This window comes from Erythrolamprus reginae, chromosome 1 (assembly GCF_031021105.1).
Source record: "Erythrolamprus reginae isolate rEryReg1 chromosome 1, rEryReg1.hap1, whole genome shotgun sequence".
In the NCBI taxonomy this organism is placed as follows: domain Eukaryota; kingdom Metazoa; phylum Chordata; class Lepidosauria; order Squamata; family Dipsadidae; genus Erythrolamprus; species Erythrolamprus reginae.
Window position 1 is genome coordinate 142,079,173 of NC_091950.1, and position 72,089 is coordinate 142,151,261.

The 72,089-nt window shown below is 44.3% G+C and overlaps 1 protein-coding gene across 5 annotated transcripts; it reads right to left on the reverse strand.

Moving 5' to 3' along the window:
* Positions 1-8,057: 8,057 nt before the first annotated feature.
* FAM111A (FAM111 trypsin like peptidase A) lies at positions 8,058-58,968 on the reverse strand. Of its 5 annotated transcripts, none has more exons than XM_070727022.1 (3): positions 58,523-58,968; positions 39,095-39,159; positions 8,058-9,983 (listed from the first exon to the last, which is right to left on the reverse strand). In XM_070727022.1, the coding sequence occupies exons 2-3, from the start codon at positions 39,146-39,148 to the stop codon at positions 8,193-8,195; spliced, it is 1,845 nt and encodes a 614-aa protein (XP_070583123.1). In that variant the 5' UTR covers positions 39,149-39,159; positions 58,523-58,968; the 3' UTR covers positions 8,058-8,192. The 5 variants fall into 5 exon arrangements, with proteins under 5 accessions (XP_070583123.1, XP_070583109.1, XP_070583117.1 ...); XM_070727008.1 differs by lacking the exon at positions 58,523-58,968 and adding an exon at positions 41,794-42,246 and having other exon boundaries at positions 39,095-39,156; XM_070727016.1 differs by lacking the exon at positions 58,523-58,968 and adding an exon at positions 41,794-42,246.
* Positions 58,969-72,089: the final 13,121 nt, after the last annotated feature.

Here is a 72,089-nt window from a genome sequence, read left to right on the forward strand (position 1 = left end):
TATGGTTTGTCTGGGTTTTAAACTGTTTTTGTCATTGGATTTGTACTGTGTTTTGTTGTTGTCAGCTGCTCCGAGTCTCTGGAGAGGGGCAGCATACAAATCTAATAAGTAAGTAAGTAAGTAAGTAAGTAAGTAAGTAAGTAAGTAAGTAAGTAAGTAAGTAAGTAAGTAAGTAAATAACTCCCCTACTCCCTTCCCCATAACACACAGCACTACCATGTTTGCCTTCGATGTGGCCTACCCAGCATCCCCGTGGCCAGCAGGCATGCAAACAGAAGGCCATGTGGAAGGCAGGCAAGCATGTCGGAGCCACGGAGAAGGGAGCTAGCAGCCTAGTTCCTTCCCCACATCCCTGCCATGCTTGCCTGCCTTCTAGAGGTCCCCCACGGCCTCTTGCCTTCCAAGGTCAGCATCCAGCTCAACCCAGCCAATGAATGGGTGGGCGCCCCCTGGTGGAAATGCAGAGGCTGCACTGGGGCTGAGAGGAGTGGCAGTGGCACTGCTCCAGGGCAGGCGGATTTCTCAGGGCTTCTGCATATGCACCTGTCCCATTTCTACAAATGCAAAGCCCCCCCCCCTTGCAGGGTAATCCAAATAGGGGAGGGGGATGCTGCAGAAAAGGTTCTCCTTCCACCTGGACCCACATGCCTCCCATGCCAGCTCTGTGGGGTTTGGGGCTCCAAAGCAGCCCACTGGCTTCCCACCCCGCCACGTGCCTGCTCTCTTTGCAGATCAGCTTGGCCAACTGCCAGCACCACTCCAAGAACTGGCCCATGGAGTCCGACGCTATAGGGGAAGAAGGCTCGGCCGCTGTGCCACTTCCCACTGGCAAGGAAGCGGAGCGAGAGGCACGGAAGCCGCTGGCACCTGGATGGGCAGCAGACCCCTGCGCAGGGAGAGGGACAGGCTCGACCATGCCACCGTGGAGCTCGTAGTATTTTTCCTTTGGCCTGGGAGGTAGCGCGCTGTGGCTGACTGATATAGCATAATGTTAGGATAGGATTTGATATCTGTACTTCTAGCATAAATGCCTTATACACTTTTATTCCATTAGCCAGGACAGGACTGCACGTAAAAGTCACATAAGATAAGTCTGTACTTCTGGTGAAATTAAGGAAATGACTGGTCCTAAAACGGTTCAGTAACTCTCCTCGGATAACAAGAATGTGTCAGCAGGAAAAGAACTATGTGATCAAAGGATGCAATTTACATTGCCTGGGGTAAACAGGATGAAGGCTGTGATAAAACACCTTGCTTTGTGGTAAACAGGAGATAGCTGTGTTAAACAACAAAAGGTCCCAGGAAATTGGCCATGAGAGACATTTGCTCAGTGGAAACTGGTTATGTGCCATATGGAGATAGGAAGGACTCGGAAGTTGTGTCATATCTTAGAGTTACGTTATTGGATGTTTGTATATCACTTGACATGTGCGTGTAATCATTCCCATTTGCATATTCCCCCAATAAAAGGAGGTGCACAGCTCAATACTGTGTCTCATCACCCAGAGAGAAATGTGTCCAAGTCTTCTTTCTAGGATTGGCGTTCGTGAGTGACCCCCCCTTGGTTGGGTTGCTCTAAGTCCCTCTGAGACATCGCTCCCCTCAGGGACTTTGCAGCACCTCAGCGCGCTGCAGTTGGAAGGGGCAACCACTGCCTCTCTCGCTGTACTCCCTCCCCACCTGGCTGCAGATGTCCGTCTACCCTCCCGGAGCACCACCACTGCCATTCGCTTTCGTTTCACAGCGGGAGAAGGGAGAAAGCAAGCGGACATCTGCAGCCAGGCTGGGAGGGCAGCAAGAGTGGTGGGTTGTTCCAGGAAGGGCCTTAGCTGCAAATGCTGAGGTTTGAGGTATACAAATCATGTCAAATGGTGAGATATTGATGGTTGCATGGAAGGGAAATGAACCACTGACTGGGGAGAATGGTAATTAAAATGCTTTTAAAAGTTTTTTTAAAAGTTGGCCACACGCAACCAGTCTCATTAGCCACCACGCCACGTCCACAGAACCGGTAGCAAAGAAAATTGGATTTCACCTCCGAGATGTTGAAAAATTGGCAGAGACATTAGGGCAGCATAGCAACTCTCCACACAGGAGTGGCCTAGGAACTGATCTCTCCCCGAAACCAATACCAATGGAGTACTAACATGAAACCATGGCCCGCAATCCCCAACCCCTGGAAGTGATATCAAAAGCTGCAGAGAAGGAAGAATCACGAGGATGAATGACTACCTCCAACTCAGTTCAGCCACTCCATCAAAAACACCTGATAATATAAGACAAAGTCTTCCTGTGGGTACAAGACTTGCCAAGAATTCACATACCCATCCAAGACAGGACATTGTTGATAGAGATTTAGTAGTTTGGGAATTTTCATTGTACAGTAGTACCTCTAGATACGAGCTGCTCCACATGCGAGTATTCCAAGTTACGAGCTGAGATGCAAGCAAAATTTCTGTTTGACACCCGAGCTCAAATTCAGGATACGAGCCGAGCGTCCACTAGCAAGAATTCCATTTTTTCCAGTTATCTCGGCGCGAAAAGCCAAATCTAAATGCATTGGTTCGAGATACGAATTGATTGACATACGAAGTCGGCTCTGGCACGAATTAAACTCGTATGTCGAGGTACCACTGTATCGCTTTTCCCTCAGCGCCAATTATTGAAAGCTTTTTGCATCATCAATTCTGCCTTTATATTACTTGCTGTTCTAATTTTATATGGGAATAATTGCATTCAATAGTATTAATTTGTCTTGTCTCTGATTTTTCTAAGCCCAAATGCTTGGCCAAGCTATGCTTTAATAGATCTTGTTGCCGCCAGCTGGTATTTGTGGCAAATTACAATACACACAATGCTGTCTTATTGGTTTCCTGGTTTAAAGTTTCTTACGAATATTAAGTTGCAAGAGACAGGAATGGAAACATGGCTCAAGGAATCCAAAACTTTATTGCTAACACTCTGCGATACAAAAAGCAATAATAAGTCATAAATATTAAATTTAACATCAAAGTTAGGAAATTACAGTTAGGTAAGTAGCATGGATCTGAGTTACTTGGAAACAAGTTGACATGGTCCCCATTTATAAAAAAGGTTAAAAAAAATTTTTTTTCAATATATTTTATTAATTTTTTAAAAAATAGACAAAACTGACCAAAAAAAATTTATAAAAAAGGTTAAAAAAAACAGACCCAGGTAACTACAGACCAATTAGCTTAACATCAATCCCTGAGAAAATACTTGGAAAAATAATTAAAAATAATTAAAAACAGAGTAAGTGGGTAGAGCAACCTTTCCCAGTCAATAGTTTGCTTGCAGCTTATAATAAGTAAAATAATAAATATTAATACTAAAATTCCATTGGGGCCAGATGGGAGAGTTGGGGGGGAAATGTTTACTTCTACCTGGGAGGAAGGATTGTCAAAGAAAATAATTGAGAAGCACTGGTGTATCTCAACACAAGACAATGGCATTTTGTCTCCTCTCCCCAAACACCCAAAATGAGAATTTTCGCACAGGGGGTCCTGATCTTGGCAATTTTAAGAAATGTGGTTTTCAACTTCCAGGATCCCCTAGGCAGCATGGATGGGGGAGTTGAAGTCCACATATCTTAAAGTTGCCACGATTGGAAAGCCCTGCTCTAGCATCAGGGAGATGGCCTTCTAATCCCAATCAACAAAGAAATCAAGTGATATAGAAGCATGGGCAGTATTGGGTTCCTACCGGTACGGATGAGGACATTGCACTGGTAGTAAAACTGGAACTGTGCGCATAACCAAATTTTACTGGGATGCACACATGCGCATGCCAGAGACCCGAAGCAACCGACACCTGAGCATGCGAAAGAGTGAAAGGAGCAGAGTTATTTGTTCCCCAAGGCAAACCTTTCAAAAGCCCCTCCCCATGTTAAAAAAAACTTAGCACCAAGCCTGCTCAGGCTGCAACGGGGTGGGGGAGTGGGAAGAGGGTCAGAAACCCTCTTCCTTGTCTGAAATGGTGTAGTGACTCCTACTTGAGCGGGGGTTTGGACTAGATGACCTAAAAGGTCCCTTCCAACTCTAATAATAATAAATAAATAAATAAATAAAAAGAAACTAACAGAGAACCCAAGAAGAATCCCATTAGAGAACCCATAAAAAAAGATCCCCACATAATCTCTCTAGAGATATTTTTGACTGCTGATCCCATAATCAAAATGATGTCAACATTTTTGGGAACTGCGATTCAACATCTAGACTACAGTGTACTCACTGAATAGCTATTATATTTAAACCAGCGGTCCCCAAACTACGGCCCGCGGGCCGGATGCGGCCCGCTGAGGTCATTTACCCGGCCCGCGGCAGCGTAGGAGATTTTACCATCTATAATATACGAAGTTCCCGAATCTCATCTCCACTCTGCTGCCGAGCGTCTGGCGGCGGCAAGGAAGAAGAAAGCCAGGGGGGGCGGGGAGGAAAGCACCCTATGGCAGAGCAGCAACAGTTCCTCTGAGAAAGAAATTGGCCAATTGCTTTCCTCTCCGCCCCCTGGCTTTCCGCCTCCTCCTCCTCCAGACGCTCAGCTGCAGATCGTCTTTGTCCCTCCAGTGCCGCTTTTTTTTTTTTTTTTTGCACCGGTGAGGTTTGCGCGCGCTTGGGCACTTTTGGCGTGTGGGGGGGTCTGCTGCGGAGAGGGAGAGAGAGAGAGAGAGAGAGAAAGAGGAAGACATAGAAAGGGAGTGAGAGAGAAATAACGCAAGAAAGAGAAGGAGAGAGAGAGCGGGAGAGTGCTGCTTTTTTGCTTCTTCGCTGCCCGTGGGGAGCCTGGAAGCCCTGCAAGAGCATCTGGAGGGGGCAATAAACAAGACCGCCCACCAAGGAGATCCCTTCGCCCGAACAGAGGCGGCGGCGGCGAGCTCAAGGAACCAAGAGCCGGTCTTTCTCGGCGCTGAATTGTTGCAGCTTCTGAGGCCGCCTCCGCCTCCGGGCGAAGGGATCTTCTCGATGGGCGGCCTCGGTTCGAAAACGACTGGCTCCTTTTCGGACCGAGGCCGCCCACCGAGGAGATCCCTTCGCCCGGAGGCGGAGGCGGCCTCAGGAGCTGCAACAATTCAGCGCCGAGAAAGACCGGCTCTTGGTTCCTTGAGCTCGCCGCCGCCGCCGCCTCCGTTTGGGCGAAGGGATCTCCTTGGTGGGGGGCGGCGGCAGCTTCAAGGGACCAACACCCGGTCCTCGTTGAGCTGAGCTTCCTTTGGCTTCCTTCGAGGCGGCAGGTGAGCTTTGCAGCTTTTCATCGAAGGAAGCCAAAGGAAGCTTAGCTTGGGGGCAGGCCTGAAGCAGCCACCGCCGCCTACTCCACCCTGAGCTTCGGCTGCACTGGGCAGCTCTGGCGGGCGTGGGGCAGCAGGGCAAGCCGCGAAGGTGGCGCTGCCAAATGTGGGTCGAGTGGGAGGGCACTGAGCAGTAGCCGTAAGGCGGCAGTGGGGCGGTTGGCTGCAAGGCACCGGCGGCGGCGGCTTGATGTGTTGCAGGACGCCGTACATTGCTGGCGCTGCGCATGGGGCTGGCACCTCCGTCCCAGCCCAGCCAGCGGGCCAGTGCCAGCCCTGTACCCAAGCGTAGCGCCAGCAATGTACTGCGACCCGACGTCGGTGCCACTGTCTTGGAGCTTCTGCTTGCAGCCGACTGGCTCGCGGCGCGTTGCAGGGCAGAAAAAAAAAGAAGAGAGGAAGGAAGAGAGAAGAAAAGGAGAGAGAGAGAAGGAAAGCATGAGAGAGAGGGAGAGAAAACAAGTGAGAGGGGGAGGGAATGTGAGAGAGAAAAAGAGAAAAATGAGAAAATGATGGAGGGAAAGAACGAGGGAGAGGGAAACAAAACAAATGAGAAAGAAGGGGAAAAAGGGAGAGGGAAGAGAAAAGTGGAAAGGAGGGAAGGAGGGAGGGAGGGAGGGAAAGAAGAAGAAATGGAGGGAACAAGGAAGGAAGGAAGGAAGGAAGGAAGAATGAAATGAATTGAGGGGTGGAGGAAGGAAGGACTTTTTGGGGGGGGGTGTAAATTTTTTTAAAAAATTCTCTCAACATACATTCAAACAATACAATGTACCATCTAATTTTCCCTGAATAAAATGCAGTATTTTGTCAGTAACTAAGATCAATCATCAAAAAAGTTGCAAAAGTTTTTTTTCTAATGTTGTGATCCAGGTACATACTTTTCTTTTAATTAAATTCCCTCCTTAATGTTCCTTCAAAAAGTACACCAATTATATTTCTAACTTAACCATTATGCCAAAGTGCTTTCTTCTTTCTTTATATATTTTTCTATAAATATTTTTATATATTTTTCTATAAACCAAGAAAACCTTGTATAACCAATCAGATGTTAACAAAAGAAAATTAAAAACAAAACATAAACATATATGAATTTCAGACTTCTCCCCCCCCCCCCCCCCCTCTAAATAGTACGTTCCCATTTTGGTTTTTTACGTTAAAATAAGGTATGTGCAGTGTGCATAGGGATTTGTTCATAGTTTTTTTTATAGTCCGGCCCTCCAACAGTCCGAGGGACAGTGAACTGGCCCCCTGTGTAAAAAGTTTGGGGACCCCTGATTTAAACCATACAAGATAGCAAAATTGTGACATCTACTCCCCATTCACTTATCAGATTTATCAATAATTTGATAAGGGAGCAAAATACAGTTGGTCGACTGAGGGTGGCATATGGCTCCATTTTTTAGATATCTGAAGTCACTCAAGATTGGGCTGATGAAATTTTGAAGCAAAACTTTCTAATAGAAGTTAAAAACAATATTAAGCCCAGTAAACTAAAAGTAATATCCGTATCTCCCATTAAAAAAAAAACACAATCAAAACCTATCCTGCAATAAAACTCTGGTTGCCCTTATTGGTGAAATTTATCTCAACTGGAAAAGTTGCCAATCACTGCGCTATAGATTAGTATTTAGATAATGTTTTGACCAGAATAACCTGTAAAATCCTTTTCCAATCTCCATGTCAGGAACACAGATTATTTACACTGCCTACTATCCAGATTCCAAACTGTCGAAGCTTGTTTCTGTTTTTTTAAACGATGGCACCATGTCCTGGCACCTTCTTCTTGAAATAGCCTTCATTTTAGTCCCAACCCCTAAGTAGGATAGGGTAAGGTTGAAGTCATCCTTAGTTGTATTTCTTCCCTTATTCAAACAGCATCAAAGTGCAGCTTTAACACTATAAAATCTAAGACTGTTACCTTGAAGAGAAGGCTAACAACTGACTGTGACTGAGCAGAAAAGTAATACAGGCAAAATAAGATGGCTATTTAATTTTCTACCATTTCAAGTACTGTTGGATAATGCTTTGATTCAGCAGTGAGGAACACACTTTTCTAGTACAGTGTTCCCTCGATTTTCGCAGGTTCGAACTTCGCGGAAAGTCTATACCACGGTTTTTCAAAAATATTAATTAAAAAATACTTTGCGGGGTTTTTTCCCTATACCATGGTTTTTCCCACCCGATGACGTCATATGTCATCGCCAAACTTTCAGCTGCCTTTAATAAATATTTTTTAAAATAAACTTTAATAAATAAACATGGTGAGTAATAATCTGAATGGTTGCTAAGGGAATGGAAAATTGTAATTTAGGGGTTTAATGTGTTAAGGGAAGGCTTGTGATACTGTTCATAGCCAAAAATAGTGTATTTACTTCCGCATCTCTACTTCGCGGAAATTCAACTTTCGCGGGCGGTCTCGGAACACAACCTCCGCGAAAAGTGAGGGAACACTGTATTTTCTATAATCATCAAACCATTGTTGTGACAAAATAACAGTAAAAAGGACAGTGCTTACATCACATTAATGACTGGATTACAGTATACTAGAAAATGTTGTAAGTCACTAACTACAATCTCACTTTAGTTCCACTCTTCTTCTCTCCCAAATAATATAAGACAGTGTTTGCATAAAGGAAGAAGTACAAATACAAAACTGCAAAATAATTTATCACTACTGGGAGCTCTAAAAATGCAATAGACACTCATCTTCGAGGCACTAGTTGAAAAACGTAATGTAGTGGCAGAAATGTTCAGTGTTTATATTTGAAAATAAATATATCTGTCTCAAACTGATCTAAATACAAGGAAAGCAGAACCTTGGCAGATAATTTATCTTCAAGCAATTTCAGTTTTTGGAGGTGGACTGAACTTTAACAATATAATATTAACTACAATCCATTTCCTCCGTTGCTTCACTCAAAAATGCATCCACATGTGAGCTATCTTCCCCTGCATGAGGACCAATTACAGCATCATACCAAGTTTTAAATTTGGATTCAATTTTTGAAATAATTGAGTGAATTGAATAGCCAATTTCAATTATGCTGCAGTCTTTGTTTCTCATTTTATAAGCATATCCAGCAGAGTGCAAAGCAACAAGCTCCCCATCTCTGTTAAACACCGGTGAACCCGAAGACCCTTCCAAAAAACAGGTATTGTAAGTGATAACATTAGGATTACTACAAAATTCCCGAAAAATGTTTGGATGATACATATGGATGCATCTTTCCTCTGGCCTGTAACCACATACAGAGTGGCAATGTTCATTTTTCTGGTTTTGCTGCAAAGAATCCCTAAATGCCTTCTCACGTTCAAATATACTGACAACAACACAGTTACCTACAGACTTGACTCCTCCATTTGGGTGCCCTATGATAAAAATGAGACCATTTGCTGGTGGTGGGAAATTTAATTGCAACAATCCTGGTGGTGGATTAATTTCATTTTCTTCCAATTTCAGGACAGCAAAATCAAGATCCTCATCTGCTATTTCAAACCAGTTTTCCAATGAGAACCATTTTCCTGTAGGATACAGTTTTCTTTCATAAGTGAAAGTCACCCGGGCTGATTGCTTAATTCTATTTCCCCAGTCCTCTGCTTCAATTCCTTCTCCAACTATCAACTTTATCACATGGTAACACGTTAATATATATCTACCACGGAGAACAAAGCAAGTTGCAGCCCCATTCCTCCATTCTATATATCCAACTGAACCACCATATATAGCAGCATCCCTCACCGATGTGAATGGAAGAGAGTCATTTATCTCCTTGCCAAAGTTTCTTATATAAACTTGGGGGACATTTCTTTGGTTATTTGTAAAAAAATTCTGAATGTTTTGTTTTATTTTCAAATGCTTAGGATATAACCACGAGAGCTGCTCCTCCTGTTTTTTAGAAGCAATGAGCTGCCCTTCCTCAAAATCAGGTGGTGGCTGTGATTTTTCAATAATATTTAAATTTAAATCGTTCTGTTTCTTGTTTAGATCACGTCTATATCTGGCACGTTTCTTAGACTCCACCTCAATTTCATAAACTTCATTTGATGTGGCAACTAAAAAATCGTTATCGATGCTTATTCCATCTTTTACCAGTGTCCAATCCGTTTCTTTTAGCAATGGCAGAAAGCGGCCATCATTGCACAGGGCGTCTTTTATGGATTCTCCTCTAGGGGCAAATATACAAAATGTGCAATTTTCTTTAAATAGGCTGAGGTTTTTGATTAACCTACAGCTCTGTGCTCCACGGCTTTCCATTCTAGAACCTCTTCCTTTGACATAGAACACTACACAATCTTCTTTCCTATCGCCATAGTGGCGATACCATACTTCATTAGTATTCTTTTTGGTTAGCTTGTAGGATTTCATTTCAAATTGTGAGCCGTCAGATATATACTTTAAAGGCATTCCCAGATTGAAACAAACATCCCAAAAACCTTTCTTCTCTATTAAGTGGAACTCTTCTGTTTTCTTTCTGTCCATCCAGTCACAAATATTTTTACTAGACCTGAGGGTACTAAGCAGACTGTCATTAGGTTTGCCTCTCACTTGATACTTCTTCCCACTTTCAATGCCGCTCACTGTGAATATTCGTTCTTCTTTACCTTCATCCTTGCAACTTCTTTGAACTTTTTCGGGAAAATCATACTCATTATTCATTAGCACTTCTTCGTCGATCTAATAAAAGGGAACAATTAAATATGGATTTGGTTTGTTATTTTGTTTTTCATTAAAACGACAACAGTAAAAAGACCATGTAGTGCCTAGCACCTATGTAAAGTAGATGTGAAACAAAATTTTGTATGGGTGCTTCTCATACATAGCACTCATAGGTGCTTCTAACCCAATTCAGACATTGTACCGCCAGGGTCTGTTCTGGGTCCTATTCTTTTTAATTTTATGTTTGTGAGTGACATAGTGGAAGGTTTGGTAGGGAAGGTTTGCCTATGACTCTAAAGTGTGCAATAGGGTTGATATTCCTGGAGGGGTCTGTAATATGGCAAATGATTTAGCTTTACTAGATAAGTGGTCGAAGCAATGGAAACTGCAGTTTAATGTTTCCAAATGCAATAATGCACTTGGGGAAAGGGAATCCTCAATCTGAGTATTGTATTGGCAGTTATGTGTTAGCAAAAATTTCAGAAGAGAAGGATTTAGGGGTAGTGATTTCTGAGTCTCAAAATGGGTGAGCAGTGTGGTTGGACGGTAGGAAAAGCAAGTAGGATGCTTGGCTGCATAGCTAGAGGTATAACAAGCAGGAAGAGGGAGATTGTGATCCCGCTATATAGAGCGCTGGTGAGACCACATTTGGAATACTGTGTCCAGTTCTGGAGACCTCACCTACAAAAAGATATTGACAAAATTGAATGGGTCCAAAGATGGGCTACAAGAATGGTGGAAGGTCTTAATGAGCTCAATCTATATAGTCTGGAGGACAGAAGGAAAAGGGGGGGACATGATCGAAGTATTTAAATATGTCAAAGGGTTAAATAAGGTTCAGGAGGGAAGTGTTTTTAATAGGAAAGTGAACACAAGAACAAGGGGACACAGTCTGAAGTTAGTTGGGGGGAAAATCAAAAGCAACATGAGAAAATATTATTTTACTGAATGAGTAGATGCTTGGAACAAACTTCCAGCAGACGTGGTTGGTAAATCTACAATAACTGAATTTAAACATGCCTGGGATAAACATATATCCATCCTAAGATAAAAATACAGGAAATAGTACAAGGGCAGACCACATGGACCATGAGGTCTTTTTCTGCCGTCAGTCTTCTATGTTTCTATGTGAAAAGCATTCATTATTGCTTGTGCTGCTGGAGTTTGAACCAGCCGTAGCTTCCAAATTATATTCGAGGGCAGCCCCAGGTAGAATATACAGTGGCCCCTTGACTTTCATGGGTCCGACTTTCGTGCAAAGGCTATACCACGAGTTTTCAAAAAATATTATTGGAAAAAATACCCTGTGGTTTTTTGGAACACCACAGGTTTTCCTGCAGCCGCCCGATGTACAGTACTGTGCATTTTAACTCTCCTCCCCCTGCACCCCAGCCGTTCCTGCTTCTTTAAATAAAAGCTCCACTTCCGCCCCAGCCTCCCGATCCCTCCCCTTTAATTCTCAGAGCGTTTGTATGCTCCACTTGAAGCCGAGCTTTGCGGGCGGACAAGACCACCCTAACTTGCCCAAGGGGGCAGGAGCTGAGGGCATTGTTGGGTCGGGGCCATGCGCTAATCGCAGGGATGGCTTGCGGTGGGCCCGTCACAACCCACCGGTAGCCTCCGCCCGCAGCTCAGTGTCACCTCAAGCACCAAAGGGCACGGCTGCCTCTTTTTCCATCACTGTTGCTTACTGCCGCCCACCGCCACCTCTTCTTCCCCCACCCACCTAAGCCGTCTCCCTTAGTGGTAGCGTATTGTTCCCGGTACTAAGCTTCATGATGCTGCAGTTTTTCTTCTTCCTATCACTAATATATCTGAAGAAGGGTTTATCCCCCTTCTTTACAGATTTGGCAATTTCTTCCTCTTTTGAGGCTTTAGCAGCATATATTATCTGTTTCGCCTCCTTCTGTCTCATTTTATACACCTCTCTATCAGCTATACTTCCAGACTCTTTAAAACTCCTATAGGCAGCCTTTTTTCATTGACTATAGCCCTTATATCATTGTTAACCATAGCAGTTTCTTCTTCCTTTTACCTTTAGTTATTTGCCTTACATAGAGTCCAGTGGCTTTTAAGATGGCCTTTTTTAATACAGTCCACTGGGTGCTCGCTCCTGCCACTTTATCCCTCCCCTTTAATTCATTATTTAAATATTCCCCCATTGCATTAAAATTTGTTTTTCTGAAATCCAATACTTTGGTTGCAGTATAGGATTGCTCACAATCAGTTTTTACATCAAACCACAAACATAGATGGTCACTGCAACCTAAATTTTCTCCCACCTTAGCCTCTGAAACCCAATTCCCATTCGTAAAGACTAAATCTAGAATATTCTCCACTCTAGTCAGTGTCTTAACCAGCTGCGCCAGAGCTGCTCCTGTAAAGGCCTCTACTATATTCTTACTTTTGCATGTAAGGGCACTGGGAATATTCCAGTTAACATCAGGCATGTTGAAATCACCCATAACCACAATATCTCCCTTTACTGCCATTTGGGTAATTTCATCCACCATCTTGTTGTCATATTCCTCAGATTGCCCTGGAGGCCTATAGATCACCCCAATTCTAATGACAGAACCTTCTTTATTTTGCATGCAAATCCAGAGAGTCTCCAGATCTTTACATGTATTTTGAATTAGTGTTGTTTTTAGACTTTCCGTAACATAGATGGCTACTCCACCTCCCCTTCTCTCTATTCTATCCTTCCTATACAGCAAATGACTCTTGACTCTGAACAATTTTTGACTTTACCACCTGAGACATTGGCTCTTTTGTCATTTGCTGCTGACTGGATCTATTTTAACCAACTGAATTGCTGCATTATTACCTATATTTTATATATTCTATTTTTTTTCTATTTGTATCTATTATCTTTTTATTAGTGTATTTATTGTGATACATTTTACGTGTTTTAACTACCATTAATTTAATTTTTTAATAACATTGGGGGTTTGAGTGTTTTAAATTTTTATCAATTGCTATTTTATACTGTTACTAATTTAATTGTTTTTTAATATAATTGGGGTGCTAAGTAATGGATGACTGGGATAAATATACTTGTGGGTATGAATGGAATGATTGGTATGATTGGGTTGGTGGGGGTGGGTGGGGTTATGGTATGGATGAGTTGATTGATAGTAATGTGAATGATAGATTTGGCCCACCTGACGCTCGGGAGACAGGAGAGGAAGGGGCACCGATCTCTGGGGTGGCAGAGGGTCGGAATATCCCTGTGTTGCTGGGGAGAGGCAGATATGGCGGGGGCCACAGAGCTAGCCATTCCAGGGGAACGAGGGACCGTTGCCTAATAACGGTCCCTTGTTCTGGCTCTGTGAGCCCAATCTTGGGTACTGGTGATGAGTGTAACTCTGGCCCTGGACTCAGGTTGCTGCTGCTTAATGCCAGGTCGGTGGTAAATAAAGCTCTCCTCATCCGGGATCTGATCTTGGATGAGGAGTCCGACCTGGCATGTATTACTGAAACCTGGCTGGGCTCGGAGGGAGGTGTTCCTCTCTCCGAAATTTGGCCAGCTGGGTTTCAAGATATGGCATCAACCTCAACCCCAGGGAAGGGGGGGAGGAGTGGCTATTATAGCCAGGGAGAGCCTTTGCCTGCGTAGACTCATTGCTCTGGAAATTGCAGGTTGCGAGTCTCTCTTGCTGAAGTTGGACTTAGGGGTTCAGGTGGGCTTATTTCTCACGTACCTGCCTCCCAGCTGCGTGTCAAAAGCCCTGCCTGTGCTACTCGAGGAAGTAGCCGGGTTGGCGGTGGAGTTCTCCGGACTCATTGTCCTGGGGGACTTCAACCTGCCGTCACTCGGCGAAACCTCTGGGTTGGCACAGGAGTTCATGGCCACCATGACAGCCATGGACCTGACTCAAGTAGTACAGGGTCCGACTCACGAGGGAGGGCACGCACCTGACATGGTATTCCTTTCCGAGCAATTGAGAAATGGTCTGAGACTAAGGGGCTTAGAAGTAATGCCTTTGTCATGGTCAGACCATTTTCTACTACGGCTTGACTTCCTGGCTCCAATCCTTCCCCGCAGGGAGGCGGAACCAATGAAGATGTTCCACCCCAGACGCCTGATGGACCCAGAGGGCTTTCAGACGGCGCTTGGGGTTATTCCAGAGGCACTCATCCACAGTTCGGCGGAGTCTCTTGAGGAGGCCTGGAACACGGCTGTTGCGGAGGCTCTTGACCGGATTGCGCCTTTGCGACCTCTCTGTGGCGCTAGACCCCGTAGAGCCCCATGTTTCAACGAGGAGCTCCGGGAGTTGAAACGCCAAAAGAGACGTCTAGAGAAGCGATGGAGGAAGAGTAGGTCTGAATCTGATCGAACACTTGTAAGAGCTTTTATTAAGACTTACAAAGTGGCGCTCAAGGCGGCAAGATGCGCGTACCATGCCGCCTTGATTGCATCAGCGAAATCCCGCCCGGCCGCTCTGTTTAGGGTGACCCGCTCCCTTCTTAACCAGGGGGGAGTTAGGGAGCCCTTGCAGAGTAGTGCCGAGGATTTTAACACGTTTTTCGCTGATAAAGTCGCTCAGATCCCGGCTGACCTCGACTCCAATTGTAAAACAGAGTCAACTGACAATGAGTCAGTCGAGGTGACTGGAGCACGTACTTGTCCACCTGTCTGGGAAGAGTTTGATCTGGTGACACCTGATGAAGTGGACAAGGCCATTGGAGCTGTGAGTTCCTCCACCTATCTACTGGATCCGTGTCCCTCCTGGTTGGTCTCGGCCAGCAGGGAGGTGACACGGAGCTGGGCCCAGGAGATTACCAACGCTTCCTTGGGGAGGGGAGTTTTTCCAACACTCTATAAAGAAGCGCTTGTGCGCCCCCTCCTCAAGAAGCCCTCCCTGGACCCAGCCGTACTTAACAACTATCGTCCAGTCTCCAACCTTCCCTTTATGGGGAAGGTTGTCGAGAAGGTGGTGGCACTCCAGCTCCAGCGATCCTTGGAAGAAGCTGATTATCTAGGTCCCCAGCAGTCGGGTTTCAGGCCCGGTTACAGCACGGAAACCGCTTTGGTCGCGTTGATGGATGATCTCTGGTGGGCCCGGGACAGGGGTTTATCCTCTGTCCTGGTGCTCCTCGATCTCTCAGCAGCTTTCGATACCATCGACCATGGTATCCTTCTGCGCCGGTTGGAGGGGCTGGGGGTGGGAGGCACTGTTCTCCAGTGGTTCTCCTCCTATCTCTCTGGCCGGTCGCAGTCGGTGTTAGTGGGGGGGCAGAGGTCGGCTCCGAGGTCTCTCCCTTGTGGGGTGCCTCAGGGGTCGGTCCTCTCCCCCTTGCTATTTAACATCTACATGAAACCGCTGGGAGAGATCATCCAAGGACATGGGGTGAGGTATCATCAATATGCCGATGATACCCAGCTTTACATCTCCACCCCATGCCCAGTCAACGAAGCGGTGGAAGTGATGTGCCGGTGCCTGGAGGCTGTTGGGGCCTGGATGGGTGTCAACAGACTCAAGCTCAACCCAGATAAGACGGAGTGGCTGTGGGTTTTGCCTCCCAAGGACAATTCCATCTGTCCGTCCATTACCCTGGGGGGGGAATTACTGACCCCCTCAGAGAGGGTTCGCAACTTGGGCATCCTCCTCGATCCACAGCTCACATTAGAAAACCATCTCTCAGCTGTGGCGAGGGGGCGCTTGCCCAGGTTCGCCTGGTGCACCAGTTGTGGCCCTATCTGGACCGGGACTCATTGCTCACAGTCACTCATGCCCTCATCACCTCAAGGTTCGACTACATGGGGCTACCTTTGAAAAGTGTTCGGAAACTTCAGATCGTGCAGAATGCAGCTGCGAGAGCAGTCATGGGCTTACCTAGGTATGCCCATGTTTCGCCATCACTCCGCAGTCTGCATTGGCTGCCGATCAATTTCCGGTCACAATTCAAAGTGTTGGTTATGACCTTTAAAGCCCTTCATGGCATCGGACCAGAATATCTCCGAGACCGCCTCCTGCCGCACGAATCCCAGCGACCGATTAGGTCCCACAGAGTGGGCCTTCTCCGGGTCCCGTCAACTAAACAATGTCGGTTGGCGGGCCCCAGGGGAAGAGCCTTCTCTGTGGCGGCACCGGCTCTCTGGAACCAACTCCCCCCGGAGATTAGAACTGCCCCTACTCTTCCTGCCTTCCGTAAACTCCTTAAAACCCACCTTTGCCGTCAGGCATGGGGGAATTGAAACATCTCCCCCTGGGCACGTTTAATTTATACATGGTATGCTTGTGTGTGTGTCTGTTAGTATATGGGGTTTTTTAAATCTTTAAATATTTTAATTAATTGGATTACTTATGATTTGTTTCACTTGTTGTGAGCCGCCCCGAGTCTTCGGAGAGGGGCGGCATACAAATCCAAATAATAAAATAAATAAATAAATAAATATCCTGGTAGGGATATTTCCCATTCATTAGAATCCTTAAACCATGTTTCAGTTATGGCAACCAGATCCAGATATTATGGCCATTAACTCACAGAGCTTGTTGCTCAATCTTCGAGCATTCGTGCACATTACCCGAAGAACATTATTTTCATTATTAGTTTGCCCCTTATCATCAACAACTACATCTATTTTATTTACAGCTCCTTTTTTATAAACTTCCAGAAACTATGGCCATGTGTCACTGCTGCTAGGTGAGCTGCGTTGGCTGCCAATTTGTTTCCATCTGCATTTCAAGTGCTGGTTGTCATCCATAAAGCCCTGAGTGGAATAGGACCTAGTTATCTAAGGAACTGCCTATCTTCATTTTTTTTGCCCACCCAGTAGATAAGCAGAACAACTAGGGCTTCTCTATTAAACATAACCATATTGGAAAGCCAAGAAAGCGGGCCTCCTGAAACAGCCCCACACTTTTAGAAATAGCATCCCAATAAAGATAAGCACAGCATCGACTGTGCCGGGATTCAGGAAAGCTCTCAAGACCTCACTCTGGTTCAAAGGATGGGCCTGTTGTGGTCTCCTGTTACTCTCATGGCTGTTTTAGTCTGGGATGAATTGTTTTATGTTTTTTTGCTGATTTTGGACTGAGTGGCTAACAACAGCAACGCCCCGAGTCTTCGGAGAGGGGCGGCATACAAATCTAAATAATAAATAAATAAATAAAATAAACAACAATAAAAGCAGCAGTCCGCAACTTACAACCATTTATTTACAACAGCACTGAAAAAAATGAATTATGACCGGTTTTCACTTATTATTTAAATTTAAATGCAACATCTCCATAGTCACATGATCAAAATTCAGGCACTAAGCAATTGATATGTATTCAGGACAGATGCACTGTCCTGGGGTCATGTCATTACCATTGGTAGCCATCCCAGCCAGCTTCCAACAAGCTTCTTTCCTTTTCATTATCAGCAAAAATATGTTACACACACGCGCGCGCACACACACAAATATAATTACAGTGGTACCTCGACTTAAGAACTTAATTTGTTCCGTGACCAGGTTCTTAAGTAGAAAAGTTTGTAAGTAGAAGCAATTTTTTCTATAGGAAGCAATACAAAAGCAAATAAAGCGTGCAAACCCATTAGGAAAGAAATAAAAGCTCGGAATTTGGGTGGGAAGAGGAAGAAGAGGAGGACAGTCACTGCCCAGAGCAAAGGGTGTGTTTCTTTTCTTTTTAAAAAATATTTTTTATTAAATTGCAAAGACAGACAAAACATACATTACATATAACATTTAGTGGAGCAACAATTGCTCCTCTCAAAGTAGAAGTCATCTTTATATTTATAACAAGTAAAAAATAAAAAAAATAAACTAACTTTATCATTATTTATAAAATACTTGGATATATCAATTGTAAGATAATAAGTAAAAAACACATCTAAAACATTTAAAAATGTACAGAAATTTTAAAATTATGACTTAAAATGAACTATGAAGAAAGAAAGAAATAAGGTTATCTCTGTTTCTTTGTATCCCATCTGGTGGGATACAAAGAAACAGAGATAACCTTATTTTTACACTATTTTAAATATACAGTATTTGTATCTAGTAGTTATATTGTATTAGACAGTGATTATTAACAAAATAAAGATAAACTCCTTCTTTCCTCTTCTATCATTTTTTTCTTTCTTCATAGAAAGACTTTGAGACCCCAAAAGAAACTGATATATTTAAGAAAGTCTTAGAATGCACTGAGCCAAACCTCATAAAATTCTGATTCTTCTTGATTTCCATACCTTTTCCCAAGTATTTAAGTCTATCTCTTTGTTTAAGTTTCTACACCAGCTTATCATATTGTCCTTTAATGTCCATTCTGTATTTTTACAATTAATTAAAAATTTATATATTTTTCCAATTAACTTCTTTTGATTGGTTGTTAATAATTTACTTAAAATGTTATTGTCCTTTCTAAGTATATATTTTGTTTTATCTTTCTGAAACCTAGACTTTATCTGTGTATATTATCTGTGTATATTATCTGTGTATATTATCTGTGTATATTGCCACCAATCTATAATAATACCTGTCTCCAGCAATTCCTGTTTCGTTTTTAAATTCCACTGATTATCTACTAAGTCTTTATATTTCCAGATTTTGCCTTCTTGTATTAAGTTTGGGTAGGTTATGGCCTCTAAGGCCATTCTGGTAAAACTAAGAAATAGTCTTTCTTTATATTAATCCAAACATCAATAAGTGCCTTCCTAATTATATGTCTTTTAAAATAAGAATGTGTTTTATACTTTTCGTACCATACAAAAGCATGCAATCCTAACATTAAATTGTGGCCTTCTAAGTTCAATAATCTTCTGTTTTGTAAAGTAAGCCATTCTTTAATCCAAGTTAAAGAGGCAGCTTGGTATCCAATTCGGGAAGGCAAGACCGCCTCTTTCTTTTATATCTTCTATTGCACACTGTTTTATTCTAGGTTTTTTATCTTGCCATATGAATTTTTTTTGTTATTTTTGTTAATTCTGTGAAAAATTCTTTTCCAGGGTTTATTGGAATTACTTGAAATAAAAACAAAACTTTAGGCAAAATATTCATCTTAATTGTAGAGATTTTATCTAAAAATGATAATTGTAAATTCTTCCAAGTTGCTAAATCTTTTTTATTTGCTTTAGGAGTTTATTATAATTATCTTCTTTTAAGGACATGGATTTTGCTGATATCCAAATACCTAAATATTTTACTTTGTTATTTTCATATTTGATTTGTTTTCTAATTGTTTTGTCTGAGAGTCTGTCATATTTTTAGCTAATATTTGTGTCTTACCTTTATTAATTTTCAAACCAGCTACTTTCCCATATTCTTCTATTACACCTATTAACTTTGAAATCGAAGCTATTGGGTCTTCTAATATGAAGACAACATCATCTGCAAAGGCTTGTAGTTTATATATTTCTTTTTTAATTTCTAAGCCTTTAATATTTACTTTTTTTCTCACCTTTGTCAATAAAGTTTCTAATGTTAAAATAAATAATAATGGGGAGATTGGGCAGCCTTGCCTGACTCCTCTTTGTATCTCAAACTTTTCTGTTTGGTCATTATTAATAATAATTTTAGCTGTTTGGGTAGAATAAATAGCATCAATTATGTTTAAAAATTTGGTTCCAAAGTTCATTTTATTGAGTTGTATTTTCATAAAAGACCAGTCTATGTTATCAAATGCTTTTCTTGCATCTAAGAATATTAAGGCCGCTTGCTTTTCTGGGTGTTGTTCATAATATTCTAGTGTGTTCATAATTGTCCTCAAATTATTTTTAATCTGTCTATCTGGTAAAAATCCATTTTGATCTTCATGTATTATCCCAATCATGATGTTTTTTAATCTGCAAGCAAAAATTGAAATAAAGATTTTATAATCTACATTCAATAATGAAATTGGTCTATAGTTTTGATTTTTTTCTTTTTTTGTGTCGGGTTATCAAAGCTTCAGACCAAGTTTTGGGGGTGTTTCCATCTAAAATTATGTTATTAAAAATCTCTAGCATATTTGTTGAAAGTGAGTTAATATTTAACCTGTAAAGTTCAGCAGGTATAGCATCAGGGCCAGTAGCTTTGTTATTTTTTTGATTTTTAAGTGCTTGCTGTAATTTGATCATAGTAAATGGGGCATCGAGTTTCTGTTGTTGTTCATCTGTTAAGAAAGGTAGGTCAATGGAGCTTAAAAAGTCAAAGACCTTATCCTCATTTATGTCTTCTTTGTGGTATAAGTTGTTATAAAATTCTAATGCTATCTCTTTTTTCCCAACAGTTTGATGTCTACCTATACCTTTACTGTCTTCTAGTTTTTTAATTATTCTGGACACTTTTTGATTCCTTAATTTATATGCTAACCATTGGCCTGGTTTATTAGCGTGTTCAAAATATTCCTGTTTAGCCTGCCTAATTTTTTCTGCCAATCGTTCTTGTTCTATTAAATTTATTTTATGTCTAATTAGTTCCCTTTTTTTATTTTCGTCTTCACTCTGACTGCTCTGTGATGGTACTTCTAAATTTTTTAATTCTGTTTGTAATTTTTGGAGTTGATTTTTCTTCTCTTTGTTCTTTCTTGCGATATAAGATATGGTCAGTCCGCGAATATATGCTTTAGTTGTGTCCCATACGTTTTGTGGGGAAGTATCTGTATTGTTATTTAAATTTTAAAAAAATTCTAATTCTTTTTCCAACCATTCTTTGTATTGAAAATCATGCAAAATATTTCTATTCATTCGCCAATACCTCTGTTTTTTGCTTCCCTTCCAAGTAATTGTTATTGGATTGTGGTCAGCCCAATTGTTTATTTCAATTTCAATGTTTGCAATGTTATCGGAAATCTGAGTTGAAATCCATGCCATGTCTATTCTAGTCCAAATTTTATGTGGATTTGAGTAAAAGGTATATTGCTTATTTGTAGGGTGGCGATCTCGCCATGTGTCCTGCAAGGCTAGTTCTGAGGTCAAATTCCAAAATGTTGTTGGTAAAATAGTTTTCTTTTTCTTATCTTTCTTTTTACCAGAATAATCCATTTGACTATCAGCTATAGCATTAAAGTCTCCTATTATAATCATATTTTCAATAGACAATTCTACTATTTTTTCATGTAATTTTTTATAAAATACTTTTTGGTTTTCATTTGGGGCATAGATTGATATAATGACAAGAGGTCCCGTTTCTAATTTTACTTGCAAGATTAATATTCTACCATCATTGTCACTATAAATTTTGTAATAGCTCTTTATCTGAATTCTTAATATGAACTTCTTGTAAAATAGCAATTTGCACTCTTTGCTTCTTAAGTTTAGAAAATATCTGTTTTCTTTTTCTTGGGTGATTCAATCCATTTACATTTACTGAAAATTTTTTAACATCCGAGTACATTTCTATTTGTAGTACAGTGATCCCCCGATCATTGCGAGGGTTCCGTTCCAGGACCCCCCGCAATGAGCGGGTTTTAGCAAAGTAGCGCTGCGGAAGTAAAAACACCATCTGCGCATGCGCAGATGGTGTTTTTACTTCCGCAACGCTAGCGAGGAGCCGAAGATTGGGGGCCGTGCGGCTGTTTCAAAACGTCAACGCCGGCATGGGGGGCTTGCCAGCACCCCCCGGACCCCCAACCCGGGTTTGGGGGGCTGCTAGGAAGCCGCCCATGCCGGCGGCGACGTTTTAAAACAGCCACGCGGCTTTCCAATGAGTCCCGAAGACAAACGTCAAACTTCCGCGTTTGTCTTCGGGACTCATTGGAAAGCCGCGCGGCTGTTTTAAAACGTCGCCGCCGGCATGGGTGGCTTGCCAGCACCCCCCCCCAAACCCGGGTGAGCAGCGAGCGAACGGCGGGTGGCCGGGCGAAGGGCGGGCGAGCGGCGAAGGGCGGGCGAGCGGGGTGCTGGGGAGGGCTTCTCGCCCTCCCGCCAGCAGGAGGGGGAGCGAACGCCGTGGGCAGGCTGCGGACAAGCCGTTCGCTCGGGCCGCTTCCCAGCTGAGTACTCAGCTGGGAAGTGGCCCGAGCGAACGGTGTGGGCGGGGAGAAGGGCGCGCGAGCGGCAGGCGCGCGGGCAGGCAGGCTGCGGACAAGCCGTTCGCTCGGGGCCGCTTCCCAGCTGAGTACTCAGCTGGGAAGCGGCCCGAGCGAAGCGGCAGCAGCGAGGAGTTTGTGTGGGCGGTGGGGAAACTCCTCGCTGATGCCCGCCAAGAGGGGGAAGACCTAGGGAAGCCGCCCAGCAGCTGATCTGCCCGGCGCCATCTACGCATGCGTGCCCATAGAAAAAAAGGGCACGCATGCGCAGATGGTGTTTTGACTTCCGGGTTCAAAAATCGCAAATTAGCCTGTTCGCAATGGTCGGGAACGCAATAACCGGGGGATCACTGTATTGTTTTGTCTCTCAGGGTTCTCGAAGTCTAGTGCTTAAAACCAAATTTTGCTGTGGTTGTGGTTGTTTTTCCCTCACGACCTGGGGAGCTCCCTCCCCACTGGAGGCGCACCCCCCTCCCCTCCTCCCTCTCTGATTTCCTTATAGAATAAATCATGTTTAAACAAGCCAGATCGTTCGTAGAAAACTCTAGCTTCATCGACAGTCTCTATCTTCACTCTAGATTTTTGCCAGTAGAAAGAAAGATCAGCCAACGGAAGATTATTTTTTCTTTGATTAATATTCTTGTTAAAAAGTAATAATCCCTCCTGCTTTCTCATACTCTTCTTGGCACTTAATTTAATATAATGACATTTTTGTCTTTATATTTTAACTCTTCATCTCTTGACCACTTCAAAATATCATCTCTTACTGTCCTTCTGATGAATTTGATATGAACTTCTCTTGTTAGGTTGTTTTTTCTAGCGTAGCTAGTTTGGACTCGGTAAATTTCATCAATCTCCTTTATTGCTTCCTGTGGGTCTATCTGTAGGATCTCTCCTATTATTTCCGCCATTTTCGAGTCCAAATTTTCACCCTTTTCCTCGTGGACATTTTGGAATCTCAGACCGTGTGAAGATCGTTGTAATTCTATATTAGTAATGGCTTCGTCGACTCCTCTGTTTCTCACAATACTGTGGTCTTCAAATTCATTCATTCTCTGTTCTGATTTTTCCATTTTGTCTTCAACCTTTTTCTTCCACTGTTCGTTCTCTTTTAGAGTTTGTTGTATCATGTCAATCTTCACATCCAGTGATTGTACACTTCCTTTCACATTCCCTAGTTTGGCATTCAGGTCACTCATTTCCGTTTTTATGTCTGCTTTTATGGCTTCATAATGTTTTTGAGCTTCTTCGCGTGCATCGTCTCTATTAGCATTCATGGAGATCTGAAGCAGGGACAGAGTGTCCTGGATGGTCTGCAAAGTTGGCTGTGCTAGAGTCTTTTCCTTTTCTTTTCCTTTCTCCTTACCCAACATACTTGTTATTGTTCTTTGTGGTAAAGGAGATGGTGATGGTGAAGGAGATCCTTGTAGCATAGCAGTCGGAGTTGTAGTCTGTTTTTTAGAGGTTTTTATGATACCGTAGTACATGTGGTAGACATTTTAGATGACTTTCTGGGTCTTCTAAAGCAGTGTTTTTCAACCAGTGTGCCGTGGCACACTAGTGTGCCGCGAGACATGATCAGGTGTGCCGCGAAGAAGGAAGCTCAGGTTCCAGTCTCGCAACTTTTTGCTGAGAGAGTGAGAGTGAGAAAGAGAGCGAGAAAGAAAGAGAAAGAAAGCAAGAGTGAGAGAAAGAGAGTGAGAGAGAGAAAGCAAGAGTGAGAGAGAAAGAAGGGCAAGAGAGAGAGAGAGAGTAAAGGAGAGGAAGGGAGAGAGAGAGAGAGAAACGAGCAAAAAGGGGAGGAAAAAAGAGAAATGAGAAAATGATTGAGACAGAGAATGAGAGGAAAGAGAGAGAAACAAAAGAGAGAGAGAAGTGACTCTTGATTTAAAGCATATGATAAAAAGCACCCAAAGAATAAGAGAGGAAAAAACCCCAGCCCTCACCTGTTTTTGGAAATGGTTCAAGAGTGTGTATACACACACACACAAGGGTGAGGAGGAGACAGGGATGGAAAAAGAGAGGAGAGTGTCTTAGGGTGTCATTTTGGTTGGTGGTGTGCCCCAGGATTTTGTAAATGTAAAAAATGTGCCGCGACTCAAAAAAGGTTGAAAATCACTGTTCTAAAGCCTGTAAAATTTAACTGTTTCCAAAATGGCATCAATTCAACAAATCTACAATGTCTAAAATTGGAAAGAGAAGGGCTTATATATATAGAATGGCTTGTATATGTAAAAGATCTCTCCAAAACTATGCAATTTAATACTTTCAATATAGAAATGTGATATCAAACCTTGAAATCAATTAATATAGTTGTTAATTATTATTAATAAAATATTCAAAAATATCAGTTCATTAAAAGATCTAGCATACAATTTAATAAGAATTTAATAAAGAGGAAAAAAATCAATACTTAGACTTTAACTTCATTTAAAATTCATTTTAAAACAAAGAAAAAAGGCACACATGAAAAAAGAAGGGATGGAAAAAGAAAAGAAAAAAAAGAAATTATTTAATTCAGTCTAAATTAGCTCCAGATCTATTTATGCTTTAAAAATAAAGAAAATCATAAAAGGAAAGAGTCATAAAAAGGAAAGCAAAGAGTAAAAATATGTTTACGGTTTCTGTATATGCAAAACAATCCTAATATAACAGAGAAAACTTAATATCCAACTAAATATAAAAGAAGTTATACGGAGGAGTGGGGGCACCAGACAAAGGGGAGGGAGAGAAAGAGTTTAGCAATTCATTTGTATTAGGTAAAAATAAAAGAAGCTAAAGGATAGGAAGGAAAAAAGAATACTTAAAGTCAGTTTTCAATAATATCCAAAAGGGACTTAAATTGTTCTTCCTGTAATTGGGGGAAAATAATTCAGTCTTATTTTTTGTCTTGTTAAGTCAATGTCCAAGTTAAATAGGTTGGAAGTAAATCAATACCCAAATTTCATTTAGTACAGTGATCCCTCGATTAGTGCGGTCTCGATTAGTGCGAAACGCTATACCACGGTTTTTCAAAAAATAATACATTTAAAAATAGTCCGCGTTTTTTTTTTCTACACCACGGTTTTTCCCGCCCGATGACATCATACGTCATCACCAAACTGACGTCGGCCATTGCTGATTGGCCGAAATCTCGGCCAATCAGCTTTGCAATCGCAAAAAAAAAGCTTTGGAACTGTTGGAACTGTTGGAACTTGTTAAGACTTGTTGGAAGATGGCTCCTAAACGTTGCACGCGGAGCGGAGGCGACGACACTAAAAAGAGCAGGAGGATACTCACAATTAAGGAGAAAATTGAAGTTTTGGACATGCTGAAAGAGGGACGGTCTTATGCAGATGTTGGTCGGCATTATGGGATCAACGAATCGAGTGTGCAATCCATTCGGAAAGACGAAAAGAAGATAAGGCAAAGTTCTCTGATGACATTCAACAAGGCTGCAAAAAGAATGGTGACGCCTAGAAACAAACGCCTTATGAAGATGGAAGCTGCTTTGTCCGTGTGGGTACAAGACTGCCGCAAAAAGAGCATTGCTTTGGATACCAACACCATAAGGACAAAGGCACAGCAACTGTACAACCATCTTGCAAACACAGAAGGAGGCGATGCAGATGAGGGAAACGCAGGTGAGGGCTGGGTTTTTTTATTTAAGTGCTTTTTAAGGAAGGAGGGAGGGAGGGAAGGAAGGAAGGAGGGAAGGAAGGGGGGAAGGAAGGAAGGAGGGAGGGAAGGAAGGGGGAAGGAGGGAGGGAAGGAAGGAGGGAGGTAAGGAGGGAAGGAAGGAGGGAAGGAGGGAGGGAGGGAGGGAAGGAAGGAGGGAGGGAAGGAGGGAGGGAAGGAAGGAGGGAGGGAAGTAAGGAGGGAGGGAAGGAAGGAGGGAGGGAAGGAGGCAGGCATTTACCATACAGTACTGTATGCTTTCATTCAAGTCACTTCTCTCTCCCTTTCCTGTCATTCTCTGTAGATGAAGGTGCTGGTGACTCTGAAGACCCCCAGCCATCAACATCTTCTGCTTCTTCAGCCCCAGCCACATTCACAGCAAGCAAAGGGTGGTTTGAGAAATTTCAACGGCGCTATGGCCTGAAGAGTGTGTCATTGCATGGAGAAGCTGCCTCAGCAGATACAGGTGCAGCCGAAAACTACGTCCAGGGCACGTTTAAAGACCTAATTGCAGAAGGGGGCTACCTTCCAGAACAGGTGTTCAACATGGACGAAACAGGCCTGTTCTGGAAGAGGATGCCTTCACGGACTTTCTTGATGCAAGATGAAGCCAAAGCCCCTGACTTTAAGGCCATGAAAGATCGAGTGACTTTGATCATGTGTGGGAATACAGCAGGCTTTTTGATGAAGCCAGGGCTAATTTATAAGTCACGAAATCCAAGAGCACTCAAGAACAGAAATAAGAATGCATTGCCAGTGTACTGGATGCATAATCCTAAAGCATGGATTACAAAACCCCTCACGCGGGACTGGTTTCATCAGTGCTTCATCCCACAGGTGAAGGATTATTTGGCTGCCAAAGGACTCAATTTCAAAGTGCTTCTCCTAATGGACAATGCTGGAGGCCATGATGACCTGGCACATGAACGTGCTGGGGTGCAAGTCGAATTCTTGCCACCAAACACCACATCGCTTATCCAGCCAATGAATCAAGGTGTTATCTGCGCATTTAAGGCACTGTACACGTGCAATTCTCTTGGAAGCATCGTGGAAGCAATGGATGCTGATGAAAACTTCACATTGAAGGCCTACTGGCGTCAGTACACGATTGCATCTTGTCTGAAGAACATTCAGAATGCCTTAATGGATATGAAGTCACAGACAATGAATGCCTGCTGGAAGAAATTGTGGCCAGAAGTGGTGCATGATTACAAGGGATTTGCTCCCGAAGAAATTCAAGATGCTGCAGTCCAGAACTCTGTGAAGCTGGCACAGGCACTGGGTGGAGAAGGCTTCGTTGACATGACACCAGAGGAAGTCAATGGTTTGCTTGATGAGCATGGCCTACCGCTGACAGACAAAGATCTGGAGGAGCTGACCAGGTCAGCGAGTGAAGAAGAGAAGGATGAGGAAGCTGAACAAGCTGAGGAAGAAGAAGATGTTGGCCTAACGCTTGAGCGGCTTGCAGAACTGAACAGAGCGGCTGCACATGTACAACGCATGGTGGAACTTTGGGATCCCAACATGACTCGCTCTATACAGTTTAAGGCCTCCCTTGACAACACCTTTGCACCATACAGAGCCATGTTAGCCCAGAAAAAGAAACTGCGCCAACAACTGCCCATAACTATGTTTGTCACGAAAACCAAGAGGTCTGTCACACCATCACCTGCAGCGTCCATTGTAGAAATGGTGATAGAAGAAGATCCCGAGTTATCCTAGTTATGCTAACCCCCCCCAAAAAAAATGTAAATATGTAAATAAATATTGTTATCATTTCTAACTATCAGGATGACTAAGTGTCTTATTCAATGTGTACAGTACAGGTACAGGTAGAGGTACAGTACAGTACAGTAATTAAGGGGATGGGAAATGGTAATTTGTGGGTTAAAAGTGTTGGGACTGAGTGGCATACAGAAGAATGAATGAATGAATGAATGAATGAATGAATGAATGAGTGAATGAATGAAATTCAAACACAGGTGAGGGCTGGGGTTTTTTATTCTGTCATTGTTTAAGTGCTTTTTAAGAAAGGAAGGAGGGAGGGAAGGAAGGAAGGAAGGAGGGAGGGAAGGAAGGAGGGAAGGAAGGAGGGAGGGAAGGAAGGAAGGAGGGAAGGAAGGAGGGAGGGAGGGAAGGAAGGAGGGAAGGAGGGAGGGAAGGAAGGAGGGAAGGAAGGAAGGAGGGAAGGAAGGAAGGAGGGAGGGAGGGAAGGAGGGAGGGAAGGAGGGAAGGAAGGAGGGAGGGAAGGAGGGAGGGAAGGAGGGAGGGAAGGAGGGAGGGAAGGAAGGAAGGAGGGAAGGAAGGAGGGAAGGAAGGAAGGAGGGAGGGAAGGAGGCGGGCATTCTAAACGCCAAGAAGCTGTTGCCGCCAGCGCTGCTGCAAGAGGACTCGTGCCCCAAGTAAGCCGGTGAGAGGGACGAATAGGGCAGACGGGGGGTAGCGGCGAGGAGGCCAGAGGCGCTGGGTGGGTGGCCGACATTAAAAACAACCATTGCCAGCCTCCGCACTTTCGTCGCTCCCCGGCTCCACCATCTGCGCATGCGTGGCCATGGAAAAAGGGTGCGCATGCGCAGATGGTGTTTTTACTTCCGCACCACTATACCGCGGAAAATCGATTAGTGCGGGAGGTCTTGGAACGTAATCCAAATCCAAAGTTAAAATGACTAATGTGTCCTTATTGTTCCAAACAGAAGAAGAAGAAAAAAAGGAGTAGGAAAAAGACAGGTTTTAATCCAATTGAGTCAATTTAAAAAATCCAAGTGGTTCAAATAATAATCCAAATGCAAAAGAGCAGGTAAAATCCACAAAGAGAAAAAAAAATCCCAAAAAGCTCTGGGCAAGTTTTATTTAATTTGACAAAGTTTTTCAACAGAAAAAGAGAACAATAAAATAATCCAGGAAAAATAGAGTTATAATCCAAACTGAAGTTGTATTAAGATAGTGGGGAATTTTTTCCCCCCCAAAACCGAAACCAAATATAGCGTCTTTGTCTTTAAGAAATGCTAATCCTCCATCTTGAGTGTTATTTAGCTGCAAACAAACCCTGTAAGCTCTGTTCCAAAAGTAAGTAAAAAAACCAAAAAAACCAGTTGTTTTAAGCTTAGGAAATAATGATCAATTTAAAAGAAATCTTATCCCTTCGGTTCCAGTATGTTAGGTGACCTTCCAGGAATAAAATTAAAAAGTAGATTTTAAGTAAATTCGAGCTGACACTCTATTACAAAACTATATGGTTATGTGAGCTGAGAAAGATAAAGTCCACTTACACCGGCAAGTTTCTTTGCTTCTTATTCTTCCCCTTAATTCAGTTTATTCTTTTTCTGTCTCAGTTTTATTTGTGGGAGTAAAAATTCCTTTTCCTTCGTTCTTCTCTATGCTCTTTTTAGACTTCTTCTGTACTTTTTTTCTTTATTCTTCCTCTTGTGTGGAGGTGCCGCTATGGCCGGGCGCTGGTGGTATCCAGCCCCGGATCTTTTCTCCTGGCGCTGCGGGGCGATCCTACGCCTGGGGGCAGCAGCAAATGCCCTCTCCGGTGCACAGGAGCTCCCTGTTCAAGATCGGACTCTCTGGGTCCGATCGGATCGCTAGGTTGCGACCACCAGGGCAAAAACGGAGGTCTGGTGACGGAGCTCTGTCTCCAGCCTCTCGGCGCAGCTCTCAACCACCGGAAGTATCGCAAAGGGAGTGTTTCTTTCCTCTGGGCACTGGCAGAGGTTTATTTCCTGTCCAATCGCCCAGAGAAAGGAAAATGCTTTGTTCGCTCAGTAGTGCCAAAGCCTCCTTAAGCGCCACTGAAAGGCTCCTCTGGCAGCCCAGAAAAGCCCGAGATGGCCAGGATTAAAGGGGGAATGGCAGGAAACTGGCCGGGCCTTCGTGACGCTCTCAAATTTCCTGGGAATTTTTTTTCCAGGCTCTGGTTCTTAAGTACAAAAAGGTTTTTAAGAAGAGGCAAACATTTTTGAACACCCAGTTCTTATCTAGAAAAGTTCTTAAGTAGAGGCATTGTTAGGTAGAGGTACCACTGTATCAGTAAAAATATGTTACACACACACACATACACATATGATTTTATTAACTTCAAGTTGCTATAATTATACTTAGAAAGTAAAAATTGTAATACAATTATAAAATTGTTAATAAGCATAAACAGATCAATATAAATTACTGTATGATAATCCTAGAAGGACCGTTGTACCTACCTGAACGGTCTTCTCGATGCATTGGAAGGAGAGCCCAACATGGGTAATTCATCTAGTCTTATTGGTAGGGACTGAGTTTAGATTAGCATATTAATGAGGTACCGCCTCCTAGCTGCGCCAGGAAGTCAGTTTTAAAAAACCAAGGCAATAGGATAGATAAACTAAACAACGTTTATTCAACAATAGAAACTGTAACTGTCAACTGAACTGTAGATAATAATCGCCCCTGGTCCAACTGGCCAAGAGGGTTTGGACTCTCCTTCCAGTGCATTGAGAAGACCGTTCAGGTAGGTACAACGATCCTTCTCCACTGCACTGGAAGGAGAGTCCAACATGGGATATACCAAGTTTAAGTTCCATGGGAAGGAGAAGGCTGGACCAGGGGCACAGGAGAAATGCACACCCTCTGAAGAACTCGCCTCCCAAATGATGCCTCAGCCGAGGCAAATGAGTCAAGTTTGTAGTGTCTTATAAAGGTTGATGGTGTTGACCAAGTGACTGCTCTGCAAATATCCTCAATGGACACCTGGGTAGTCCACGCGGCTGAGGTGGCTGCACTCCGGATAGAATGAGCCGTGACCCCTGTTGGCGGACATCGAGAACTCACTTTGTAGGCGTCCACTATACAGCTACAAAGCTAGCGGCTAAGTGTCTATGGTGAAACCTTGAGGCCCATCTTAGTCTGAGAGAAAGAAACAAATAGTGCCTCGGATCTCCTGAAGGTCTTAGTCCGTCTAATATAAATCTTCAACGCCCTATGGGCGTCTACTTTGTACCACTTAAGTTCTGATGGGTGGCTACCATGCATACAAAAGTCCAGTATTACGAAGTCTTGTCTCCCATGGAATAATGTATTGACCTTCGGAACAAAGACCGGATCTAGACATAGGACGACTTTATCCGGGTGGAAGATGACTGAAAGGGCTGACAACTTCGACACTGGCGAGCTGATGTTACAGCTATGAGAAAGGCTGTTTTAATCGTTAAGAAACGTAGGGAGACTGTACGTAGTGGCTCGAATGGTGGCCCAGTGAGAGGTCCCAGGTGGGAAACCTGTGAACTGGAGAAGGGTGCTTGTTGGAGGTGCCTTGAAGGAAATCCCTGATCCATGGGTGGTGGGCTAGGGAATGTCCGTCTTCAGCCTTCAGGATCCTGGACAAGGCCGCCACCTGCCCTTTTAAGGTATTTGGAGCTAGTCCTTTTTCCACACCTGCTTATAGAAATTCCAGGACTGGAATCAAAGGGGCATCTTGTGGAACAATCTGGCGTTCTGAACAGAACCTGCAGAAGGTGGACCACGTCACCTGGTAAATCCTCATCATAGACAGGCGTCGTGCGGCCTGCATAGTGAAGATCACTTTGTCTGGAAGTTGATGGCTTCTCAATCTATCCCCTTCAAGTGCCAGATGGTTAACTGAAACTATTGAGGTTCTGGGTGGAGAACATACCCCTGGCTGAGGGAGACTAGGTGATCTGGGATCCTCCACAGAGGGGAAATTGACAGCTCCACTAGGTCAGAAAACCAAGGACGACGCGGCCAGTGGGGCGCTACCAGTAGAACCTCCGCTTGTTCCGCCAGGATCTTGTCCACGATCTTCGGGACAAGGCATGTTGGAGGAAAAGCGTACAGCAGGCCTTGGGGCCAAGGTGAGCGCAGGGCATTGATCCTCTCCACTCCCAGTGATGGGAAACAGGAGAAAAACCTTGGAAGCTGGGCACTGACGTGTGTCGCAAATAAATCCACCTTGGGGTTGCCGTATCGGTGGACCAGCCTCTGAAAAAGTTCTGGGTCCAGTCCCCATTCCGCTGGATCCAAGGTTGTTCTGCTCAGCCAGTTGGCCTGAACACTGCAAGTTCCAGCTATGTGTTCCGCTGACAGGGATGCTAAGTGTGTTTCGGCCCATTAGAAAAAGGCAGACGCCTCCTGAATGAGTCTGCAGGATTTTGTTCCTCCCTGGTGATTCAGGTGGGCCCTGGTTGCGACATTGTCCGTAAGCATTAGGATATGCTTGCCTTCTATCATTGGTGCAAATGCCTGGAGGGCCAGGAAGACTGCCTTGCGCTCCAAGTAGTTGATGTTGACTGGATTTAAGTCCACAGAAGATCAAAGTCCCTGCACCATCTGGGAGTCTACATGTGCTCCCCAGCCCATCAGGCTGGCGTCCGTTGTGAGCATGATGTGGTTTTGGTTCCAGAATGAGGATCCCCAGAATAACGCTGGGGAAATCCACCATCTGAGGGAGTTTCGAACCCCCCGGCCTAGGGGAACTAATCTGTTTGAGTGGCTGATCCTTGCCTTCTGGAAAGGTAGCAAGAACCACTGAAAAGTCCGAATGTGGTGGCGAGCCCATGGCACAATGTCTATACACGAGACTAAGATCCCGAGCAGCTTCGATAGGAGGGAAAGCGGTACTGTGCAACGCTGTCGTAGACTGGAAATCATTTGGAGGATGTTGGATTGTCTCTCTGGAGAGAGGGAGACGGTACCTGAGATTGTGTCTATGATTGACCCCAGATGTAAGAGGCTTGTAGTGGGAGACAATTGGCTCTTCGGTAGATTGATGGTGAAGCCATGTTCTTATAGTGTCTGTATGGTCCGTTGTAGGTCCTCCTTGGCCCTTGATGGGGACCTGGACAATATAATGATGTCGTCCAGGTAGGCCATCAGTCGTATGGACTGGGAATGGAGCCTGCCCGTGATGACGTCCAGTAACTTTGTGAATGTCCGTGGGGCGGACAACAGACCAAAGGGCATTGCCTTGTATTGGTAATGCGTTCCTTCCAGACAGAAGTGTAGAAACTTCCGATACGCCAGGTGGATTGGAACATGCAGGTACGCCTCTTTTAGGTCTATTGACGTAAACAAGTCCCGGTCTCAAACCGAGGCTAAGATGGAGCGGAGGGAGTGCATCTTGAACCTTCTGTATCGTATGAAGATGTTTAGTTGCTTCAAGTTCAACATTAGTCTGAAGCCCCCCGATGCCTTGGGAACGAGGAAGACTACTGAATAGAACCCCATGCCTTCTAGCTGTTGTGGTACTTTCTCGATTGCATGAATGTCTAAGAGATGGGCAATTTCCTGATTCAAGATCCCCCGTTTCTGGGGATCTATAGTTACCGGGCATTGAAGAAAACCGTTAGGTGGGGTTTGAATAAACTCCAACCGCAGTCCTTGCGACACCGTGGCTAGAGCCCACTTGTCTGAAGATGTAGTCTCCCAGGAGGTGCTGAAGAACTGAAGTTTGCCTCCTATGGGAAGTGCCCTGGAGGAGTCACTTGTTACGCCTGAAGCCTCTCTGGTTGGAGCCTCTGAAGGGGCGTCTTGACTGCTGATGGTTTCTAGCTTTGTCTTGAAAACTGGATCTATCACCTCAGAAGGAAGGCTGGCTGTAATGACCCTGGGAATACGACCTCGGTTGCTGGATCATGCCCGAGGAAGACTCCCAGCGAAAGGGCTGCCTTTGGAAGTAGGAGCGCTCCTGACGTTTGTGAGTCCTAGGAAGGACCTTCCGTTTATCCTTATCTTCTACAAGGACAGATTCCAGTGCCTCTCTGAAAAGGTCGGATCCCTGAAATGGAGCTGAAGCCAGGTTCCATTTCGACTTCGTGTCCACCTGCCAATTAGGAAGCCACAGAAGGCGTCGCAAAGACAACGTGGCTGCCATGCCCCTGGAGGAGAACTTTGCCGCATTTAAGGTGGCATCAATGGAAAATTCTGCCACGACCATTAGCTTGCTCAGGTCCTGTCTCAAGCGGGCATCCTCAGGCCCCAGCCTTGCCTGCATCTCTTGGATCCACATGATGGACGTCCTATTGAAAAAGGACGCCGCTAAAACAGCCTGTAGACTCCAACTGGACATTTGATGCGTTTTGCGCAACAATGTTTCCGCCTTCCTGTCATCTGGCTTAAGGTCATTAGCTGTTTTAGATGGCACTAGAGCATTGGAAACCAGGGTTGCTATAGGTTTGTCGATGGTAGGAAACTGTAATAGTGCCTCCATTTCCTCATCGAAGGTGTAGAGCTTCCTTTCCAGCATAGAAGGCCCTTGAGCCGCCGCTGGATGCTGCCACGGGCGCTTTATGTTCTCTAAAAAAATCTCAGATGACGGAATATGATCCAATTCTTTGACGGGCTCCTTGAACAGGGTTGCTGATGGTCTAGGAGTCTCTGCTGTGTCTCAGGATTTGGTGGAGTCTGGCTGGTCCGCAATCTGTTTCGCTTTGTGCAGTAGTATTCTGAAGAGCGATGTTTTGAATAGACCAGAAAAGGGCGGTTGTTCAGGAGTTGTCTCATCCTCTGATAAGTCATAATCCCTGTTGCTGCCCTCAATCGGAGATGGCTCCTCTGCCAAGGCCTCTAACCCTGAAGGGGGCGGTGTTGTTGTCCACAGGTCTCTGGACTGGGTTTGGCGGGAGAACTGGAAGGTGTGCTGTTGCGCCCCCACCACCATGCCTTGGGAATAGGCGCTTGTTATCATATCCTGTAAGGCATGGGGTAGACCTTGCCAGGTGTCGGATTGAGACCGTAATCCCGCAGCAGTAGGTGTAAATGTGGCTGAAAGGAGGTGAATGCCCCTTGGAGAGATAGTAGGAATGTGCATGGGCTGGCTCGATGGTCCAGGTCTTTCAGGCCTGAGGCCAGGTGAGAGGATTGCCGAAGTTGCTAGGGGGGATAATTGGTGGTCAGACCAGTCCCCTTCTGTAGCAGATCCAGCTGGCCTCACAAGGGTCTGGGGGGAAGCCAGGCCAAGGGGCTGTGGCAATTGCTGGAATGGTGGCCCTGTTGGGGCTAGACCCAAGGGGGTTGGGGCAACTGGATGTAAGGCCGCTTCAAGCTTTTGTTCTAGGGCCTTTATTTTATTTTCTGCTTCCTTGAGGGAGGAAGCCTTAGATTTTGCCCTACTAGTATGGGCTCTCTCCTTGGGTTTGGCAGCCATGGGGGAGGGGGCAGCTCTCTCTCCCAGTGACTCCTGTCCTTCCATAGTACTCACAGATGGAAGATCTTGGTCTAATGACTCCCCGGCAGCCAGCGGTAACACAAGTCCTGAATTCCCTTTTGCTCTGAAAATGAAGAATCCTCCTCAGGATGTCGTGGCATGATGTCGCCCCCCAAGGCCCCTCCTGTCTCAGGGGAGGAACCATGCCAAAATGGCGGCTCGGGTCAATTGGGGGCACCACAGCTGCGCGTTAGCCTCCCCAGGTCTTTTTCACACCAAACAGCTACCCCAAAATGGCAGGCGCCTTGAATTTCCTTGGGCGCGATTTGCCCGCCCCCAAAATGGCGGGCACGAGGGTCACGACCGGCAGCACTCTCAGCTGCCTCGTGCTGTCAGGCAGCTCAAACACCCACGCCCTCGGAGCCACCCAGCTGGGAAGCGGTCCTTGCTTCCGGGTTCGTTATCTCCATGCCGATCTTGTTATCGGCTCAGATGTGACGCGGCTCCCATGGGCTTTCCCGGGCGGCAAGGGAATCCTCCAATAACGCAACAATCAAACAGCTGAGAGGCACTGCTGCCTCTTGTCTTCTGCCACCGTAATTCCTTTCGAGATGCAGTACAGCCTCCTAATGGGGGGGACGGACCCCCCCACCTTAGGCTGGCAGCCAGGTTTTGCCACGGAGGCCAGTGACCAAGGGCTGCAATCTCCTTCCCCAAGATTAGATTAGATTAGATTTATATGCCGCCCCTCTCCGAAAACTCGGGGCGGCTCACAACAATAATAAAAAACAGTACATAAAACAATCCAATGCCCACCAATCTAATTACAATTTAAAATTAGTAATTTCATAAAACAATCCCAATATATATAAAAACACAGGCACACAGTCAATCAATCAACGGCAAAACAACATGGGCAAGGGGGAGGTGTTTTAGTTCCCCCATGCCTGACGGCAGAGGTGGGTCTTAAGAAGTTTACGAAAGGCAGGGAGGGTGAGGGCAATCCTAATCTCAGGGGGAAGCTGGTTCCAGAGGGTCGGGCCCCCCACAGAGAAGGCTCTTCCCCTGGGTCCCGCCAGACGACATTGTTTAGTCGACGGGACCCGAAGAAGGCCGACTCTGTGGGACCTAACCAGTCGCTGGGATTCGTGTGGCAGGAGGCGGTCCCGAAGATATTCTGGTCCGGTGCCATGAAGGGCTTTATAGGTCATAACCAACACTTTGAATTGTGACCGGAAACTGATCTGCAACCAATGCAGACTGCGGAGTGTTGGAGTAATATGGGCATACTTAGAGACACCCATAATTGCTCTCGCAGCTGCATTCTGCACGATCTGAAGTTTCCGAACACTTTTCAAAGGTAGCCCCATGTAGAGAGCGTTACAGTAGTCGAGCCTCGAGGTGATGAGGGCATGAGTGACTGTGAGCAATGACTCCTGATCCAAATAGGGCCGCAACTGGCGCACCAGGCGAACCTGGGCAAACGCCCCCCTCGCCACAGCTGAAAGGTGTTTCTCTAATGTGAGCTGCGGATCGAGGAGGACGCCCAAGTTGCGGACCCTCTCTGAGGGGGTCAATAATTCCCCCCCCCCCAGGGTAATGGATGGACAGATTAAATTGTCCTTGGGAGGCAAAACCCACAGCCACTCCGTCTTGTCTGGGTTGAGTTTGAGTTTGTTGACACCCATCCAGGCCCCAACAGCCTCCAGGCACCGGCACATAACTTCCACTGCTTCGTTGACTGGACATGGGGTGGAGATGTACAGCTGGGTATCATCGGCGTATTGATGATACCTCACCCCATGCCCTTGGATGATCTCACCCAGTGGTTTCATGTAGATATTAAATAGCAGGGGGGAGAGGACCGACCCCTGAGGCACCCCACAAGGGAGAGACCTCGGGGTCGACCTCTGACCCCCACTAACACCGACTGCGACCGACCGGAGAGGTAGAAGGAGAACCACTGAAGAACAGTGCCTCCCACTCCCAACCCCTCCAGCTGGCGCAGAAGGATACCATGGTCGATGGTATCGAAAGCCGCTGAGAGATCAAGGAGCACCAGGACAGAGGACAAGCCCCTGTCCTGGGCCCGCCAGAGATCATCCATCAACGCGACCAAAGCAGTTTCCGTGCTGTAGCCGGGCCTGAATCCAGACTGCTGAGGACCTAGATAATCGGCTTCTTCCAAGGACCGCTGGAGTTGAAGTGCCACCACCTTCTCAACAACCTTCCCCATAAAGGGAAGGTTGGAGACTGGACGGTAGTTATTAAGCACGGCTGGGTCCAGGGAAGGCTTCTTGAGGAGGAGGCGCACAAGTGCCTCCTTATAAAGGGGCGGAAAGGACCCCCTCCCCAAGGAGGCGTTGACAATCTCCTGGACCCAGCTCCGTGTCACCCCTCAACTGGCCGAAACCAGCCAAGAGGGACACGGATCCAGTAAACAGGTGGCAGAACTCACAGCTCCAATGGCCTTGTCCACTTCATCAGGTGTCACCAAGTCAAACTCCTCCCAGACAGATAGACAAAGACGTTTAGCCCCAGTCACCTCGACTGACTCATTGTCAGTCGACTCTGTTTTACAATTGGAGTCGAGGTCCGCTCGGATCCGAGCGATTTTATCAGCGAAAAACGTGTTAAAATCCTCGGCACTACTCTGCAAGTGCTCCCCAACTCCCCTCTGATTAAGAAGGGAGCAGGTTGCCCTAAACAGAGTGGCCGGGCGGGATTCCGCTGATGCAATCAGGGCGGCATGATACGCGCATCTTGCCGCCTTGAGCGCCACTTTGTAAGTCTTAATATGAGCTCTTACAAGTGTTCGATCCGATTCGGACTTACTCTTCCTCCATTGCTTCTCCAGACGTCTCTTCTGGCGCTTCAACACCCGGAGCTCCTCGTTGAATCATGGAGCTCTACGGGGTCTAGTGCCGCGGAGAGGTCGCAACGGCGCAATCAGGTCAAGAGCCTCCACTGCAGCCTTGTTCCAGGCCTCAGCAAGAGACTCTGCCGAACTGTGGACGAGTGTATCTGGAATAACTCCAAGCGCCATCTGGAAACCTTCTGGATCCATTAGGCGTCTGGGGCGGAACCTCTTAATTGGTTCTGCCTCCCTGCGGGGAAGGATTGGAGCCAGGAAGTTAAGCCGCAGTAGGAAATGATCTGACCACGACAAAGGCAACACTTCTAAGCCCCTTAATCTCAGATCATTACTCCATTGCTCAGAGAGGAATATCATATCGGGTGCGTGTCCACCCTCGTGGGTCGGACCCTGAACTACTTGAGTCAGGTCCATGGCTGTCATGGTGGCCATGAACTCCTGTGCCAACCCAGAGGTTTTGCCGAGTGACGGCAGGTTGAAGTCCCCCAGAACAATAAGTCTGGGGAACTCCACCGCCAACCCGGCTACCTCCTCGAGTAGCACAGGCAGGGCTGTTGACACGCAACTGGGAGGCAGGTACGTGAGTAACAAGCCCACCTGAACCCCTAAGTCCAACTTCACCGCAACCCGCAACCTCTGGAGCAATGAGCCTACGCAGGCCAAGACTCTCCCTGGCTATAATAGCCACTCCTCCCCCCCTTCCCTGGGGTTGAGGTTGGTGCCATACCCGAAACCCAGCTGGGCAAATTTCAGAGAGAGGAACTCCTCCCTCCGGGCCCAGCCAGGTTTCGGTCACACAAGCCAGGTCGGCCTCCTCATCCAGGATTAAATCCCGGATGAGGAGAGCTTTATTTATCACCGACCTGGCATTGAGTAGCAACAACTTGAGCCCAGGGCCAGAATTACACTCATCACCAGTGCATTGAGTTAAGCTCATGGAGCCGCAAGACAGCTCTCTCGGAGAGAAGAAGCCCTATAAGGGGGAATTGTTGGGGGTGGTGTTCGCGGAGAACAGAGACCCCATCCTTTGCAACCTGGAAGGTAAGGTTAAGTTAATACATATAATAAATACAATCAATACAAAAATAAATACAACCTTTACACAAACCCAAATCTGGATTTATTGGAGAGCAAACTCATAAGTCCCTACACTAGACTGAGTTTTTTAAAACTGACTTCCTGGGGCAGCTAAGGGGCGGTACCTCATTAATATGCTAATCTAAACTCAGTCCCTACCAATAAGACTACAGGAATTACCCATGTTGGACTCTCCTTCCAGTGCAGTGGAGGTGTAGATGTATATATGTCATTGTATTGTTTTGTTTATTGTTTGTATGTCCTTGTTAAAATGTCCCACAGCCTGAAAAAGTTTAAGCCACAGGCTTGGAAGCAAGGAGACTAATGAAAGGCATGTCATGACATACCCATGAAAAGGACACCTCAACACACACACACACAATGAAAATAGTAATCAATTCAGAATGAGCAAGAACTCTACCTTTGGAATTTCATCACGGGTTCCAGCAACAGAATCTTCTTTCAACTGTTCCATCCTTATTGCTGCTAAAGTAAAGGGGGGGAGGGGAAAAAGAGAGAGATGAAGACCCAAACAAGAGGATTATACAGTTAGTCCTCAATTTACAACCAGAATGGCACCTGTAATTAACATTGTGATGTATGATGTAGTGAGAAATTTATTGTGAATTGTTCCTCACTTTATTACTTTTCTTGCCACATTTGTTAAGTGAATCGCTGCAGTTGTTAAATTAATAACGCAGTTGTTAAGTGAATCTGGTTTTCCCAACCGACTCTGCCTGTTAGGAAGGTCACAGGACTCCTGGTGACTGCAATGGTCATAAATGCGAACCAGTTGTCAAGCATCGCAATGTAAATCGTGTCACCATGCTACAATAGTTGTAAGTGTGGAAAATGGTCACTGTCACTTTTGCCAGTGATGATGTAACTTTGACTAGTCACTAAATGAATTGTGGTAAGTTGAGGAGTACCTGTACTGAATTTCTCCTGCTATTTGACTTTTTTAAATCCATTCCCTTATAGAGTCCTTCAAATTTCTAAGTTAGTAGAGACCTTCTAGTTGAGACTTTCAAATTTCTAGGTTCTATCATATGTCAAGACCTAAAATAGTCACTAACATCAAAAACATCATCAAAAGGCACAACAAAGAATGTTCTTTCTGCACCAACTCAGGAACTTCAAACTGCCCAAGGAGCTGCTGATTCAGTTCTACAGATGAATTATTGAGTCTTTCATCTGCATCTCTATAACTGTCTGGTTTGGTTCTGCAACCCAACAAGACACATACAGACTTCAGAGGATAATCAGAACTGCAGAAAAAACAATTGCTGCCAACCTGCCTTCCATAATGCATGAGTCAAAAAGAGGGCTATGAAAATATTTACTGATCCCTCGCATCCTGGACACAAACTGTTTCAACTCCTACCCTCAAAATGTCACTTTAGAGCACTGCACACCAAGACAACTAGACACAAGAACAGATTTTTCTCAAACACCATCAGTCTGGTAAATAAACAATAACACTGTCAAACTATTCACAGAGGCTGCATTACTATTACTATTAGTCTTCTCATAATTCCTATCACCCATCTCCTCCCACTTATGACTATATGACTGTAACTTGTTGCTGCTACCCTTACGATTTATATTAACACTGATTGTTTCCTGATTGCTTATTTGACCCCCTATGACAATCATTAAGTGTTGGTACCTCATGATTCTTGACTAACATATCTTTTATGTACACTGAGAGCATAAACACCAAAGACAAATTCCTTGTGTTAGGGCCGCCGATAGGCCGGTACTACAGGTAGTGGTGTCAGGGGCCCGGCCAAATTGAAAAATGGGGGGGGGGCGGTTTTGGCCCGCCACCATGTGCCGGCCCCCTGGCGCCCGCAGCAGTCATTGTGCCCAGCATCGTTCCCTGTAGGCTGCGCACGCCTGCGCCAGCGCCCCCCAAAACGCCCCCCGCGCACCCTTTTTCCAAGGGCGCGCACGAAGCCGCAGCCGCCCCCACCCCCCCCGCGCTTCTAGCCCCCTCGCGCCCATGGCTACTCGCCGCTGCCCCCTACCCGATCCGCCTCTCTTTCTCCTCCGCTGCAAGAGAGGCGGGGCAGGCGTTCTCACAGCGGGGGCCGGCAAAGGTGATTTTCAATGTCGGGCGCGCGGGCCGGCGCACTCTCTCCCCATCTCCCTGCCAGCCCGCCCGGAACATTCAAAGTAAGAAAAGCCCTCACCTGTTTTTATTAATAGTTTTGCTTGTTGTTTTAGTTTTAATAGTAATGGATTTTGGTTTTTTAAAATTATTAATTTCTTTTAATAATAAAGAAGGGATTTCTTTCTTTCTTTCTTTCTATGTCGCCCAGTCCCAAGTTTTTCCTTATTTCCAGATTGCATTTCTTCTTGGTGAGGTTCAGCCCATTGCTTCTTGTACTACCTTCAGGTGGCATGGAGAATAAATAGATGGCATCTGTTCTGTGGCAGCCCTTTAAGGATTGGGAAACTATTATATTCCCCCTCAGTTTTCTATTTGTTGAGCTAAACATACTCGTTCTCTTAGCCCTTGGTCATAGGATTTAGCCTCTAGGCCAGGGGTGTCAAACTCAATTTCATTGAGGGCCACATCAGGGCTGTGTTTGACCTCAGAGGGCCGGGGGAGGGCTTGCCCAGGGTGTGTGGCCATGGGGGCATGGCACGGGATTTGGGGGGCAGTACTGTAGTTTTAAAATGGGGGTGGCAGACACTTAGGCTGTATGGGGCCCCAAAATTCCTGATGGCGGCCCTGCCTTGTGTGTCCAATCACACTTGGCCAATAAAGAATTCTATTCTATTCTATTCATTTTCAGCTAGGCTAGAGCGTTTTTTCCCCTGCTTTGAGCACTGTAAGCTTTTCGCTTATCATCACCGTTTATTGAATGAACCAAAATTAGCTCAGCAACTCACATTTAATGTTGTATAATCAAAATGATTAAACTATTCTAAGCCGTTTGCCCGTGCTGGATCAACCAACTATAGTTTCTCGCCCGGCCGAGCAGTGACATGAAGTTACATCCGCTGGCTGGACGGGCGAGAGATCACATCCGCTTGTCGCCCGAGAAAGTTCTGCCATACAAAGGGAATCCCGATCCCTTTCTCCACGGGAACATTCAAGACCTCTTTTACCTTTATAGGGAGTTTTCTATCAGCCGAGGATTGGAAAGACGCCACGTGGAGACCTCCAGCGAACCTTCCACGCCGCCAAAAACCAGGGGCTTCTCCCCGCTCTTCAGCTGAGGCAGCTCCGGTCGATCTCAGACTCTCTGGGGCTACGTAGTATACGCACACGACACTAATAAGGACCTATTAAACATGTGACTTGTTTCCTCACACGTCTTTTCCGGCCCCTGAAAGATCCCACAAAGCGCGACTCCGTAAAAAAGCTTTCTATCAGCCGAAGATTGAGAAAAACAAAGACGTCACCTCCAGCGAATCTTCCAGAGCGCCAAAAACCAGGGGCATTCCCGCCCCTTCAGCTGTATCAGACTCCGGCCAATCACAGGCTTCCCTGGTGTTACGTGGCCTCGTCGGATGCGACACTAATGCCTTGTCAAAAAAGTTATTTTTTTTCCCTCAAACTTTTTTGCCGCGGCGGTTGTTCGGGCCTAGAAAGATGCCCACCAACAGACTCAGCTCAGCGAAAGCGCGGCTCCCGCCTTTTTTCTTTTTTCTTTTGGAAGACGGGAAACGGAAAAGCAGCGGCTAGCCTAAAAAAATGAAACGGAAAACTTGGAGAGAGTTGCTGGTTAAATTCCTGGGCTTTTATTTATGGCCTCTTGGGGTGCTCTGGTGGCCGAGGTAGATTGCAGCCCGCGGAAAGTATCGCCGAGGCGGGCCATTGCTATAGCGTCGAGATCGTTCCCCTCGCCTCCCCTGGAAAGCGGGAAAACGTCTTCGTCGTAATTCAGCGCTCACAAATTTAAGCCCGTTCGCATTCCAGCCTTTAGGTTAAAAATGGGGAATGGGGAAAAAAGAGTTCACCCAATGCAACCACTTAACCCTAGCCCAAAACTGGGCGAAGAGCCACATACAGATACAAATTAACAGAGTTGGAAGGGACCTTGGAGATCATCTAGTCGAACCCCCCCCCCACTCAAGTGTTGCCACAGAGAAGAGGACATCAAGCTATTTTCTAAAACACCCAAACGCCAGACAAGAAATAATAGATGGAAACTGATCAAGGAGCGATTCAACTAAGACGCCTTAAACAAGATCTAAGTATTGCCCACAAGATCATATGCTGCAACGTCCTGCCTGTCAGGGACTATTTCAGCTTCAACCTCAACAACACAAGAGCACACAACAGATTTAAACTTAATATTAACCGCTCCAAACTTGACTGTAAAAAAATATGACTTCAGTAACCGAGTTGTGGAAGCGTGGAACTCATTACGATTGACCTATCCAGATTCCTAAGAGGTCAGTAAGGGGCGAGTACAAGTGCACTAGAGTGCCTTCCATCCCGTCCTATTGCTCTCCTATATCTCCTATGCCTTTCTTCTATTCCTATATCTCTTCTTCTATTCTTTCATTGATATGTTCTATTCCTATATCTTCTCTTCTTTCTTAGATATATTCTGCTATGAGTATATCCTCTATAACCTTCATTGTGTATTTTACTATGTGTATACCCACCAAACCCCTCATTGTGTATTGGACAAAATAAATCAATCAATAAAATAATAAATAAAAAAGATAAATGTATCTTTCCTTTTATGTACACTGAGAGCATACGAGAGAATCATGAGCTACAACACTTAATGATTGTCATAGGGGTCAAATAAGCAATGAAGAAACAATATTAATAAAAATCTTAAGGATACAAGCATTAAGTTATAGTCATACAGTCATAAATGGAAAAAATGGGAGATAGGACTGATGAGAAAAAATTAATAGTGCAGACTTAGTAAAAAGTTTGACAACAAAAAGTTTGACAAGGGAATTATTTGTTTAGCAGAGTGATGGCATTCGGGGAAAAAGTGTTCTTGTGCCTAGTTGTCTTGGTGTGCAATGCTCTGTAGCGACATTTTGACGGTAGGAGTTGAAACAGTTTATGTCCAGGATGCAAGGGAAAAGCAGTGGCTAGCCTTAAAAAGGAAAACTTGGAGTGAGTTGCTGGCTAAATTCCTGGGCTTTTGTTATAGCCCCTTGGGGTGCTCCGGATCGATTCTCCCGGAGGTGGCAGAAGCAGGTTGCAGCCTGTGGAAAGTGTTGCCGAGGCCGGCCAGGGGAATATTAATATTAGTGTCTCTGTCTGTGCAAATCATCTTGGATCTACTTCCAATGGGCATTCTGTGATTCCAAGAGGCCCTGATGCAATTTCAATTGGAGATTCTAGTTTAGGTTGAAAGTGATTAACCTTGATTTGATCCGATTCGGGAATAAAGATTCATTTTGAAAGAACTATCTGCAGACTTTAATGGGGGTGGTATATAGTTTTCAGTGGCAAAAATTTGGACAATCACACAGGAGAGTTTTCTGTACCTTTTGACTTTCTAAGGTAATGGGATTAATGGAGAAATGTAAATGTAAATAGTTTGTGAACCTGCTTCTATTTTTGGCAAGATGTAAGTGCATCTGCCAGGGTGGGTCAAAAAGTCAAGATAGCAACTCTGATTCCGCAATGGTTGCCCTGCCCTACCCCAAAGGGTGCTGATTGCAAATCTTCACAATTATCAGTCTGACTTCCTTGAATACCACACTTCTATGGATCCCCTGTAGTTTTGGATGAAGGTAACAGGGAGGGTCCCCAACCCACTGGGCCATGGCCTATTTGGAACTGGGCCGTGCGACTGGCTGAGTGGTGTGCACAAGTACAGCTAGACTTACACAAGCAGCAAGCCAGCATGCTCGCACATGTAGCTTAAGTTGCACAAGTCGATCCATGTGTAGATGTGCATGCGTCCCAGCCTGCTGTTTACACAGCCCGGTTCCCCTAACACTCCCCCCCAACTAGGGTGCCAAGTCACAAAGGTTGTGGACTGCTGCTTTAAAGGACATTAACCATGTCAATTTCAGGCAGTTAGCCTCACACATTTAACAAATTTTTCCCATATACAGTGGTACCTCTACTTAAGAACTTAATTCGTTCCGTGACCAGGTTCTTAAGTAGAAAAATTCTTAAGTAGAAACAATTTTTCCCATAGGAATCAATGTAAAAGCAAATAATCTGTGCAAACCCATTAGGAAAGAAATAAAAGCTCGGAATTTGGGTGGGAGGAGGAGGAGGAAGAAGAGGAGGAGGACAGTCATTGCCGAAGGAAGAAGGTGAGGTGAGGGGAATCAAAAAATCCAAAACTTGGAGGCTTAAAATAAAAAGAGGTAGCAGCAGCATCAATCTGGAAGCGACCACAGGATAAAAGGCACTCGGACCTCTGGAGTTCTTTGCTCAGTGGGAGGGCAGGTAACGTGAGTTCAGGCTCACCCATCTCTGTCAGGAGCCGGAGGGGAGTCCTCTCCACAGAGCCTTGGGCTCCTTCAGCTTTTCTGTCGGCTGTCTGCGCTGCAGTTAAAAATGCTGCGCAGGAGTTGAATATCGTGTACGCAGCCACGCAGTCATGTACCTTAGTGGGAACAGTGGGCAGGAGATATACATTTTCCACGCAAAGGGCATTCAGGTTTCGGTAGTCGATACATAATTTTAGCGAGCCATCCCTTTTCTCCCAAAAAAGGATTGGGGTGGCCACCCGTGGCCTAGCTGGTTTGTTTGTTTGTTTGTTTGTTTGTTTGTTTATTTTGTCCAATACACAATGAGGGTTTTAGTGAGTATATATCAATATACACATTGTAAAATACATGATGAAGGTTATAGAGGAGATACTCATAGTAAAATATATCTAAGAAATAATAGAAAAGAAGATATAGTAATAGAATATATAGAATATAGGAATAGAATATATATACAGTGATCTCTCGATTAGCGCGGGGGTTACGTTCCAAGACCTCCCGCGCTAATCGATTTCCGCATTATAGTGGTGCGGAAGTAAAAAACACCATCTACGCATGCGCGCCATTTTTTTCATGGCCGCACATGCGCAGATGGTGGAGTTTGCGTGTGGGCGGCGGGGAAGACCAAGGGAAGGTTCCTTCAGCCGCCCAACAGCTGATCTGCTCCGCAGCGCGGAAGCAGCGAGGAGCCAAAGATGGGGTAAAGGCAAAGGGGAAACCCCATCTTCGGCTCCTCGCTGCTGCCGCGCTGCGGAGCGGATCAGGTGTTGGGCGGCTGAAGGAACCTTCCCTTGGTCTTCCCGCCGCCCAGGCAAAGGGGAAACCCCAAGATCGCTTGCCGCTTGCCGTATTGCAGCTTGGAGCCTTGCTTCGCCTCCTTCGCTGCAATACGGCAAGCGGCAAGCGATCTTGGGGTTTCCCCTTTGCCTGGGCGGCGCTGGGGCCATGCGGAGCCGCTCATCTAGGGGGGCGTGGACCGGCAAGGTGCCCTCCGCTCTCTCTCTTTCTCTCCCTGTTACCGGTGTGGTATAAGAGAGAGAAAGAAAGAGAAAGGAGGGCGACTTGCCAGTCCACGCCGCCCTGGATGAGCGGCCCCGCATGGCCCCAGCACCGGACTCCGCCGTTGCCTCCGCCCTTGTTCGGCTCTGCAGCTGAGAGGCCACGTCCACCCCCTCCTCGGTGTCCCCGGCACCCAGCGTCCCCACGCCGCCTCCACCTCCCGGTAATGCGCCCGACCTCTGCCTCTCTCTTTCTCTCTCATATACCACGCCGGCAACAGGGAGAGAAAGAGAGAGAGAACTAGCGCGGACTTATAGAAACATAGAAGACTGATTATTATTTTGATTATTTTATTATTAATTATTTTTTAATTAATATTTTTTGAAAAACCGCATTGCAGCGTTTCGCGCTAATCGAGAACGCGCAAATCGAGGGATCACTGTATATAGTAATAGAATATATCAATGAAAGAATAGAAGAAGAGATATAGGAGAGTAATAGGACAGGGGACGGAAGGCACTCTAGTGCACTTGTACTCGCCCCTTACTGACCTCTTAGGAATCTGGATAGGTCAACCGTAGATAATCTAAGGGTAAAGTGTTGGGGGTTTGGGGATGACACTATTGAGTCCGATAATGAGTTCCACGCTTCGACAACTCAGTTACTGAAGTCGTATTTTTTACAGTCAAGTTTGGAGGGGTTAATATTAAGTTTAAATCTGTTGTGTGCTCTTGTGTTGTTGTGGTTGAAGCTGAAGTAGTCGCCGACAGGCAGGACGTTGCAGCATATGATCTTGTGGGCAATACTTAGATCTTGTTTAAGGCGTCTTAGTTCTAAACTTTCTAGGGTTTCTAGTATGAAACCCCTCTCCACATTCTTGTCAATGAACCTATGTAGCTCATCCAGCTCACTAGGGGTTAAAGAGTACATCTTTGGCTTTGGTAGCTTCACCCCGGCAACATTTCAACACTACAGTCTATGGGCCGATGGGGTGGTAGTTTACCTGCATCCCTCTCACTAAATACCCCCTTGAGGTTCCAATACTCCTTCGGGATTTTCTCCTCTCCATTGATCCACTCCTCCCCAATCATTCCTCTTAGTCCGGATTCCTTCAGGGCGAAGCCTGACCCTCTCTCCCTATTGCATGCAATTGTCACCATCCTGGTGTGCCAGTTAATATTAGGGTTCTACTTCCTCAGTCATGGTAACCCCAAAATCAGAGGATTGTCCATCCCAGGGCCCACAATAAATTTAATAGCTTTAGATCCATCTTCTCTACCACCTCTGGGCTCATGAGGTTTCGGGTGCACCCAGAGCCTAAAAGGGCCAACATTCTTCCCTTTGCCCCCACTCCCCATCGGGTCCCACTATGTGACAGGGATGTAAAAGGATCTATGGGGGGGGGGGGATGTCCCAAAGTGCCATCTTCTGGCTCTCTGTCCTGAATGGTTAGGCAGACCGGAGATCCCAGTTCCTCCCGTTTTGGGGGGCGACCTCTACAGCTTCCTTCCCTTGGCACCCTGTCTCTGGAGGTTTCATGGTGCATTGTTTGGGTTTCTTTCCATCAGCAGGGGGTCCCCCTAGGCACAGGTTTCCTGAAGCACTCAGCTGCCCGATGCCCCTCTTTACTGCGCCTGAAGCATACCAATGCCCTTGGCTTGGACTTGGTGGACTTCCCAACTTTTTAAAAGCATTGTTCCATGGCAGGAGTAGAGGTTTTCCCATAGGGCTTGGGCCCCTCCTGCTGGCTCATCAGATCAATCTCTACCTCTGCTGCCAATTTGAACCAACAACTCAAGTCCTTCGGTGCTCCCCTCAACTTGCAGTGTTGGTAGATGTCATCACTCAGGCCATCCATGTAATATTCCATGAGGACCTCAGCTGGGTATGAGCTCATGTAAGACATTCTTGGGTGTAGTCGGCTACAGACCTCCCACCCTGTCTCAGGGTTTTGATTCTATTTCTGGCCTTCCGTTCAGCTGGACCAGGGATGGTGAACCTATGGCACGCAGAGCCATATTTGCTGGCACGTGAGCCATTGCCCTAGCTCTGCTCCAACATGCAAGTGTGGGTCGGCCAGCTGGTTTTTGACTCACACAGTCTCTGGGATGGCATTTATGGCTTCCAGAGAGCATGTGGGGGTGATGGGGGGGCGTTTTTACCCTCTCCCGGCTCCAGGGAAACCTTCAGAGCCTGGGGAGGGCGAAACATGAGCCTAAAGTGCCCACCAGAAGTTGGGAAACAGGCCATTTCCAGCCTCCAGAGGACCTCCAGGGAGATAGATAAGTTGCTTTCTCTCTCCCCAGGCATTGAATTATGGGCGTGGGCGATAGCACGCACACATGCTCTTTTGGCACCCAGGGAAAAAAAGGTTCACCATCACTGAGCTAGAGGATGTGATGTGCCGGTGTCTGGAGGCTGTTGGGGCCTGGATGGGTGTCAACAGACTCAAACTCAACCCGGATAAGACGGAGGGGCTGTGGGTTTTGCCTCCCAAGGACAATTCCATCTGTCCGTCCATTACCCTGGGGGGGGGAATTATTGACCCCCTCGGAGAGGGTCCGCAACTTGGGCGTCCTCCTCGATCCACAGCTTACATTAGAGAACCATCTTTCAGCTGTGGCGAGGGGGGCGTTTGCCCAGGTTCGCCTGGTGCACCAGTTGCAGCCCTATCTGGACCGGGACTCATTGCTCACAGTCACTCATGCTCTCATCACCTCGAGGTTCGACTACTGTAATGCTCTCTACATGGGGCTACCTTTGAAAAGTGTTCGGAAACTTCAGATCATGCAGAATGCAGCTGCGAGAGCAATCATGGGCTTCCCTAAATATGCCCATGTTACACCAACACTCCGCAGTCTGCATTGGCTGCCGATCAATTTCCGGTCACAATTCAAAGTGTTGGTTGTGACCTTTAAAGCCCTTCATGGCACTGGACCAGAATATCCCCGAGACCGCCTTTTGCCGCATGAATCCCAGCGACCGATTAGGTCCCACAGAGTGGGCCTTCTCCGGGTCCCGTCAACTAAACAATGTCGGTTGGCGGGCCCCAGGGGAAGAGCCTTCTCTGTGGCGGCCCTGACTCTCTGGAACCAACTCCCCCCAGAGATTAGAACTGCCCCTACTCTCCCCGCCTTCCGTAAACTCCTTAAAACCCACCTTTGCCGTCAGACATGGGGGGATTGAAACACCTCCCCCGGGCATGTTCAATTTATGCATGGTATGTTTGTGTGTGTGTTGGTTAGTAAATGGGGTTCTTTTTAAATCTTTTTAAATCTTTTAAATTGATTTGGATTTGTCATGATTTGCTGTATCTTGCTGTGAGCCGCCCCGAGTCTGCGGAGAGGGGCGGCATACAAATCTAAATAACAAATATAAATAAATAAATCCTCGAAACGTGCTCGAACAGCTGCCATGAATTCATCAAAATGTCTCAGCAAAGGCTCACTGGCATCATGCAATGCAACCATCCAGTCGACTGCCCTTCCTTCTAGGGCTCGTTACTACTCTGACCTGAGCAGGATCCCAAGGGAATTCCTCCCCATAATCTTCCATGTATTGCCAGACCTGGGTTAGGAAGGGTCTCAGCCCCTCAGGGTTTCCATTGTATTTTTGAGCCAGTGGGGGTGCATCAAGCCCTTGATGTCTCCAGGGACTTCCCCGCTTCAGGACCTGCTTAAACTGGGCTGCTGCTCTGACTGGGGCTCCGCTTTCCAAAGGCTTTTCTGCTGCTTCCCCCTCCCCAGCTGTTTACTTCTCCTCCCAGCTGAAGTTCGGCTTCTCCATTCTAAAACCTCTTTGATGCCTGTCATTAGCTCAGATAACAGGAGCCTCTCTTCGTTCTCCTCCTTCCGCTCTACTTTTGACTTTCTTCGCCAGGTTACATTAACATTGGAGGGAGGGGATTCTTCCCCCAGATCTTTGCTAGCCCCCACCCCCATCAACCACTGAGCTCTAAGGTGAGGCTTGAAGTCTGGCTCCTCCAGTTCGTCTTCTCACCGCCTCCAAACCTCCTCCTTTGGGATCTGGCTGGGGGAAGGGCAGAGTAGGCCTACTGCCCCTTCTGCCTGGTATCCATCACTGTCCTGATCAGGCATTGCTGCTTAACCCCTGTGGTAGTTTTATCTCCGGGATGGCTATTCCCTGCAGACTTTACTTATGTCAGGTCTTTTTCACTCAGAATTTAGGAAAGTAAAACTCAGAGTCCATTTTGAACTTCAAAGGTCACTTTTAGTAAATCAGAAGTAAATGCATCAAAAGAAAAGTCTGAGGAAAAAGGCACAAGAGATGGCTATTACAAAGTAACCCCAACACCCCCCGGCAATTCATTCAATCCACAATGTCCGCATTCATCAGGTGGATGTATCTTCGCTGGTGTATCACTTTTTGAATGTATGATCATTAACCTTGGCTTGTTGATAAGGAGGTCTGCTCTGCGCAACTGTGCCAGCTCACAGCTGCCCCCCTTCTTCACCCTTTCTCATGCAAAATCAAAACTTCCCTGGGCTCCTCCAGCAAATCCCCCCCCCAATCCCCCCCCCCCCCCCCGGTTTCTTATGACAGCTGAAGTGCAGTTGAAGATAGGAAGAAATGCGGCGAGGCTGACAGGTACTTTCTGATCGTGCGAGCGATCAATCAGTGGAACCGCTTGCCTGCAGAGGTTGTGAGAGCTCCAACATTTTAGGCTTTCAAAGGGAGATAATTTTCCCTCAAGCAATTTCAGTTTTTGGAAATTATTATTATTATTATTATTATTATTATTATTATTATTATTATTATTAATTAGATTTGTATGCCGCTCCTCTCCGTAGACTCAGAGCGAACTTTAACAATATAATATTAAGTACAATCCATTTCCTCCCTTGCTTCACTCAAAGATGCATCCACATGTGAGCTATCTTCCCTTGCATCAGGACCAATTACAGCATCATACCAACTTTTAAATTTGGATTCAATTTTTGAAATAATTGAGTGAATTGAATAGCCAATTTCAATTACGCTGCACTCTTTGTTTTTCATTTTATAAGCAAATCCAGCAGCGTGCAAAGCAACAAGCTCCCCTTTTCTGTTAAACACCGGTGAACCCGATGACCCCTCCAAAAAACAGGTATTGTAAGTGACAACATTAGGATTACTACTACCTTCCTCAAAAAATTTTGGATGATACATATGGATGCATCTTTCCTCTGGCCTGTAACCACACACAGAGTGGCAATGTTCATTTTTCTGGTCTTGCTGCAAACGGTCCCTAAATGCTTTGCCACGTTCAAATATACTGACAACAAGACAGTTATCTACAGACTTGACTCCTCCATTTGGGTGCCCTATGATAAAAATGGGACCATTTGGTGGTGGTGGGAAATTTAATTGCAACAATCCTGGTGGAGGACTACTTTTATTTTCTTCCAATTTCAAGACAGCAAAATCAAGATCCTCATCTGCTATTTCAAACCAGTTTTCCAATGAGAACCAGTTTTCTATAGGACACTGTTTTTCTTCATAAGTGAAAGTTACCTGGGCTGAATGCTTAATTCTATTTCCCCAGTCCTCTGCTTCAATTCCTTCTCCAACTATCAACTTTATCACATGGTGACACGTTAATATATATCTACCACGGAGAACAAAGCAAGTTGCAGCCCCATTCCTCCATTCTATATATCCAACTGAACCACCATACTTAGCAGCATTCTTCACCGATGTGAATGGAAGAGAGTCATTTATCTCCTTGCCAAAGTTTCTTTTATAAACTTGGAGGACATTCTTTTTGTTATCTGTCAAAAGTTTCTTCATGTTTTGTATTTCTTTCCAAAGATTAGGATACAAGCACAGGGCCAAGACCTGCTGCTGTTGTTTTTTAGAAACACTAAGCTGTCCCTGCTCACAATCCAGCTCTGGCTGTTGTTTTTTAGAAGCACTGAGCTCTCCCTGCTCACAATCCGGCTCTGGCTGTAGTATTTTAGAAGCACTAAGCTGTCCTTCCTCAAAGTCAGGCTGTGGCTGTGGCTGTGGTTTTTCAAGAGTACTAAGCTTCCACCCCCCAAAATCTGAATCATTCCGTTTCTTGTTTAGATCACCACTATATCTGGCACCTTTCTTAGACTCCACCTCAATTTCATAAACTTCATTTGATAAGGTGGCAACTAAAAAATCGTTATCGATGCTTATTCCATCTTTTACCAGTGTCCAATTCATTTCTTTTAGCAATGGCAGAAAGCGGCCATCATTGCACAGGGCGTCTTTTATGGATTCTCCTCTAGGGGCAAATATACAAAATGTGCAATATTCATTAAGTAAGCTGCTGTTTTTGATTATCCTACGGGTCTGTGCTCCATGGCTTTCCATTCTAGAAGCTATTCCATTGACATAGAACACTACACAATCTTCTTTCCTATCGTCATAGTGGCGATACCATATTTCATCACTGTTCTCCTTTTTAGCTACCTTGTAGAATTTCATTTCAAATTGTGAGCCATCAGATACATACTTTAAAGGCATTCCCATATTGAAACAGACAGGCCAAGAATCTTTCTTCTCTATTAAGTGGAACTCTTTTGCACTCTTCTTTCCGTTCATCCAGTCACAAATATATTTACTAGACGTGAGGGCACTAAGCAGACTGTCGGTAAGTTTCCCTCTCACTTGATGCTTCTTCCCACTTCCAGTGAATGTCACCGTGAATGTTCGTTCTTCTTTACTTGCATCCATGCAACTTACTTCCATCCTTGGAACATCATATTCATCATTCATTTGTACTTCTTCTTTGATCTAATCAAAGGGAACAATTAAATATACGTTTGGTTTGTTATTTTGTTTTCCATTAAAACAACAACAATAAAAAGATGCCTGGTACCTATGTAAAGTACCATATTTTTCAGAGTATAAGACGCACCTTTTTCCTCCCTAAAAGAGTACTAAGAGAGGCTGATAATTTGGGTGCGTCTTATACTCTAAATATAGCTTTTTTTTTAAGCCCTAACTAGCTGCTAACAATCTTCCCAGCTCTTAACTTGCAGGCTCTTTCATTGTTTCTCTCTGCAAAGAATGTTTTCCAAACCCTGACTTCGTAGATTTTTTTTTCATTCACTAACTTGCTCCAAATGTTTCTTTCCAGCACTAATCAGGTGTTAACAATATTCCCAGCTCTTACCGGCTTGCAAGCTCTTTCACTGTTACTCTCTGCAAATAATGTTTTCCAAGCCCTAAGTTTTTGCAGGGATTTTTCCATTGCTCTACTTGCTCCAAATGTTTCTTTCCAGTTGCTTAGGATGTTCCCAGCTCTTATTGGCTTGCAAGCTCTTTTATTGTTACTCTCTGCAAATAAAGTTTTTTTAAAGCCCTAAGCAGGGAATAAAATAATGTTCTGAAGCTGACCAGACTAAGGATGCTAGCCATATGAATATCTGGTGAGCAGATTCTTTTCCTTATTTTCCTCCCCAAAAACTAAGTTTTTATTATCAGGACTGAATAGGGTAATACAGTGATACCTCGTCTTACGAACGCCTCGTCATACAAACTTTTCGAGATACAAATAAGATTTCTTTGCCTCTTCTTAAAAACTATTTTCACCTTACAAACCCACCACTGCCACTGGAATGCCCCACCTCCGGACTTCCGTTGCCAGTGAAGCACCCGTTTTTGCGCTGCTGGGATTCCCCTGAGGCTCAAAAATGGGTGCTTCACTGGCAACGGAAGTCCGGAGGTGGGGTTTCCTATGGAGGGGAGCCTCAGTGAAATCGCAGCATCGCAAAAACACAGATGTCCGGAGGTGGGGTTTCGAGGACTTCAGTGTTTTTGCAATGCTGCGATTTTCACTGATGCTCCCTTCGCTGGGAAACCCCACCTCCGGACTTCCGTTGCCAGCGAAGCGCTCATTTTTGCGATGCTGGGATTCCCCTGCAGCATCACAAAAACACAGAAGTCTGGAGGTGGGGTTTCCCATGGAGGGGAGCCTTAGGGGAATCCCAGCAGCGCAAAAACGGGCGCTTCGGCTGGCAAAAGGGGTGAATTTTGGGCATGCACACATTAATTGCTTTTCCATTGATTCCTATGGGAAGCATTGTTTCGTCTTACAAACTTTTCACCTTAAGAACCTCGTCCCAGAATCAATTAAGTTTGTAAGACAAGGTATCACTGTACTTCTCCATTTGAGATTGGAGTACAACTTGAAGGTGGTCCCGGACTGGCAGTTACTGTAGCTATGGCAGGAGTGCCATTTCACAGGCTCATCTTGCACATCAATTGTGTTCCTTCCTCAACCGGAGGCCTTCCAGTCATTACTCGTGCCCGATGACCTCATAATTGGACTTTGCAATATATTCTACCTGGGGCTGCCCTCGAATACAATTTGGAAGCTACGGCCGTTTTAAATTGCAGCAGCGCAAGCAATAATGGATGCTGGGTGAGCTGCATTAGCTGCCAGTTGGTTTCCATCTGTGTTTCTTTTTTTAAAAGTAATTTTTATTGAAATATAAACATTAAAAAGAAAACAATATACAAAAAATATACCGCACCTAAATATGACACACAAATTTTAACACAAATACAACTACAAAACAAAACAAAAAAAGAAAAAAATGTATATTAAAATTGAAATATTTCAGTGCATTAAACACATTTTCCCTAAGAGAATTTTTTTTACAGCAATTAGTCGGTATAAAAAAAATTTCTGGTTATTAATTTGACATACACATTTGTTCTGTTTTTTACCGCCTTATTTTAATCAATATTACGATATTTCAATCAATTCAAATCATTTATTTCAATATATACCTTTAAGAAGTTATTATTTTAATAATATTGCTTTTCTTTTACAACTAATAGATGGTTATACTGTAATTTTATTTTTCGTTATTTCTAACCATTCACAAAATGAATTCCAAGTCTTATAGTAATCTGACTCTTCTTTATTGTTGAGTTTTAGTGTCAACATATCTGTTTCTGCACCGACCATGATTTTCTTAATCAATGTTTGTTCATCAAGTAATTTATTTTGTTTCCACCCGTGTTTCAAGTGCTGGTTGTCATCAATAAAGCCCTGAGTGGAATAGGGCCTAGTTATCTAAGGAACTGCCTATCTTCATTTTTTTCTGCCCACCCAGTAGATAAGCAGAACAACTAGGGCTTCTCTATTAAACATTGCCATCTTGGAAAGCCAAGAAAGCGGGCCTCCTGAAACAGCCCCACATTTTTTTAAATAGCATCCCAACAGAGATAAGCACAGCACCTACTGTGCCGGGATTCAGGAAAGCTCTCAAGACCTCACTCTGTGTCAAAGGATGGGCTTAATGTGCCTATGGAGGACCCTGTTACTTTTATGGCTGGTTTAGTCTGGGCTGAATTGTTTTATGTTTTTGGCTGTTTTTGGACTGAGTGGCTAATAATAATAATAATAATAATAATAATAATAATAATAATAATAATAATAATAATAATAATAATAATAATGGCAGTCCCCAACTTACAACCATTTATTTACAACAGCACTGAAAAAAGTGAATTATGACTGTTTTTCACTTATTATTTACATTTAAATACATATGGACACATGATCAAAATTCAGGCACTAGGCACCTGACATGTATTTAGGACAGCTGTGCTCTCCTGGGGTCATGTGATTACCATTTGTAGTCATCCCGGCCAGCCATACCGGTGCCATATCAAAAAAAACCTTTTCATGGCACTTAGAGAATCTGCACATAGACAAAACATATGTCACTTACAAAAGGCCACGCTTCTTGGGATCTACACATTTATTATGATGATAATTACAACATCGCAGGTTCTTTTAGAACTTGATGTGTGTGAAGGCCAACCCCAGCTAAAGAATTGGCAGCCCTGATCTCATAGTTGTGTATATAATAGGAATGATAAAGGTAGAAACAAAATATTATTATATCATATTACATATTCTTACTGCAGCTAGAATTAGTCTTGCACAATATTGGAAACAAAAAAATGTGCCAACTGAAAATATAATAATTAAGAAAATTTTTGACTGTGTTGAATTAGATAAAATGACAATGGAGTTAAATGAAAAGGAGGATTTGGAACATTATGAAATTTGAAGTATATTTTACGATTGGCTTGAAAAGGGAAAATAAAATAAATCTGTAAAGGCTCACCTTAGTTATACACACACACACATGATTTTTTAAAACTTCAAGTTACTATAATTATACTTATAAAGTAAAAATTGTAATTAAATTATAGAATTGTTAACAAGCATAAATAGATCAATATAAATTATTGTATGATAATCCTAGAGATGTTTTGTTTATTGTTTGTATGTTCTTTTAAAAAAAATGTAAATAAAAATGTTAAAATGTCCCACAGCCTGAAAAACTTTAAGCCACAGGCTTGGAAGCAAGGAGACTAATGAAAGGCATGTCATGACATGCCCCTGAAAAGGACACCTGACCACACACACACACACACACACACACACACACACACACTGAGAATAGTAATCAATTCAGAATGAGCAAGAACTCTACCTTTGGAATTTCATCACTGGTTCCAGCAACAGAATCTTCTTTCAACAGTTCCATCCTTATTGCTGCTAAAGTGAAGGGAGGAAGGGAAAAAAGAGAGAGATGAAGACCCAAACAAGAGGATTATGCAGGTAGTCCTCAACTTACAACCACAATAGCACCTATAATTTATGTTTTTAAGTGAAACATCTATTGTGAATTGTTCCTCACTTTATGACTTTTCTTGCCACAATTTGTTAAGTGAATCACTGCAGTTGTTAAATTAATAATGCAGTTGTTAAGTTAATCTGTTTTTCCAAAATGATTCTGCCTGTCAGGAAGGTCACAAAAAGTAATTACAGGACACCTGGACACTGCAATGGTCATAAATGCGAGCCAGTTGTCAAGCATCGCAGTGTAAATCATGTGACCATGCTACAATGGTTGTAAGTGTGGAAAATGATCACTGTCACTTTTCCCAGTGATGATGTAACTTTGACTAGTCACTAAATGAATTGTGGAAAGTTGCGGATTACCTGTATTGAATTTCTCCTGTTATTTGATTTTTTTAACCCACTCCCTTATAGAGACCTTCAAATTTCTAAGTTAGTAGAGACCTTCTAGTTGAGACCTTCAAATTTCTAGGTTCTATCATATCTGATCTAAAATGGTCACCTAACATGAAAAACATTATCAAAAAGCACAACAAAGAATGTTCTTTCTACACCAACTCAAGAACCTCAAACTGCCCAAGGAGCTACTGATTCAGTTCTACAGAGGAATCATTGAATCTGTCATCTGAACCTCTATAACTGTCTGGTTTGGTTCTGCAACCCAACAAGACACACACAGACTTCAGAGGATAATCAGAACTGCAGAAAAAACAATTACTGCCAACCTGCCTTCCATTGAGGACCTGTATACTGCACGAGTCAAAAAGAGGGCGGGGAAAATATTTACTGACCCCTCGCATCCTGGACACAGTTTCAACTCCTACCCTCAAAACGGCGCTATAGAGCCCTGCACACAAAGACAACTACACACAAGAACAGCCATCAGTCTGCTAAACAAACAAATAATAACACTGGCATGACATGCCCGGGAATTTACTAAAGCTGCATTACTATTAGTTTTCTCATCCCTCCTATCATCCATCTCCTCCCACTTATGACTATATGAGTTTAACTTGTTGCTTCTATTCTTACGATTTATATTAATACTGATTGTTTCCTGCTTGCTTATTTGACCCCTATGACAATTAGAATAGAATAGAATAGAATAGAATAGAATAGAATTTTTATTGGCCAAGTGTGATTGGACACACAAGGAATTTGTCTTGGTGCATATGCTCTCAACGTACATAAAATAAAATATACATTTGTCAAGAATCATGTGATACAACACTTAATGATTGTCATAGTAATATTTACTATAATAATAATAATAATAATAATAATAATAGTAATAATAATAATATTTGTTATAATAATAACAAATTATTATTTGTTGTACCTTATGATTCTTGATGAACATACCTTTTATGTACACTGAGCATAAACACCAAAGACAAATTGTTTGTGTGTCCAATCACACCTGGCCAATAAAGACTAAAGAATTCTATTCATTTTCACCTAGGCTAAAGCGCGCCCCCCCCTGCTTTGAGCACTGTAAGCTTTTCTCTTATCATCACCGCTTATTGAATGAACCAAAATTAGCTCAGCAACTCACACTTAATATTATGTGATCAAAATGATCAAAATATCTAAGCTTGTGGTTTGCCTGTGCTGGATCAACGAACTATAGTTTCTCGCGCAGCCCCGCCGAATGACATGAGATTACATCCGCTGGCTGGACGGCATGTATATATTTGCCGGCAGAGAAAACCCTGTCGTATAACGGGGATCCCGATCATTTCATCCATTATTCAAAACCTCTTTTACCTTTACAGGGAGCTTTCTATCAGCCGAAGATTGGGGGAAAAGAAAGACGTCACCTCCAGCGAATCTTCCAGAGCGCCAAAAACCAGGGGCCTTCCCGCCTCTTCAGCTGTGTCAGACTCCGGCCAATCACAGGCTTCCCTGGTGTTACGTGGCCTCGTCGGATGCGACACTAATGCCTTGTCAAAAAAGTTGTTTTTTTTCCCCTCAAACCTTTTTTTCCGCGGCGGTTGTTCGGGCCTTGAAAGATGCCCACCAACAGACTCAGCTCAGCGAAAGCGCGGCTCCCGCCTTTTTTTTCTTTTGGAAGACGGGAAACGGAAAAGCAGCGGCTAGCCTAAAAAAATGAAACGGAAAACTTGGAGCGAGTTGCTGGCTAAATTCCTGGGCTTTTGTTATGGCCCCTTGGGGTGCTCTGGATCGATTCCCTGGGAGGTGGCAGAAGTAAATTGCAGCCCGCGGAAAGTATCGCCGAAAGTGCAACCGAAAGTGTCGCCACTATTCTGTAGCCGGCCAGGAACACACAAGGAATTTGCCTTAAACATGATCTAAGTAGTATTGCCCACAAGATCATATGCTTCAACGTCCTGCCTGTCGGCGACTACTTCAGCTTCAGCTTCAACCACAACAACACAAGAACACACAACAGATTTAAACTTAATATTAACCGCTCCAAACTTGACTGTAAAAAATATGACTTCAGTAACCGAGTTGTGGAAGCGTGGAACTCATTGCCCGACTCCATAGTGTCATCCCCAAACCCCCAACACTTTACCCTTAGATTATCTACGGTTGACCTATCCAGATTCCTAAGAGGTCAGTAAGGGGCGAGTACAAGTGCACTAGAGTGCCTTCCCTCCCCTGTCCTATTGCTCTCCTATATCTCCTATACCTTTCTTCTATTCCTATATCTCTTCTTCTATTCTTTCATTGATATGTTTTATTCCTATATCTTCTCTTCTTTCTTAGATATACAGTGATCCCTCGATTTGCGCGTTCTCGATTAGCGCGAAACGCTGCAACGCGGTTTTTCAAAAAATATTAATTAAAAAATAAGTCCGCGTTTTTTTCCTACACCACGGTTTTTCCCGCCCGATGACGTCATACTGATTGCTGATTGGCCAAAATCAGGAAGGAAGGAGGGAGGGAGAGAAGGGAAGGAGGGAGGGTTGCCATTGCCATTGCCGCCAGCGCTGCCCCAAGAAAGCCGGTGAGAGGAAGGAAGGAGGGAAGGAGGGAGGGTTGCCATTGCCATTGCTGCCAGCGCTGCCCTGTGGGTAGCGGCGAGGAGCCCGGAAAAATCACCATTGCATTGCCAGCCTCCGAACTTGCGTCGCTCCACCTTCTGCGCATGTGCGGCCATGGAACAAAGGGCGCGCATGCGCAGATGGTGTTTTTACTTCCGCATCCAGTATAACGCGGAAATCGGTTAGCGCGGGAGGTCTTGGAACGTAACCCCCGCGCTAACCGAGGGATCACTGTATTCTACTATGAGTATATCCTCTATAACCTTCATTATGTATTTTGCTATGTGTATACCCACCAAAACCCTCATTGTGTATTGGACAAAATCAATAAATAAAATAATAAATAAAAAAGATACATTTGTTGACAAATATATCTTTCCTTTTATGTACACTGAGAGCATATGAGAGAATCATGAGGTACAACACTTAATGATTGCCATAGGGGGTCAAATAAGCAATGAAGAAACAATATTAATAAAAATCTTAAGGATACAAGCAACAAGTTATAGTCATGCAGTCATAAATGGAAAGAAATGGGAGATAGGACTGATGAGAAAAAACTAGCAGTGCAGACTTAGTAAAAAGTTTGACAGTATTGAGGGAATTATTTGTTTAGCAGAGTGATGGCTTTCGGGGGGAAACTGTTCTTGTGCCTAGTTGTCTTGGTGTAGCGATGTTTTGACAGTAGGAGTTAAAACAGTTTATGTCCAGGATGCAAGGGAAAAGCAGTGGCTAGCCTTAAAAAGGGAAACTTGGAGTGAGTTGCTGGCTAAATTCCTGGGCTTTTGTTATGGCCCCTTGGGGTGCTCTGGATCGATTCTCCGGGAGGTGGCAGAAGTAGGTTGCAGCCTGTTGGAAAGAGTGGCCGAGGCCGGCCAGAGGAATATTAATATTAGTGTCACAGTATAGAAATATGGAGAAGTTCTCTGTCTGTGCAAATCATCTTGGATCTACTTCCAATGGGCATTCTGTGATTCCAAGAGGCCCTGATGCAATTTCAATTGGAGATTCTAGTTTAGGATGAAAGTGATTAATCTTGATTTGATCCGATTCGGGAATAAAGATTCATTTTGAAAGAACTATCTGCAGACTTTAATGGGGGTGGTATATAGTTCTCAGTGGCAAAAATTTGGACAATCACACGGGAGAGTTTTCTGTACCTTTTGACTTTCTAAGGTAATGGGATTAATGGAGAAATGTAAATGTAAATAGTTTGTGAATCTGCTTCTGTTTTTGGCAAGATGTAAGTGCATCTGCCAGGGTGGGTCAAAAAGTCAAGATAGCGACTCTGATTGCGCAATGGCTGTCCTGCCCTACCCCAAAGGATGCTGATTGCAAATCTTCACAATTATCCGTCTGTCTTCCTCGAATACCACACTTCTATGGATCCCCTGTAGTTTTGGATGAAGGTAACAGGGAGGGTCCCCAACCCACTGGGCCATGGCCTATTTGGAACTGGGCCGTGCGACTGGCTGAGTGGTGTGCACCAGTATAGCTGGACTTACACAAGCAGCAAGCCAGCATGCTCGCACATGTAGCTTAAGTTGCACAAGTCGAGCCATGTGTAGATGTGCATGCGTCCTGGCCTGCTGTTTACGCACCCCGGTTCCCCTAACACCACCACCCAACTAGGGTGCCAAGTCACAAAGGTTGTGGACTGCTGCTTTAAAGGACATTAACCATGTCAATTTCAGGCAGTTAGCCTCACACATTTAGCAATTTTTTCCCATATACAGTGGTACCTCTACTTAAGAACTTAATTTGTTCTTAAGTAGAAAAGTTCTTAAGTAGAAGCAATTTTTCCCATAGGAATCAATGTAAAAGCAAATAATTTGTGCAAACCCATTAGCAAAGAAATAAAAGCTCGGAATTTGGGTGGGAGGAGGAGGAAGAAGAAGAGGAAGAGGACAGTCACTACCGAAGGAAGAAGGTGAGGTGAGGGGAATCAAAAAATCCAAAACTTTGAGGCTTAAAAAGAAAAGAGGGACTCTGAGGCGGCCAGGAGGAGCCCGCGCCTCCCATACGCTGCGCCAGAGAAAGAAACCCACGGGGAATGGCAGGAAACTGGCTGGGCCTTTGTGCTGCTCCCAAATTTCCTGGGAAATTTTTCCGGGCTTGGGTTCTTAAGTAAAAAATGGTTCTTAAGAAGAGGCAAAAAAAATCTTGAACACCAAGTTCTTATCTAGAAAAGTACTTAAGTGGAGGCGTTCTTAAGTAGAGGTACCACTGTATTTGTTTTTAGAGCAGGGAACGGATGAGAAAAGGGTAAAACATCTATATACAAATTTTCTAACATGTAGGAAAAAGCCGATGTTTGAGCCCAGGTTAATACCCTACTCTATCTTTAAAATGTGACTTTTTTTTTTTTTTTTTAAAGTAACCTAATATTTTTACTTCTTTTTCTGTGATACCACTTTGGCCTTCACCGCCTTTAATTTTCAGGTTTTCTAGGGTGCCGGGCACAAAATGGGACACAGGGTGGGACGCAGAGTAGGAGGCTGGCTTAGAACAACTGGGCTTCCATTTGTACAAAACAGGGGGAGAAAGTTTGTTTCTGGCCAACAGCAGCTCTAGTAAAGAGGAGACTGAGAAAGGGGAAGTCATCAAAATCAAAATGGCAACCACAACCATGCAATTGAAGCAGGGGTGGATTCCTCCCGTTTTGGACCGGATCACTCAAACCTATAGCAACCTGCTGGTGGCATCATGATGGTAATCACGGATCTGGTTTGGTCGGTGCTGGTCCGTGGGCGCCACCATCTTTTTGTGGGGGAGGGAATTTTTTTCTTTTTTTTTTACTGTTTGGAAGCTTTTTCCTCTGCTCATGCTTGAAAAAGTGCCCACCCACCTGCCCTCTCGGATTGATACGTACCTTTATTCCTTCACCCCAAGCACAGCTGATCAGCCCCTCAGCTGTGCTTCCAGCTGATTATAGCTACTGAGCATGCGCAGAAGCAGAATTGCATGAAGGGGCGTGCGCGAAACGTCACGATGTGAACTGGTGGCGAAAGTAAGTGGAACCCACAACTGAACTCAAGCCCTACCATTTTTTATGTGCACTGTGTATTAGTAGTGGGTTGCTACAGTGCGGTAACGGTAGTGGCTGCCAGGTTGCGCAATTTGCTATGGCCCCCTACATTAGATCTGTTGGCAGTCTTAAGGGCGCTGCCATCTTTTTTTGTATTTTTTGTTTCGTACCCATGCACAGAAGCAAAAACATGCTGGGGATGCACGCATTGTGAGTGCATGCATGCGACACAGTCAAAGGTGCACGCACAGCGCACTTGTAGTGGCAGTAGCAGCAATCAGCTCTTGTTGGGTATGTGATAAAAAAGGAATGGAGGTTTGAATTCTCACTTGTGGCTGCTAACTTCACTTTTATGACCTCCTTTTCAGCATAGGTGTCTATTCCCAAACGCATTGAGCAGCCGAAAAGTTTGTCTTTTCATACTTGCATCATGACATCACATGAAAGTATGTAAGAGGTGGAATTTTGTTACTTCCCCGCACCACATACCACAGATATTGATGCTCCCTTTACAAAGGAGTAAGATTTAGCCTATGAAAAGCAACTCTTCCCTATCCTAATTTGAGCAGATTTGCAGAGATGAGTGCAATGTCCTATCGGCCTCTAGGTGGCAGCAGATATAATGGGAGTCTATCAGAAGCCGATTGTTTGAGAGCTGTAGTAACAGCAGATTAGCTAGCTGTCAGTAAGCTGTCAATATAAAAAGCTGTCACCTGAGAGTAAAAGTTGTTGAGTTTGTTCTGTGTTGATTACCACAATAAACAGTTTAGTTGAATCCACATTCGTGCTCTGTATTTTGCAATGAGAACCACTGAGCCCTTTGTCTACTTAAAATAGGGGTGAGGATCTGTGGCCCTTTTAGAACTTGTGGACTTCAACTCCCAGAATCCCTGGGCAAGCCATGCTCAGTCATAAAGAGGCCATAATTCCCCTGACTTAAAAGAAAACATATTCATAACTTAGGGCCACTCAGTACTTGTTTGTACTTCTACCAAACAAAATGCTCCAATGAATTTTGGAGCTGGTCTACCTCTCTCCATTCATAAAATTGAGTGGGAGATGGTTTGATGAATCCTCACATGCTGGTTGGGGAACTCTAGGAGTTGAAGTCTACAAGTGTTCAAATTGCCACAATTAGAGGGGGGCCCCACTCTATGGGGGAGAGGTGAATGCTTCGCTTCTTGATGCCTATTGCTTGCTAATGATCATGGGCCTTTGGTTTCCAAAAATGTATAAAAGCTGTGCTAATTTGGATATTGGCGTCTTTTGATTTGTGATGTAATCCCAAGATCACTCCTATTTGCACTGTACACAATAAATTGCAATTTTTCTTTTTTTCTTAATGCATTCTTATGTTCTGCTACACGTGGAGAGTAAATGCACGTATTGCAGGACATAAGAATGCATTAAGAACAAAAGAAAAAACCTCCTCCCTTTTCCAACACTTCAAAACAACAGGACATGAAATTGATTTTGACAGTACTAAATTAATTTCCAAAACAGAACACTACAGCAAAAGAATAATCATGGAAGCCATCGAGATAGAAAAACATCCCCAAAATATGAACAAGCGGGATGATACCTCCTGCCTACCAGACATCTGGAAACCAGCCCTCATTAACAAACGTATCCCAGCCATAGAAACTGAAACCAGACTCAGAACACACATTGCAAAATAACCAAGTAACCTGCAAGCTCCAACTACTCAGGATATCACCCCTAATTCACAATCATTAACTAATCAGCATACCTCAGTTAAATCAACGACCCCAGGTGTTACCCCACTGACTCACCAGGAAGTTTCTACACAGCAGGCAATTGCTGAGCCATCAAACCACACCCAGCCATCAGTATTTATAGAAGGAAGGCAGCTCAGGTCTCGCTGTGTTCGCCTTAGAACAAGGACAGAAACACCAGCCTGAAGATGACGAGTGGGACCTCATTGAAACGTCGCCAGAAATTTCTGAATCCTACACGGGAAGAAACCCGAATATACCAAGACCGTCATATATATATATGTGTGTGTACATATATATATATCACATGTTTTTTGCTGAAATTTTAAAATTAAGGGAGACTAGAATGGCACCATTTCGGCCTTGTAATATATATATATATATTGCAATTTTTCAGCACTGCTTATGTATGTGTGCACAAAGCATGTGCGCCCCCATGCTGCACTGCTATGCAGCGCAGGAGGCAGCAAAACAGTGGTGCGGTCAGTTAGAACCCACCCCTGGTCTATAAAATTATCAATTTAAAACAATATATATATTTATTATTAAGTATTTGTTTATTTCACCCTTTACACGACATTTGCTGTATTAGGAAATGCCATTATGGCTGTTGTCACCAAAACAACCCATCCACTTGAAATTGCAAGCTAGACATTAGACAACACTCTGATTGTTCCATGAGCTTGTGGGCAGCTCTGAAAACAGCCTGTTTTAGGCTGTTTGCAAGAATATCGGACGGGCACCAAGGGTGCAGCTCTTGAGAATGTCAAGTTGAGACACAGAGGTTGCCTTCATCGCCTGATTCCAGCTCAACATTCTGCCTTTTGTGGGGGGGAAATTGAGAACTTTTGGGAAGCCTGGCGGCATGACTTGGTAGCTCTGGGTCTGAAAGTGCAATAGATAGCTTCAGTAAAGTATTTCTTTGAGTGGCGCATGTCGACACCAACTTCTTTATTTTCCCAGTAGGAATCTGCTACAATGGAAAATCCAGCAGAACAGTTACATAATCGAGTTTTAAACAAAATAATAACCTCTACTCACAGAATGATGGTATAATGCAGTGATGGCGAACCCTTTTTGGTTCGCATGCCAAAAGTGTGTGTGTGCATGTGCTACCATGCGTGCAGATGCCCACAGTCATTCTCTCCATCTGCACCCCTCTGCAAATGCTCACAAACCCTCCCCACAGCCCCGTGTGTTAAGTCTGGAAAAACTTGCAGGACACGTGGTTGCCTGATTCTTCTTTATTAGGAATTGTCTCCAGCAAAGAACAAGGTATGCGGTTGGAGTTTGTGCTAAAAGACAAAGACGCACAGCTTGGGTTGCCCTTTTTAAAGTATTTTTCTCTGTAGGCGCAGCTTTGACAGCCGCTCAAATTTCCTGGCCGCGGTTTAGCCAATCAGTGGTCGCTTATGTAAACGGGGTGGATTTGCATACAATATTTACATAACTTATTTACATACTGGACATTTACATAGGAACACACCACCGTGCATGAGCGCAGGCCTCAGTGAAGCCTGAGACGGTGAAAAAAATGGCCAAATGGGCAAACCGGAAGTTCTGAAAAATGGACTTCCGGTTTGCCCATTGGGCGGTTGTTTTGCACTCCGGGACCTCAGGGAAGCTTCCCTGAAGCCTCCAGAGGGCAAAACGGCCTTCTCCAAGGCCGAAAGCCAGCTGTCTAGCGCATTGGAGCTGACATATTTATTTATTTATTTGTCAAACAAGTATAGTATTATAGTACATATTAAAATAACATAAGTAGAACGTAGTAATAGAAAGGATAATAAGACAGTAGGACAGGGACATTATTATTATTATTATTATTATTATTATTATTATTATTATTATTATTAATTGGATTTGTATGCCACCCCTCTCCGCAGACTCGGGGCAGCATACATTAGGCACAATACCGAGCTTATGCACACCCCTTACAGACCTCTTAGAAAAGGGGAGAGGTCGATTGTAGATAATGTAAGGTTGAAGATTTTGGAGTTGGGGGAAGCAACAACAGAGTCAGGTAATGAATTGCAGGCGGTGGCCACTCTATTGCTGAAATCGTATTTTCTGCAGTCAAGTTTGGAGCGATTTACATTCAGTTTGTATCTATTACGTGCTCTTGTGTTGTTGTTATTAAAGATGAAGTAGTCACTGACGGAGTACATTATGATGTATGATTTTATGAACAACAGTTAAATCGGTTTGGAGACGATGTAGTTGTAAGTTTTCTAGATGTAGTATTTGAAGTCTGGAGGAGTAGGGTATAGGGCATAGGGCAACAGGTCGTGTGCCTTCCAATATGACTCTGTGTGCTACCTGTGGTATGCGTGCAATAGGTTTGCCATTACCGGTATAGCAAGTAGTTTCTGATCCAGAAGTGAAAAGGCCAAGCCAAGAATCTGCGGGGGGGGGGGGGGGGGGGAAAGGACCAAAAAAAAATGATGTTTAAAATGACCATAGTAAGAGCTCTGATTACATCTTTAACTCAGCATTTTCATTTCTTAATGATGCCTAACAGTTAGTTTTAAGAGGTTCAGGAGGTTGTGAGTTCGATCCTAGGTAGAGGCAGATGTAGGGGTTCCTGTTTGGGCAGAGGGTTGGACTAGATGACCTGCAAGGCCCCTTCCAACTCTGTTAATCTGTTAAGACTGTTTTCTTCCCCGAACATTTGTTATTCAAAGGCATATTGGACACCAATAATGTTAGCTCTGACTATTGTATAAAATCCTCTGACTTTATTCTCTGGCTTTTGTATAAAGCTGTTGGGTCAGCCAAATGTCTCTGAACATTGTGACTGTGAATTCAAGACGTTAATTATGCCTAGTTTGAAGATCGAAGTGGGGTTTTTTTTAGTTGGGTTTTTTTTGCAAGTAAATGCGCAGTTTTATTGGAGAATGATTGAATAATGTATGTGGTGTGTTCTGAAGTGAATCGCTTGACAGGTTTATATGAATACTAAATCTCAAGATGGTAATTTCCTTCAGAAATCCAGTTCTAGTGGCAATTTTGGGTCAAGAAATTGCGGGTGTCTGCTCCTGAACCTCTCAGTGAAGGATGAAAGACTCCATATACCAAAATCTACAGAGAGTTCAAGCAGTGGGGTGGCCCTAATTCTTTGAAATGAACAAAGAATTCCCAAATGAATTCACCACAGGCAGTCCTCGACTTACGACCACAATTGAGCCCAACATTTTAACTGCTTTTGTCTGAGACATTTGTTAAGTGACTTTTGCTCCATTTTTTCAGCTTTTTCTTGCCACAGTTGTTGAGTGGATCACTGCAGCGGAAAGCTATGATCCTGGTTGTTGAGTGAATGTGGCTTCCCCATTGACTTTGCTTGTCAGAAATCAGAAAAGGTGATCACGTGACCTTGGGACACAACAATGGCCATAAATATGAACCAGTTGCCAAGCATCTGAATTTTGATCACATGATCACAGGCATGCGGCAGAATAGAGTAGAGTAGAATAGAATAGAACGGAATAGAACGGAACAGAATAGAATTCTTTATTGGCCAACTGGACACCCAAGGAATTTGTCTTGGTGCACATGTTCTTACTGTACATAAAAGAAAAGATACATTTGTCAAGAATCACAAGGTACAACACTTAATGATAGTCTGATTACAAATCAGCAATCAAATCATATTAGGAACCAGTCAATATAAATTGTAAGGATAAAAGCAACAAATTTACAGTCATAAGTGAGAGGAGATGAGTGATAGGAACAATAAGAAGACTAATAGTAATAATAATGCAGCCTTAGTGAATAGTTTGACAGTGGTGATGGAATTATTTGTTTAGCAGAGTGATGGCGTTCGGAGGGAAATGTTCTTATGTTTAGTTATTCTGGTATGCAATGCTCTATAGCATCGTTTTGAGGGTGGGAGTTGAAAACAGTTTGTGTCCAGGATGTGAGAGGGGGTGGGAATATTTTCAGGGCCCCGCTTTTTGACTCGTGCAGTGTATAGGTCTTCAATGAAAGGCAGATTAGTATCAATTGTTTTTTTCTGCTGTTCTGATTATCCTCCGAAGTCTGTGTCTGTCTTGTTGGGTTGCAGAACCAAACCAGACAGTTACAGAGGTGCAGATGACAGACTCAATAATTCCTCTGTAAAAACAGTCATAAGCCACAGTTTTTCAGTGCTGTTGTAGCAGTCACTAAGCAAACTGTTGTAAGTCAAGGACTACCTATGCCTGTACCTAAATCTGAGTGGAGAACAGTTCTGAAGTTCAAACCCTTCTGACGCCAGTTCCTAGTGCACAACAGTTCTGAATGAGAAAGATATAGACATGAATCTAATTAATTTATTTTTATTTATTTATTTATTTTGTCCAATACACAATGAGGGTTTTAGTGGGTATATATCTATACAGTATACACATAGTAAAATACATGATGAAGGTTATAGAGGAGATACTCATAGTAAAATATATCTAAGAAAGAATAGAAAAGAAGGTATAGTAATAGAACATATCAATGAAAGAGTAGAAGAAGAGATATAGGAATAGAAGAAAGGTATAGGAGATATAGGAGAGCAATAGGACAGGGGATGGAAGGCACTCTAGTGCACTTGTACTCGCCCCTTACTGACCTCTTAGGATTCTGGATAGGTCAACCGTAGAGTCTATGGAAAGGGGCGGCATACAAATCTAATAAATAAATAAATGAATGAATAAATAAATAATCTAAGGGTAAAGTGTTGGGGGTTTGGGGATGACACTAGGGAGTCCGGTAATGAGTTCCACGCTTCAAAAACTCAGTTACTGAAGTCATATTTTTTACAGTCAAGTTTAGAGGGGTTAATATTAAGTTTAAATCTGTTGTGTGCTCTTGTGTTGTTGTGGTTGAAGCTGAAGTAGTCGCCGACAGGCAGGACGTTGCAGCATATGATCTTGTGGGCAATACTTAGATCTTGTTTAAGGCGTCTTAGTTCTAAACTTTCTAGGCCCAGGATTGAAAGTCTAGTCTCATAGGGTATTCTATAAGCAGCTGAAGTGGCCTTTCATACCCACAAGTCAACTGTGTCAGCATGACCTCCAAAGTTTGAAGAGCTGTAGATAGAGGGGGGAGCAAAGGAAGAATAACTGAAGAGAAGCCTAAACAGTAGGTGACTCATTGGCTTAAAAAATGCCGACTGCCACAGTACCACTGCTCCGAAGGGCAGATAAAACAAGGGAGCAAATATTTGCTAAACAAACATTTTGAAGCTGGACTGACTAATTTCCAGGGGGCAACAGGGCAGATTTTTTTCAGATAAGCACAAAGAGGTCACAGGTGAGTATTTCAGAAAAGGGGCCCTTACTTGTCAAATTCTGCATTTGGGCATTTGGATTAGTCCTGGGTAGCTTTTACTCTTTAGGTCCGTGATGGCAAACCTATGGCACGTGTGGCGAAAGTGGCACGTGAAGCCATGTCTCCCGGCATGCGCAGCCTTGCTTGTTTGACTTCCGGGTTTCTGGTGTGCATGTACGTGTGATGATCAGCTGTCCTTCATATGTGCAGCAGTGTCAAAATCTGGTGTGCGCATCTGCAGTGGCCAGCTGATTGTCGGGTGTGCATGTGTGCCAGAACCCAGAAATTTCGCTTTCCCGCAGCATGATCCCTTCACAAGTGCATCAGTGCCAAAAACTGGCTTGTGCATGCATGGAGACCAGTTGATTGTTGGGTGTGCATGTGCACTTAACCCCAGCGCTTCCCCTTTTCTGGAGTGTGGTCTCGATGACCGCACACGTGATGTTTTTGCGCAACCTTTTCTGTTCTGCCGGCATGTCTCAAACGCCCGTAATTACAGGGTAATTAGTCCAGTAAGACACACACCGCACGATAAAAGGAAAACCCAACAGTTTTTATAAACAGAAAAACGGAAACAGCTCCCTTTTTAAATGTCAAAGGGATTTTCTGGTACACACAAGGCACAGGTTAAACGCAGTCCAATTGCTCACCCAATAATTGGGAAATTGAGTCCAATTCTAAAGTCCAGAGAGTCCATACACACAATCCTGAACAGCAAAAACCACGATCTTGATGAAACAATGAATCAGATAAACTGCCATGAGGCTAAAACACCAGGCTGCACTTTTATCTGTAGCACTAATTACAGCAGCCCCACCCAACCACAGGCGGCCTCATTTTCTCTTGTAATAATCCTTCAGTTGTTGTCTCCTATGCATCAGTCTACGCATGCGTGGATGTGTCATTAATTCTTGTTCAGAATCCAGGAATGATACAGATGACTGATCTCCTCCTGGGCTGTCTGTCAAACTTCCCTCTTCCCTGTCACTCATACTTCCTTGGTCAGAGGAGACTTCATCAGCAGATTCTACTGGGAGCAAAACAGGCCTGCGGCATGTGGATGTCTCCTCCACCTCCACTTCCACATTCTTTGGGGCAGGAGCTGGGCCAGAGCTAACCACAACACTTTTCGGTGCTGAAAAGGTTCGCCGTCACTGCTCTAGGTTTTTACTCTTCTACTCTCTTCAGGGTTATTTCATGGACCGAGAGTAAAAATAAATCCAAACATTTATTTCATTGTCACTGGGAACTCAGTCACCTTTTCAATTTCTTCAACAGAGTTTATCTGTGCTCCTGCTTTTGTTCATCTCCAGTTCCAGCCATTTCTTGGATGTCTTATAAAGTACAGATAAACCTCGACTTACGACCACAACTGAGCCCAAAATTTATGCTGTTAAGTGGGAATTTGTTTTGTCCCATTTTACGACAACTCAGTCATTAAATGAATGTCATTGATCAGGGAATACACTCCAAGACCAGGGAGGCATTAATACCACTCTATAACGCCCTGGTCAGACCACATCTGGAGTACTGCATTCAGTTCTGGTCACCACACTTCAAAAGAGACATTGAAACTCTGGAGAAGGTGCAGAAAAGAGCAACCAAAATGATTAGGGGACTAGAAACCAAGACTTATGAAGAGAGATTGCTGGAACTGGGCATGGATAGCCTAGAGAAAAGGAGGGCCAGAGAGGACATGATAGCTGTCTACAGGTACTTGAGGGGTTGCCACAGAGAGGAGGGGGCCATGCTGTTTTCCAGGGTACCAGAGGGCAGGATGAGGAAACAACGGCTGGAAGCTGACCAAGGAGAGATTCAACCTAGAAATAAGGAAGAACTTCCTGACAGTCAGAGCGATCAACCATTGGAACGGCCTGCCAGCATAGGTTGTGAACTCCCCAACTCTGGACATTTTCAAGAGGAGATTGGACTGCCATTTGGCTGGGGTGCTATAGGATTTCCTGCTCGGGCAGAGGGTTGGACTTGATGATCTGCAAGGTCCCTTTCAACTCTAATACATAAATGAATGAATGAATGAATGAATGAATGAATGAATGAATGAAGAATGAATGATAGCACCCCTGGCTTCCCCCTTGATGGAAAGTTGCCAAAAGGGGATCACATGACTCCAGGACACTGCAACGGTCATAACAGTGGTGGGTCCCTGCCAGTGCAGTCCAGAGTGCTGCATCAATAGGAACCCACTGATGATACAATTTTTGGTGATTTTTTTTTCCTGACTTATAATTTTTTTGGCTTGT

What these genes read in the sequence shown, in the direction of transcription:
- FAM111A (XM_070726998.1), bottom strand. Translation starts at nt 56,660, where the DNA reads ATGGAACTGTTGAAAGAAGATTCTGTTGCTGGAACCAGTGATGAAATT. An exon ending in CCAGTGATGAAATTCCAAAG is followed by an intron (nt 52,879 to 56,606) that starts GTAGAGTTCTTG and finishes CCCTTTGATTAG; the next exon opens with ATCAAAGAAGAAGTACAAAT.